A 72,089-nucleotide genomic window follows, 5' to 3' on the forward strand; every position below is an offset into this window, starting at 1 on the left:
CTGTACAAAAGTAGAAAACTAAATATCTCTCACCTTAGGAGCTTTGTCTGCAAATGCTTTGTGTTAAATAATGGAAAACAGTCTTTAGGAAAGTTTGATGCAAAGAGTGATAAAGCTCTATTCATAGGATATGCATTAAACTCAAAAGCCTATAGAATCTTCAACAAAAGATCTTTAACAGTTGAAGAATCCATCCATGTAGTTTTTGATGAATCCAATACTTTACAAAAGGAAACTTTTGATGATGAAAATGATACGAATGTCTTTGACAGACAAATGGAATAGATAAGTTTAGATGATAAGCAAAATAGTGAAGAAAATATCCTAGGTAGAGAAACAGAAACTCCACCCCTAAAAACCTTACAAAGGATTGAAAATCAGCATCATGATCTTCCAAAGAGCTGGAGGTATATCAAGGATCATCCATAAGAGCAAATCATAAGTGACATTTCTTATGGAGTTAAAACTAGAAGACCAACTAAAGAGACGTGTGAGTTTATAGCATTTATCTCTCAAATTAAACCAAAAAATTTTGAAAAGGCAGAAAAAGAGGAAAACTGGATAATAGCTATGCAAAAGGAACTTGATCAGTTCAAAAGAAACCATGTGTGGTCATTAGTTTCTAGACCTTTAAACCATCTTATTGTCGGCACAAAATGGGTGTTTAGGAATAAGGTAGATGAGGAAGGAAATGTAGTTAGAAATAAAGCTAAGTTGGTAGCACAAGGATACAACCAAGAAGAAAGAATTGACTATGATGAAACCTTTGCACCGGTTGTTAGGATAGAAGCCATAAGGTTGTTACTTGCTTTTGCATGCTTTATGAATTTTAAATTATTCCAAATGGATGTAAAAAGTGCATTTTTAAATTGTTTCATTTAAGAGGAAGTATATGTTGAACAACCTTCTGGATTTGAAGACTTTGAAAAACCAGATCATGTTTTCAAACTTCATAAAGCTTTGTTGGATTGAAACAAGCTCCTAGAGCTTAGTATGAGAAGCTTTCAAAATTTCTGGTTGAAAAGGTTATGTTAGAGGTAGTATTGATACAACATTGTTTATTAAAAGATACTTAAATGATTTAATTGTTGTTCAAATTTATATGGATGACATTGTGTTTGGTGCAACTAATGAGGCTTTATGCAAGAAATTTACTGAAGAAATGCAAGGTGGATTTGAGATGAGCATGATGGGAGAGCTGAAATTCTTTCTTGGGCTACAAATCAAACAAAGTGAGAAATGAATCTTCATCAACCAAGAAAGATATGTTCAAGACATGCTCAAAAGGTTTGATATGCTGAAGCTGAAATCAATTTGTACACCAATGAGTCCATCCACCAAACTTGATGTAGATGAAAAAAAAAAAGATATTTATCAAAAGCTCTATAAAGGTATGATGGAATTATTACTCTATTTAACAGCCAGTAGGCCTGATATCCGATTCAGTGTTTGTTTGTGTGCTCAATTTCAATCTCAACCCAAGGAATCCCACCTGATTGCTATTAAAAGAATTTTTAGATACCTCATAGATACACAAACTTTAGGCATATGGTATCTTAGGGAATCATCCTTTAGTCTAGTTGGATATTCATATGAAGATTTTGCTGGCAACAAAATAGATAGAAAGAGCACTAGCGGAACCTGCCAATTTCTAGGTAGTATGCTTGTGTCATGGTCAAGCAAAAAGCAGAATTCAGTTCTCTTTACAATTGAAGCCGAATATGTATCTCTAGGTAACTACTGTGCTCAAATCTTATGGATTAAACAACTAAAATACTATGGAATATCATGCATAACATTTCAATATATTGTGATAATACATATGCAATCAATATTTCAAAAAATCCTGTTCAACATTCTAGAACTAAACATATCAAGATTAGGCATCACTTTGTTAGAGATCATGTAGTGAAAGGTAATATTAAGATTGAGTTTGTTATACTCTTTAACAGTTAGCTAACATATTCACAAAGCCTCTAAATGAGGAAAGATTTCGTGAGATTAGGAGAAATTTACGAATGGTTAATATGCTGGAGCTTTAAGAAAAATTATGAAATTTTCTCAAAAAATAGTAGGCACTTAGTTGACTAAGAGAGGACTTAATCAACTAAGAGCATTCTGTCTCTTTAAATAATAAGACTCGATCAGTCAAAGGACAGAGGAATAAAATAATAGAAAGAAACCGTTTATCGAGTAGTAAAATAGAAAAGAAAAACTGCCTTGGCAAAAACTAAGTTTAGAGGAAATTTTTCAAATGTTAAATAGGAGAAAAAATTGACAACATTTAAGGGGGAGACAGACGGTTTCTTGAGAAAAATAAATTGCCCTTAACTCATTTTCTCTACATTTTCTCTCTTTTGAAAACCAGCCCACCTAAAACTGAAACCATTCCTTCTTAAACTCTTGAAACCCTGAGTCAGAAATTCCTCAAACCAAATGGTGAAATCATATCAATCCAAAGAGATTCTGGAAAAGAAAAAGGGTAAAGGTCAATTGGAAGAAAGTCTGCAAGCAGAAGTTCAAAAGAAAAAAAAGAAGACAGCGTCCATTGTTGAGATTGGAAAAACTAGAAAATCGCAGACAAAGAAGGAATACAAAGTCGAGAAAAAGAAAGAGAATGAAAAATCCATCAAGAAATGTAAGACTTCATCCTCAAAATTTAGAAATAAATTTCATGAGGATAGGTTCAAAAAGATCGAAAATGCCCCTATTGCTTGTGGTAAATCTATTGATTTGAGTAGTTTTGAGGAGTGTCTTGAATTTCAAGTGGTTCTGTCAGATTATTTTGATGAGATGAATTTGAAGAAATTTAATACTTTCAAGAACCGATCCTACAGTCCTAGTCTAGTCAAAGAATTTTATGCTAGCATAGCTTTAGATGAAGATGAACTAGAGGACTTAGAGGATTTTAGTAATGAAGGTTTAAATGTCTTTGTGAATGGGAAAGAGTTTATTGTGACAATAGCAAACTTGGGAAGTCTACTTAAAATAGAATATGAAGATGGAGATTTTGAAATGCTTGAGAACTATGACCAATCATCTCTATGGGAAATTATAACAGGAAAGAAAGAAAAGTACTCATCTAAAAGTAATACTGATCTCATTACAAGCCCTCAAATTAGAATTTTGCATTACTTTATTGCTACAAAGATTCATGGCAAAAGTGGCAGTTTTAGTTATGTTAGTCTTCAAGACTTATGGCTAATGGAGCATGCTTTCAATGGTGCTCCATTCAACTTAGGCCGGCTCATGATAGAGAGAATGAGGGGAGCTTGTAGAGTTAACAAGGTAAATCTACCATATGGAAACATTATCACTTCCCTGGTTTAGAAAAAGGGAATATGGAGCTCAAAGTACCAAATAGATTTAGTAGAAAGTAGGGACCAAGGTATTTACCTTAGGAGTTTGCCTAAAATAGGGTATAAGCCTGATAGAGAGAACTATGTTAAAACCCTTAAGGCCACTTCTGGAAAAGAGTCTTCACTCATTGCTCAACCAGAAATAGCTCCTTCACAGTTCTCTAATAAAATACTTTTCAACCTGCTCATGAGGATGGATGGAAAGCTGACTGACTAAGGAGTAAGAATGCTGAAAATTGAAGAGAAATTGGTAGAACTAGAAAAGGTGTTGAAGGAAAAAGGAAAAATGCCTTCTAAACCTACAGCTGCTGACACCTTTGCAACTCCAAGTCTTGCAAAAAGACAAGGTGCTGAAGGTTCTACTTTCCAAGCCGAGGGTCATGAACCTGAAGTAGATCAACCAAGGAAAACCCCCTCACTTGAACCACAAAGAGAAGTTGAATCAGAATAAGGAATTGAGGTGCTTAGCTCATTAGATAAAAATCCTCCATCCCCTCAAAAACCTCAAAAAGAACAGCCTTCTCCTCCTTATTCTGAAGAAATGTCAATTATGGACATTTTCCATCAGATGGTAAGGGATAAGCAGGCAGAAAAGGAAGCAGCTAAAGCACAACCACAGAAGTCTGCATTCACTGAACCAGCTCCCACAACAAAGGAGCCATCGGGTAAAGAGAAAGAAAAAGCTGCTGCAGCTCCACAGACCAAGTCAAAACCACTTGGTAAAGGGATGAAGACAATGGCAACCAAGACCAAATTCCTCAAGAGACACAAATCCTCCAAAATAGTTGAAAAAGCTAGACCATCAGCCATCCCCTCTCCTCAAAACCCCCTTGAAGTTTCTGATAAATCATCACCTGAACCCTCACCACAAAATCACCACCAGAACCTTCTCCTGAACCCCTAAATGTAAAGTATTTTATTAATGAATCCTCTCTCTCATCCTCTTCGAAAGATGATTAAGAATCCTTAAGATTTCATGATGACAAAAAGAGGGAGAATTGGGGTATAGAGTTTAGAGGAGAACTAGGGGTAATTTAAGAATATTGACTTCTGTTTGTTTTTTATTTTCTTGTTGTTTTGCTTTGACAGTTGAACAATTAAATTTGACTTTGATGATAGATTTTTTTGGATGCTGATAGACATTGTTGTCTATGTTTTTGGATGTCAACAAGTTGGATGTTGAATATTTAAATCTGTTATTAAAGTTTCTGCCATTGAGTTTTTACTACTACTTTGATGCTGATATTGGGTTGTCATGCTGATGATTGATCTTTAATATGATAATATGAATGGACTGTGTTTGTAAATGAATATGGATGTTATCTATGCTATATTTGTTGAATGATAAATGGCATAGATAAAATCTGGTAACAATATGCTGTTGATAGACACTGTTGATATATTAATGATAATCTGTCAACAGTCACCTACTGTCAATTACTCTATATCTGCATATACATATTCTAAATATATAATGTCACTATATGTATGACATGAATAAAAATTTGCTGAAATAAATAAGTAGAATAAGTATACACTAAGGGGAAGCACATACTAAGGGGAAGCACTCAAAATTGTTGCGATTTTGAGTAGAAAGACTAAAGTGAAAAAAGTGCACGAGTACAAGAATTGTTGAGGTATTTTGTCACGACCCGAAACTCCCATCGAGCCCGTGACAACCGCCGCGACGTCCCGATAGGCACTCATTACCCCGAATGCCGATCGAAACCCTGCAAGGCTTAGCATCAGCTTTCGCAACTCTCCAGTGAGCGACAGTTATTAAATCTCACATTTCAAAAAAATCATAAGTCATTTCCAAATCAAAACAATAAAATATTACTTTCTGGCTCACAGAGACATTTTCGTCATTTTTCTTCAAAAATACCGAAACTCACCAAAAACATGGTGTAAAAGCTAAATATATTCATACATACTTTAAATCAAATAACTGAAGAATAAAATTACTTTTATAGTGACACATGGGCCCCAAACTGACTAAGAAGATATAGGGCTATGAACCCTTACTTTCTAGGATGCAACTCTGAGATTAATTCTCGTCTTAATCAACTATCAACAAATTGTCCTGAGCCTGAAAAATGGATAGGAAGAGGGGTGAGATTATGATTACATAATCCCAGAGAGTAGACAGACATCATCAAAATAATCTAAAGCCGAGTAATAGGAGACAATTAAAATAATTCATCCCAACCCATATAAATAATTGGATTTCATTCAATTACTCAACATGGCTTATGCATTTTTCAAAAACTTGGCCCTTGCCAAAAATCCATTCTCGGGGATACCCCGCAAGGCATCTTACCGAGACCGCCAAGGCTGTTTATTGTCACACACACAAACACATTTCACCTCTGACAACACAGCCGTTCCTCGACGTTGGTTGAGTCCCAATTTCACGTGGTGGCCAGCGTGAAGTGTACTCAAATCCTACCTCGAGAGTTATTCTACGTGCCTTTCCAATCGAGGTAAGCTCAATAATTGGGAACCATGCCCCTCTAATTAGGCTAGCCCACGGAACCCCCGTCACTGCAGTGACCGTTTAATATACCACCAGACCCATAAAAATTCCAGTAGCATAATATGGCGAATAAAATGTAATCTAGTCTACTGAGACCAATCCAAAACTATTCATATATTTCATGCCAACCCCAAAAATTTAGCCATCATGCTACCATAGTGTCATAAGCCACAATTTCAATAACATATAAAATCATAAATTTCAACACAGTCTCCATATACTCAATTTTCCCAAAACAATATTTGATTTCAAAACCAATATAAATCTCATTTTTATTAAAAACATTTTAATTGGAAAACATAATATTTTATAATTTAACTCACCATTCAATAAAAGCATCAAACAAGTATAATTACTCTAGATATTTAAGACAATAAATTGTCCACTCACAGTTCTAGGAGTCGATATACTCCTATTTTCAGTCCACGGGTACAGTCCTTTACCCGTATCTAATGGCTCACCACCTAGCCATAATCCCTGGGACATATTTCAATTAAATTGTGTCTAACAGTCATAAGCTATTTCAGGCTCGATATATATGCATGATATGAAATGAAAAATGCACAGGTAGCCATCTAGACCCAGTATTGACCTAAGTCGATTTTTCATCCAATAAATTGGCCAATGCGTCCAATTTCACTCCAACTTGCTCCATTTCTTTTCCAATCCCTCAATTCACCAAGCACAACTAATTAACACACAATTAGGCAAAATTTATCTTCACTTTTCTTCATGGAAGTTTCGGCCAACAATGGTACACTAACTCTGTGATTTTTCCTACTTAATTTTCTCTCCATAATTCATTAATTCCTAAACCAAAAACTATTATTTCTTAATCAAATCACCTAGAATAACATCCTATTCTTCCTTTTTATTCACGTAGAGAATTCGGCTATTGATGGGCACCAAACCTTTGGTGGTTTTCTTCACTTGTTTTCATGCTACACATCATTAATCACCTAAAAACACTAACATACCTAAAAATCAAACCAATCCAAGATCATTCTCTCTCCATACCCATTTTGACTAGCCATGAATTCATCATGAAAACATGTAATTTAACCATGGAAATTAAGGAAAAATGCATGGGTAAGGTAAATCACTAGCAAAATCAAAGAAATTTTACCTTTGCTTGATCAAATCTTGGAATTCTAACACTTTCTCTTTGATTTTTCCCACCTAGGGTTTGTTCTTCCTTGGTTTCTCTTCTCTTCTGGTTTGGCTGATCACTATGGGAGAAATGGGCTGATGTTTTGCCTTTTTATAAAGATATAATAAAATAATAAAAACATGACACATGGCATTTCCTTATTGGCTCAAATTTTAAATATTTGACTTTTAATTCTTTAATTCTCCACCACACATTTCTCATGTTTATCCATTTCCATGATGAATAAAATCCCTTGGTCTTGACAAGTGTCGGGGGTGAAAATTTACCGATTTGCCCCCGGGGTGGCAAAATTACCATTTCACCCTTACACTCTAAATTATACCGGAATTAAAATTTTTCACTTCTAAACTTCAAATCATACTCCAATAAGTCAAATGGACCAAAAAAAAAATCTTTTCTAAAAATTTCCATTTTGTCCCCAAGTGGCAAATGACCATTTTGCCTATAGATAGTGAAAATTTCGGTTTGACTCCAAATTGATCCTCGAACTCCGAATTACCATTTTGAGTCATCCCTGAACTGTGACACTCTTAATTTCACCTTAAAATTCTTATTTGAACTAGTTGAGGCTTAATCGACTTAATGTTACCATTAGGGGCAATATCGTCTTTTAACGATTTCTCAAACTTTCTAAATATGTAACCATTCTATTGAGCATGTAAATGACGTCGTAATTATTTTATAGAACAGGGTTTGACATATTTTGACCATTTTTTTCTTTCACAGTTGATATTCTAGACCACATCAACATGTCAAAGTGATATGGCATTGCCATGTCAACATTTCCAACCCACTTCAAATATTGCTCCCTTGTCATGCCACGTATCACCTTCTGGACATACCATGGATAGATGCTAATGGAGAGTGTGACACGTGGTGCCCTCCTTGACATGCCACGTGGTACTACCACAACAACATGTCAAAGTGATAGGGCACTGCCATGTATGACAGTACTACATTAGTTTTGTAAAAAGTAATTTTGGAAGGAAAATGTTGAAGGGACTAAATTAAAGCAATTCTCAAAATCAAGAGACTAAATTGTTGTGATTTTGAGTAAAGAGATTAAAGTGAAGAAAGTGTACGAGTACAGGGATTATTGAGGTATTTTGACCATTTTTTTCTATCACGGTTAATATTTTATATTTTCATTGACTTTCTATATCTGGGTATTTATAAAAAAATAATTTTTCTCGATTTTATTATTTATTATTCCTATATCATTTATCAGTATTAAATGTAACTAATGCAAAGTGGTACAAATCAGCTAGCTAAAGATAGGATTTTGAGGGAGATTGAGTTACTACATATTTTATCGTAAGCTTCGAGATTTTATTTAAGGTTTTGTTTTGTCATAAGGCTATTTATAGGTGTGTTTTAGTGTGGAAGCACCACTATAAATATCATCATGACGGTTATAGTAACAACATATATTTTATAAAATAATATTTTGTACATGTCAATATGCACTAATAATTAGATATGATAATATAATTACTATTACATATTTATTTCACAGAGTATTCTCAACTCAATTAAAAAAAAAATTTTACCATCCCAGGCGTATTACGCGAGCAACAGACTAATTGGTATTAAAAGAGAAGAAAATTCAATTTGTTTAAAATAGGATATCAAACTCTTGGCAAGAGCTAGCTTGCAATCAAATACTTAATTACAAAAAGGTGAGTACATAAAATTCTACTTCAAGGGTAATAAATATGCATTTTGATTCAAACTATTTAATCAAGTGTTTATAAATTTCCTTATCTTTTTTTCCCTTTTCTTGAAAACCTTTTTGCATTTTCAAGATAATACTTCTCATTGGTTCAAGTTCTAATTTAGACCTGACAGTTTGACACGATTCGTTAACATGACATAAATACAATATAGAAATTAATAGATTTAGATTTTGTATAATTATATTCGAGTTATAATCATGTCAATTCGTTTATGTCATAAAACATTCAATTCTTATCAGATTGACTCGCTTAACCTGTAAATGACATTTATGTACTATTTAATTAATCATATTAACAAACTAGTTTATCATGAAATAACTTATTTATTCATGTTTAAATAAATTAATCCTGTCTAAATAAGTTACTTATATCTATTTAATAAGTTAATTATAAAATAATATTTTGTACATTTCATTTTTAGAAGTTAACCAGCAATCCCACATTTTGTGCCAAGTTATTTCTCTAATTATTCCATTCATTTAAGCTCTCAATGTATTGTATCATATTTGTATTTTCTATTCCTACCTGTCCCATATATCCTTTATTGAATTTAACATCAAGTGGATTGCGTGTCATCTTTCTCCTAATATGATTGTGTAATAAAGTACAAGCCGATATAATTTTGCACTTAGTTTTCACTGGATATTAAGACCTCTTTTTAAGTATTGCCCATCTTATTTTAAGAAATTCGAAACACCTCTTAATAACATTTCTAGCACTTGAGTGTTTGTAATTAAACAATTCTTCTTTTGATCAAGGAGTTCAATTTTGCCTCCATTCATTCAAATGATATTGTTGACCTATATTTGGAGCTAAAAATCCCTTTCCATTTGTATATCTAGCATCACATAAACAGTAAAAACCTATGACAAGAAAATATTTTTGTATTAGGAATTAAATATATTAAGCTAACGCTAAAACTTTATAATTATTAATTTAACATATGCTATCCTTTTACCTTTGGAGACTTTCAAATCATTTCTTCTAGAGATTGCATCTCGAATAACCCTAGAGTCTACAGCGGAACCTTGTCATCCAAGTAAGATATATACGAACTACATATCTTGTGAACAGACTCCTATGACATTTGTAGCAATCTCATTTTTCCTTGTTTTGTGTCTAAGCTTATCATTTTTCAAGGCATTGACTTTAATATATGTCACATCTAAAGCACCTAAACAATTCTATTGTTTCCAATAGAATGGTGACACAAACATATATCTTATTAGATTCAAACTAATAAAATTTTATATCTAAATTATAGAGAGAAACCAATTTAACTTTACTTTAAACCAATTCTATCATAGGTCAGTTGAATTCTTAATTATAGGTTATGGATTCTTCAATAGTATTGCTTGTAACCTCATCACAAAATTTAAAACGACCTTAAACTGTCTACCCACTGTCTCACAACTTTTAACAAACTTTTTCTGTATTATCCTATCCTTTGCATGATGAGAAATGATGTACAAAACGATTGCAACCATTTCCCCAACATTCATGTATGTTGTTGGTTTAAACCTACCACTAGTTTCAAGCATATTGTATAGTTTATAGAAGGCATTCCTATTCATTTGAATATGTTCAATGCACGTCATATCAGAATTAAAGACCATTCTTCTAAAGTTCAATTGCCTAATAATATGCCTTTCATAACTAGCACCATTATATGACTTCTTGCGCTTTCTTTTCTTTAAGCGCACATAACAATATTGATTAAGAAAAATAATAATTATCACTACTATTGTATATAGCTATAGCGCCAATGCAATAGTAGATGTGATCATAGCAATTTGTCGTTTAGAATATATGCTCATTGTATGAACTATAATATAAAAAGTAATATAATTAAAGTGTAATCCAATAGTTAGTAATCAAACTGTATAACTCATTGTATCTGTAAAAATAGTAAGACAATCCATTTTAAACATGTAGCTATTTTGGAATTAATACAATAAAGAATGAAACAAGAAGTACGAGTACATACCATAAACAAGGTGTAATTAACAACAACTAGCTGAAACACATTATATATAGCATTTAATCCATATTTGTAAAGACAAGGAAAAAAAGAGTGCAATGAATTCAACTTTAATACATTTTTTTGTTCAGATACTATATAAATCCGCTGTTACTGATATTATTATCAACACTATATAAACACTATTTATAAACAATGCTAATGAAACACTATAGCTGATATATAAATAATATATAAAACATTATATAAACTCTGTTACTGGTAATATTATCAACATAAAATCTTTTTGCCAACCTCACAAACCATCAAGAAAAAAAAAACTTGGACCAACCATTTTACATAAGTCACAAAACTATTATCCAACCAAACTATTATTCTAAACCCAACAGGAAAGTGACAATTCTCTCTCTTGCCTTGTTTGTTTCTTTCCCTTCTATCCTAAAACTTGCATCCCTTTCTACTCTATCTATCTCCCTAATGCTAGTATTTTATAAGAATTATTTTTTAAAGGCAGAAGACAGATTCATTAATAGAAAAAAGGGGAATGAAAGTTCCTAAAACAAGAGAAACAACAACCTCTAGAACACAACCTAGGGAAATGAGAAAGAACGCCCTTCTTATGGGAGAAACCTCTATTTTCCCTAAGCTCAATAATAAACAAAAAAAAAACGACATCATGCTAAAACAAGACAAACAGCATGAACAAAATCAATCAGGTTAAAAGCTAAGCTAAGACCCTAAACCCTTACACCAAATACAAAGTTAAAGAAGGAACTCGACTCATTAAAACCTATACAAAATCAATCTTTTATAGAAGTGTTTCATTTGCATTAACCTTAAAACCCATATTGAGGGAACACACCTCAAAATCACAAAGAATACTACAAAACCCAAACCTTAAAAACTTAATTTTCTCAAGCTAAAAAGCCCTAAAATTCCCAAAAAAAATTGAATGCCTGAAAAGTATTACATTGCAATAATTTCTACACTATACCTAAGTAGAATAAGAATAAGGATGACTTTAGTGCAGCTGACTTGTTAGCCTTCATACGAGCAGTGAGAAGAAAAAGAAATTTGTGGGTGAGTAAGAAGAAGAAAAGAGCAAAACATAAAGGAGTGTCGAGGTTAAGATAGGGAAAAAATGAGTTTTCACTTTTTTTTTTTTTTAGGAAAAGTAACTTTCCCTCAGTGAGCTAAGGGAATAAGAGATTCCCTAACTGAAGGTAATGACATTCCCTTGCAATGACACGTCTGTCCATTTCTTCTGAACCAAATAATACATTTTGATTACCCTCATTCAAAATACAAGAAATATGTTTTACTTCCCTTGAACCAAACGCATCCTTATGTTTTTGGGTTTTGTTGTTTTGTTTCTTTGTGGCTTACTTTGGTTGGTTTTCTTTATTTTATTGCTTTGTTGATTCTTTTTTTAGTGTTGTTCTCTCATTTCTTTGGGTTTCTTCGTTTTTCTCTTTAAAGCTCTTTTTTTTTATCAATTCTTTTTTTTTTTTTGTAGTTCACGTTTTTTTTGTTGGTTCTTCTTTTGGTGTTATTCTTTTATTTGTTTGAGTTTTGTTCATTTATGTTTTTGTATATCAGAGTTTTTTTTTAGCTCACGGTTCTCTTTTTTGTTGTTCTCTTATTTGTTTAGTGTTGTACTCTTATGATTGTAGATATTGTGTTGATCGGTTTAGTAGGTTTCCAAAAGGTTTTTTTTTATTCTTGATTATATATTTATTTTTTTAATATTTTTTTCTTTAGTAGAATACTGATCTATTGATGGCTCTTCATTTGTAAGATTTCTCTTTTGTTATATTTCCTCATATTTGGAGTAAATCAAGATTAGCTTTTTTATATTAATTTTGGAATATGATCCCTACCTCTATTTTTTTTTCATTTGCTTTCATTTCTTTTTCTTTTTCTTCTTAAACTTAATTTTACTTTCTCCCTTTTCAATCTTTTTTTTCCATTATTTGTTAAGGTTAGAAATATTTGGTATTTATGTGTACTTATTATTCACTTTTTCTCCACTTAAATTCTCCATAAATAAAAAAATTAGAGAGAAAATTTAACTTTTTAATTTTTTTAAAATTTGTATTTTATTGTCTTAAACGAGGTTAATCTTTTTAAAAAAAGAAGGGTTCATTTTTTTTACCTTTGAAAAAAATAAATTTTGCTCTATTTTTATTTTTTATTTATATGTTCAAATTGTTGAGAGAGAATGGTTGAGTAATTGTAAATTCTCATCTGTTATTTGTTAAAGAGAAAACTAATGGAATAATTATTCTGTTAATTTATGACAAATAGAACCAAAGTTTTTGCATTACTCAATTTTTGTTATATTTTCTTTCCTTTGGAAATAATTATTTCAACATATTTTTATTATTATACACGGTTCAATTTTTAAAATACAAATGGTTCAAGAATCAATTGTATCTTTTACTTCTATACAATTTCATACTAACTATTCCTCTTTTATGATTTAATATTTAAAAAATTTTATTTTCATACAATTTTCAATTTTTTGGTAGATTTACATATACGATTTCATTTAAATGTTATATATTTATTTAATTTTTTCTTAATGTAAATGTTTAGAATTGGGTGAAAGAGAGGGGATGAAGGTGGAAAAGGTTATTATGGTTGGTTTTAATTTCAAATTGATAGAGGTAGTTTTGACTAAAATTCTTGTGAAATTTTTTATTTAATTTATTTTTTGATGTTGCATTATTAGGTTACAAGTTTCAAGTTTCAACCTTCTTTGATATTTTCAACTGTGTTCTCTCTCTTTGTTTCTTAACTGTCAATATTATAGTTTACCTTTTACATTATAATTCTTTTATTACTTTCTTTTATTATTGATTAATCATGTAACTTATGAAATTTATTCTCTCTTCAGTTATTATCTCTACATAATTGTAATTAAAAGTGTTAAATTAATAGCTCTATTATGAAGCTCATAACTTCATTCTTCGTTTCTTACAATTGTTAACTTGCTTTTCCTACTACCTTTTTATGCTTAAAGGTTTGTTACATTTTCTAATCCATCTCATTCATGTGCTACTACTTATGTTTGACATTTCCTATATGCTTTATTTATTCATTTGCAAACATTAATTACATTATAAATTTGGAATATTATATCTAAATGATTTAATTCATAAATTATTTTAACTATATGAACATGCTTTTTGTCAAACCATGTTCTATAAAATAATTACAACATCATTACATGCTCAATAGAATGTTTGCATGTTTAGGAAGTTCGAGGAATCGTTAAAAGACAATATTGCCCCTAATGGTACCATTAAGTCGATTAAGCCCCGAACTAGTTCAAATAGGAATTTTGAGGTGAAATTAAGAGTTTCACAATTCAGGGATGACTCAAAATGGTAATTCGGAGTTCGATGATCAATTTGGAGTCAAACCGAAATTTTCACTATCTAGGGACAAAATGGTCATTTGCCACTTGGGACAAAATGAAAATTTTGAGAAAAGATTTTTTTTTTTTGCCCCATTTAACTTATTGGAGTATGATTTGAGTATTGGAGTATAATTTGAGGGTTTGGCAGTGAAAAAATTTAATTCCGGTGATTTCTGGAGTGTAGGGGCAAAATCGTAATTTTTCCACTCACGGATAAAATTTGAGATTTTGAGAAAATTTAGATCAAATTTGACAAATTAGAGAATGGTATGAGTATAAGGGATGAAAAATATGTCTATGGGCAATTTTTCAGTTTTTGAGGTAAAAATGTAATTTTTTACTTTTACGGGGGTAAAAGTGTAAATTTTAAAAATTACTCCACCAAGACTTTGGATAAGTCTGAGAATTTTATATAAGCTATGGATATGTGAGACAAGTGTATGGTGAAAATTTGGAAATAAATGGATGGCTAGAATTTAAGGAATTAATAAAACAAAAAAAATAAATAAAATAATATTATATTATTTTAGCCTTTAAAAATGTCAAAATTCCAGAATTCTCATCTTCTTCAGGTGTCCAAACCAGGAGAGAAAAAGGGGGGAAAGAAAAAAGAACCCTAGCTGAAAAAGTTTGGGGAAAATCAAGAGAAATCAAGAAATCAAGCATTAAAAAGGTAAATTTCATTGATTTTCCTTATGATTTTCACTACCCATGCATTTTTTTCTCATTTCCATGCAAAATTAGAAAGTGGGTATGGACACCCATGCTGGCCAAACCTCCATGGATGAGTTTTGAACTTGAGTTTTGGTTGATTTTAATTGAATTAAGTGATTTTAGTTAGGTTATATTAAAATATAGCAAAAATAAGCTAAAGAAATAATTTTCTCCTATTGAAACCCATTATGCCGAATTTTTTAGGGGAATATTGGCTGCTGATCTTGATGTTTATTTAAGAAATTATGATGAATAATGATGAATTATGAGCCTAGAAAAATAATGAGAATTTTCGGAGCAAAAATATAAATTTTTACCCACTAGGGGTATTTTCGTAATTTGCTACCAAGACTGATAATTTGCACCACACTGAGGAACATTAAGTCAATTTGGGTGCAATTGAGGTATAGAAATTGAAATAAATTAATTTGGAGTTTAAACGGACACGTATATTGGTTTATCGAGTAAAAGACCGAAATAAGCTAACACCGCGTTTAGGCAAAATTTAGACATTTTGCACTTCATATCATGCATTAGTAGTATAAATTAGTTTATTTTGGTTTAGTACCAAAGTAGTAAACCTCTTAATTGTACAATTTGTCAAGGTGGCGAATCCTCTGGCAAGGGCAAAGAAATCGCACTCGAGTAGTAATAGTTGGAGTACCCGAATTTAGTTTTCGAAAATTGTGAGTAAACTTATTATCGTCTTAATTATCTAGAGTAGTTTTATACAATTGTGTGATTTATGGAAAATGGGTTCATATCATGCATTAGTATTATAAATTAGTTTATTTTAGTTTAGTACCAAAGTAGTAAACCTCTTAATTGTACAATTTGTCAAGGTGGCGAATCTTCTGGCAAGGGTAAAGAAATCGCACTCGAGGATTAATAGTTGGAGTGCCCGAATTTAGTTTTCGAAAATTGTGAGTAAACTTATTATCGTCTTAATTATCTAGAGCAGCTTTATACAATTGTGTGATTTTATGGAAAATGGGTTTAAATGGTAAATTGCTATGTTTTAAGAGAAATTGTGATTTTATAAATTTTTTGAAAAATCGAATACTGATTTTGAAAATAGAGTAATTGGAAACTGCCTGTTTATGGTTTTAAATTGAATGGCTTATGACAATAAATGAGCATGAATGGCTAAACTGATTTTGGTGTTAGAATTATTTGTACTGTGTATTTAGCCTTGAGAGGTTAGGTTGCGATAAATTGTCATGTCATGCAGAAAAAAATTTTATAAATCAGGTGGTAGATAAAAGATTAGCTACTGCAGTGGTGGGGGGTTCCGTGGGCCAGCCTATTAGAGGGGCACGATAAACTCCTTTATATTCTCACCTCGGTCGTAGAGGCGCGTAGGGTATCTCTTGAGGTGGGCTTTTTGAGTGCACTTCACGTGGACCACCACGTGAGAGTGAGACTCAGCCAACGCCAAGGAACGACTATGTTTCAAAATAAAAATATGATATATGCGAAATATGAATTTTTAACAGCCTTGGCGGGCTCGGTTGGATACCCCTGATCCAGGTGTCACCGAGTACAGGATTTGGCATGAGACAAGTTTTGAGTAATTCACGAGCCATATTGATTATTTAGTTGAAATGAATATTCGTGATGTGAAAAATTTGCTGAAGTTAATTATTTTTTAATTGTCTCAATTTACTCGCCTTTAGATAGTTTAGATGGTGTTTGTTTACTCACTAGGATTTTATAATCTCACCACCCTCAATTCTCCACATTTCAAGTTCGAGATAGCCGGTAAATAGCCGATTGCATCAAGGACTTCAGTTAGCCTTGCATTGTCAAAATTATAAGTTCACAGACTCGCATCTTATTGGTTAGTTGGGAGCCCACGTGTCATTGTAAAAGTAATTTTATACTTTAGTTATTTGATTTAAAGTATGTATGAACATATTTAGCTTTTACACCATGTTTTTGGCAGGTTTTGGTGTTTTCGAAGAAAAATGATGAAAATGCCCCTGTGAGCCAGAAAATAATATTTTATTATTTTGATTTAGAAAAGACTTATGATTTCTTAAAATGCGAGATTTAATAACTGTCGCTCACCGGAGAAATGAGGAAGCTGATGCTAAGCCTTGCGGGGTTTTGATCGACATTCAGGGTAATGAGTGCCAATCGGGACATCACGGCAGTTGTCACGGGCCCAATGAGGAGTTTCGGGTCGTGACACTTTTACACTAAGTTTTCTTATTTTTTTACTTTCTTGCTATTATTCTTATTTTTATTTTTATTTATTTCTCATTGACTGTAACCATTGATTCACTCCATTGGGCTATAAATTTCAATTTTCAAGAATGTTCTTTTTTCGGTATTATATTCTTATTGTTATTCAACATGTCAAGATTCTCAACTTTTTTTTATTTCCAACTTAGCATATAATCCCAACTACATACGAATGCTTCAGTCTAATTTCTTTGACTTCCATCCTTTATTTATCCAATAACATGGCTTGATTTGTGGGTCTTAAATATTAATAGGTTGATCAATACACTTATTTTTGTGTTCATAGGATGTAAAGAAGGTTTCTATGTTGTTTGGTTGAGTTTGCAAAATATCTTGCCTTCATGTAATTTTTTGTTTTTTCTCCCATTTACTTCGAAAGCTAAATGAGGTTGCCCATAATATTGTTGAAGCTAATTGTCATCTATATTGCGAACATCTATATTGTGAAAATCAACTAAATCCAAAACATGAGTTTGCCCACTTGCATGTGAGTATTTTGATGATAGCCATAAAAAAGGTACTCAAAATTTATAAAATTTTTAAAATAAGTGTTTTCAAATTTACTTTCTTCATTCAACAGCTAAAAAATACATTTCCTCCTAAACACACACATAAAATTTGACATTACTAAAATGTCCCATTTCAAGTCTATCTTATCATCTAAAATTTATGGGCATAAACAAGAGAAAAATTAATAGTAAAAAGAAGTACTATAATTTGTATAGTTACACTTTTTTGCTTCATCATCAACAAACAAGCAGAGAACTGATTATATAACTTTCGATTACTAAATCAACTTAACAATGAAAAAAAAAGAAGAAAACACTTACATGCATGTCAGCGCTTTTATTTAAGCTAATAAATAATCTCATTTATGTTTTTAGAGGAAATTGGGCATTGAAAATTATAAATAATTTAAAAAGGTTTGTTATAACTAAATTTAAAGGAAGCCCCAAAAGTTTCCTAGTTTGACAATTGGCAAGGTTTTTGGTTTGATACATGGTTGGGTTTTTGAGGTGTGGGCTTAAGGTATGATAGGGTTGAGTTTGTAGTTGTATTTTTAAGGTACGGGCTTGAGGTCTAAGGGGGTTGGGTTTGGACTAGATTTTTTTTCGATCAAAATACCTTAGCAGTCCCTATACTCGTGCACTTTCTTCACTTTAGTCCCACTATTCAAAAGTGCAACAATTTAGTCTCTTAAATTTGGAAACTGCTTCAATTCAATCCCTTCAACATTTTTCTTTTGAAATTACCTTTTACAGAGCTGATGTCAGTGTTAATGTGGCGCTAACATGGCACCATTTGCTGACATGGCATGTGAGGTAAATTGAAAATGTTAATGTGGTAGTGCCACATCACTCTGACATACTAATGTGGCAATACCACGTGGCACTGACATATTGACATGGATATACAACATGGCATGTCAAGAAAGACACCATGTGTCACATTCTCCTTCAGCACCTATTCATGACACACCACGTGGCATGACAAAAGAGCAACACGTGGCGTGTTAGGAGGGTGCCTCATGTTTGTACCTTATTTTCTCTAAAACTATTATAAACTTGTTAAGTTTTAAACTCAAGACCTCATGCAAACACAACAAGGTCCTTGCCATAAAGTTTAAGCCTTTACATTTGATATAATGCTTTTGTTTGTTTTTTTCTTTTCTTCCTTCCCTTTTTTTCTTGTTTTTTTTCTTTCCCTTTTTTTTCTTTCTTTTTTTCCTCTCCTCTTACCTTCTCCTTTAAAGACCAATGACCAATAGCCTACGTCTGGTGACCATCAATTAGTGATCGATGTTTGATGACCAACGATTGACAACAACGTCCAATGATTAATAACAGATCCTTAAGGGAAAAGGTGAGAGGAGAGAGAAAGAAAAAAAAGGGAAAAAAGAAAAAAAGGAAATAAAAGAAAGAAGAGACATGAGGCACTTTCCTGACACGTCACATGCTACTCTCTTGTCATGCCACATATCACCTTTTGGACATGCCATGGATAGGTGTTGAAGGAGAGTGACATGTGGTGCCCTTTTTGACATGCCATATGGCATATCCGCACCAGCATGTCAATGCCACATGGCACTGCCACATCAACATGTCAAAGTGATATAGCATTGCTATGTATGTTAGTGCCATGTTAGCTCTATGAAAGATAATTTCGGAAGGAAAATATGAAGGGACTAAATTGAAGAAATTTTCAAGATCAAGAGACTACATTGTTGCGATTTCGAATAAAGGGACTAAAGTGAAAAAAATGCACGAGTACAGGAACTGTTGAGGTATTTTGACTTTTTTTTCTCTCATAGTTGATGTTCTAGACTACATCAGCATGTCAAGGTGATATGACACTACCATATCAGCATTTCCAGCCCACCTCACATGTTGCTATCTTGTCATGCCACGTATCACCTTTTGGACATGCCATGGATGGGTGCTGATGGAGAATGTGACACGTGGTGCCGTCCTTGACATGCCACATGGCATTGCTACATCAACATGTCAAAGTGATATGGCATTACCATGTATGTCAGCGTCACATTAGCTTTATGAAAGTTAATTTCAGAAGAAAAATGTTGAAAGGACTAAATTAAAGCAATTCTCAAAATCAAGAGACTAAATTGTTGTGATTTTGAGTAGAGGGACTAAAGTGAAGAAAGTGCATGAGTACAGGGATTATTGAGGCATTTTGACCATTTTTTTTTCTCACGATTAATGTTCTAGATTTTTTTTTGACTTTTTATATGTGGGTATTTATAAAAAAAATAATTTTTTTATTCTATTATTTATTATTCTTATATCATTTAACAATTAGCTAAAATAAGATTTTAAAAAAGATTGAGTTACTACATATTCTACCGTAAACTTCAAGATTTTATTTAAAGTTTTGTTTTGTCGTGAGGATATTTATAGGTGTATTTTTGTTGGAAGCATTACCATAAATATCATCATGATGGTTATAATAACAACATATATTTTATAAAATAATATTTTGTACATGTCAATATACACCAATAATTAGACATGATAATATAATTACTATTACATATTTATTTCACAGAGCATTCTCAATTCAATTTAAAAAAAATTATCATCTCGATATAGAAATAAATAGATTTAGATTTGGTATAATTATGTTCGAGTCATAATCATGTCAATTCGTTTATGTCACAAAACATTCAATTTTTATGTAGATTGACTCGCTTAACTTGTAAATGACATTTACGTACTGTTTAATTAATCATATTAACAAACTAATCTATGATGAAATAACTTATATATTCATGTTTAAATAGATTAATTCTGTCTTAATAAGTTAATTATATCATGTTTAATTGTTAATTATATTTAAACTTATTAATTGTGTTATGTCGTGTAACTTGTATAATAAAATGTTATATTCAAATATTATATTCATGTCCAATTTTAACACGATTGATTAATCATGTCATGTATAGTGATCTATTTGTTTGTTATACCTTTATTTTTGCACGATACAAACACGATTAGCACATTATAACACGGATTAAATTGCAATTGCTAGTCCAACCTTTGTCAATTGTCCACAGGCCTAGCTCCAAAATTTAATTCCATAATCATCATATCAAATATGCAGGCGGTGAAGCATTGTCATATCATGTGGTGGGAAAAATAGGAAAGGGAGATGACTAATTGAAACTCCAAAGTTAGGGGCAAATGGTGATTTCCGGCACACTAGGAGCTGTCATAGTAATCATACCGAATGGATGGACTTACAATGGTGATGATTTGGTGCGAGAACAGCCTAAGATTTCGTCAATCATAGATGCTCATAACTCTCTAATCTCTACTTATCTAAGATAGTGGAACTGAAAAATAGTTGGACATGCAAGCATTTAATGGGAAGCAAGCAACCAATGACATAATTACTTGGAAAGAAGAGACCAAAATATGGATCAGCAATAGCAGCTAGATTTGTTTTGATAAATTTAAGGCTGCAACTTCAAAAATCATAGCTATGTCTCTCAGAGAAATTGTAGACAAGAAGAAATACAAGGCTACTTGAGATCAATTAGTTCTCTCTGTCGCAACATGCGAGTCCATTTAATGTAAACAGGAATCATCACCAATCTTTTTTATCTAGGTGTGATTTGCCACGTTGCTAATCAGCTGACAAGTTCTCCTAGTTACTGTCAAGTGTCGCAACTGATAATTTTGGCTGTTCCTGCCTTGTATGATAAGGATATTTTACTCCGTTACTTTGCGTACAACATAATGATTTTACAATGATAGACCACTTGCAGCAGTGAGTTCAAAGACCTACTATGTATCAAATTGTAGAAGCTTTAGCAAAGCTTGAAAATATGGAGGAGTCATCTTGTAGAAGAGCTTGTGGGTTACCTTGCTCAACCTGCTCAAGGACGAAAGAGAAAAGCTCTTCAGTCATTTGTCACTTGAAGTGGTGGTAATAGATTTCTGGACCAGTAAATTTCTAAACAAGTTATATCTGATTTCGAAAGAAGCAACAAACTGTTTGCAAGGATCAACTTCTAATGAGCACTTGAAATTTTACATCTCAAAACAAAATGCATGACAAGGCAATATCAAAATACCAAACGATGGTGCAATAAAAAGTAAATTTGCAGTAGTCTTGAATGGCCAGGAAGGATATAGCTCAATTTACCCAACCAGAATCATTTCTGGTGATCAGATTTCTATTAATCAATTTTTGGACTAGAGCTAGATGGCTAAGACTCTTGGCTGTCATACTCTTCAAACTCATGTTCAATTCTCCGGTTGAGAATTGAACACTAGCTGCCATCCATATTCAGTTCTGTGCAAGAGCTTAAAGGCTAACTTCGCTTAAAAGAGGTCATACTATTCCAGAGGAAAAGTATAAAAGTAATTTTACGATTGAAATCGCAAATCCTAGACTCTACTTCAAGAAGTCAAATTGAAGAATCAGAGAGCATCTGATATGCATTGTCAAAATCTGGATACTGCAGGGGAAAGAGGGAAGGGTTTAAATATAAGCAGTTACTAAAAAATATAGAATTAATAACGCACCAGGGTTCCTTGATTGAGAACAAAGATATTATCCATATTCAAAACTGTTGAAATACGGTGTGCAATTGTGATCACTGTCATTCCTATGCATTCACTGGATATTGCTTTCTGTAGAATTGAAGCTGTCTGCATGTCAACATTTGCTGTGCATTCATCCAAACAAAGAACCTAAAAAATTCAATATTGTTAGTACCTTCCCTCCGACACCAAACAAGTACATTCATAACCCACATATTTTACCCACAAAAACAATTTCAAGGACCCTCCAAAGTTTCTTCCCCTATTTTTGTTTTTTCTTCCCCTATTTTTGTTTTTTCTCTTGGAAATCGAAAACCATCACAACCAAGAAAACAGTAGGCAATATAGAATTAAATAATGATGCATTTAAGCATGTTTGAAAGATGCCCAACCAGATAAGTGCCACAAGCAGCATTTAAGACTTGATTCAGTTAAAGAATAAAAAAAATGTTATTACCTCAAAATGATAATAATAGTGATAATATCATGATTGTATATTGAATTCATCCAATTTAGGGTCAAAAGCATGTCTTGTATCCTGACATAGGTATCTAATGCAATTTGATTGCGACCAAGATCTAGCTTGAATTGGTTAAGCTATATTTTTAGATTTAACACCGATCTCAACTAGACTGCAAATCTATATTATAGGGTCTATTACATTGTCCACCACAAACTTTTGATTGAAACAAACCCAGACTTTCACCTAATGTAGTTTTATTCAATCTGACGGTTAATCTAACCCAAGTGGAAGAGGTTAGTAAATATGTTAGATTAATGGTGGAAACCAATTCCATTTGTCCACCTTAATTTGTGCTCAATGTCAAGTGTCCCCTTAAAACCTTTTGAAATGTTTCTCCCCCACATGTCCATTTTCAGTAAGTCCCTTAACTCTACAAAATCCTCTAAATATATTTCTAAACACTTGACAGTCACAGGCACGGCCTCCTTTTTCTTTCTTTCTTGTTTCTTTACTATATATATATATATATATATAGACATATGGTGAAGATCATTTCACTAAGTTAAATTCAATCTTCTCTAAACCTGTGGGGGGAAAAAAGCAAGCCAACAATTAGCCAACCTAGACTCGCTTCCCACACTTCATGCAGAGCACCGTAACATTATGGTCTTTTACCTTTTAATTTATCTTCTTACTGCAATATCTCTTTATTACATTCACATCCTCCAAAACAAAGGAATGTCATAGCGTTGAAAATTTAATTTTCCATGCAAAAATAATTTTATATTCTCACACAACAAAAACATTTTATGCAAGCAACTAAACCTGTACTAAAAACTGAGTTGTCGTTGGCAACCAGTTTTGAACATTCTAGTACTAACACTTAACTAGACTAAGATAATGTAATTTTATTCCGTATAAAAGCCTCTTCTTTTGATTTACCTTAGAAGACTTGAGAAGAGCACGTGCAAGGCAAAGCAGCTGCCTTTGCCCAACAGAAAATGATGCCCCAGCTTCCTTTACATGAGCATCCAGTCCTCCTGCCACTGCTACTTCGTCCTTGATATGACATTTCTCCAAAATATCCCATATTTTCATGTCAGTACTGATCTGGAGTGGATCCAGATTGTCCCTAGAAATAATTAGGAAGACATTAACAGAGCATTAATTAAATAGTACACAGTAAAAATTAAGCAAAAGTTGATTACGATCTTGATATGGTGTACTAAGAAGACAGCCAGGGAGAGCAATGATAGCAAGGCGATAACATCAAATGACCTTCTAACCTTTTTTATGGTGTAGATATGCAGATTACCTTAGATCTTCCAATTATATATTACCACTATTATCACAAACTGAGAATATGATAAGAAACTGCAGCTAGGAATGATCACCACATATGTCAGACAAGTGATCAACAAAAAAAGGATTGTAGATGAGTACCTTAATGATCCTTCAAATAAAAATGGACTCTGGGGAACAACAGCCAAGTGTGCACGAAGATCTCTAACAGGAATATCAACTATGTTCAGCCCATCCACCAAAATCTGTCCTCTACATATTGGGGTCAGGCGAAAAAGGGCATTCAAAATACTAGATTTTCCAGCACCAGTTCTTCCAACTATTCCAACCTGAGAATAAAATTTTAAAATAAAAAAAAAATAGCACCATTGGTGGAATTTATACTTATAGTCATAGAATGATTAAGTTGCAACTATTAAACTGCAAATGGCTTTGACCTGTTTCCCTCCTGCTATGGTAAAGGTAATATCATTCAATGCTGCTGGTAAAGATGGCATATATTTCATGGTAACATTCTGAAACTCAATCACTCCTTGAAAGGGCCAACCTGAATTCAAAGACTGGAATCCATGGAGTTCTTCTTGAGGCACATCCATATACTAGAAAGAATAAAATCAGTACATAACCAGTAAGAATGAACAGATATGAATGAAAAGAGAAAAGATCTATCTCTACACCTGAAGAGCTCTCTCAAGAGAAACCATTTCCTTTTCTGTTTCAGTAAAACTTGTCAAGAAGCTTCCCAACAAGGAAACAATTGGAGCTGCATATGAGAGGGCTAATCCTACCTGTAGAAGAACATCCGACCCAAATTATTCATTTAGTTTCCAAATATAAGGAAATATGATAGAGCTTCAACCATTTCCTTTTATTCCTAAAATGAGAAACATATAAGTTCACAAATTTTAAGAAATGAGGGAATATACCAGCCCTGGGGTGCCAAAACTAATTGGTAAACTTCCACGAGATCCAATAACAGCCATCACGGCAACAAATGAGATTATAGATGCTGCTATTAACTGTAGAAGAACAAAAAAAAAAAAAACAAAACAAAAAAGCAGCAGCGGTTACAGCCTTACAGGTAGAATTTCAAAGTATATCATTCACATGATGCATAAATGTTCAAAATATCTAGATAACTTTCAAAACTGGATACATGTATGTAATCATGAATCACATGATACCTGAAGACGTAGGGAAAGCCACAAACTTGCTGTTAACTCTGAATAAGAAGTTATCTGGTACTGTGCTACAAGCTCAGTGAATCTAGCCAAGAAATAGTCCTGTTCACATCCAGTCATAACTGTCAATAAGGGTTCTTTCCCCTCACTTGTCAGTACCATCTACTCACCCTCTTTGCCAAAAAGAATATAAGTACAGACAAGGTTTGAACTCCCAAAAAATAGAGGGAAGCCTGATGGTATAACAAAGGACACAGAAATTCAAGGTGTTAACGACCTAAAACTAAAAGCAATAAACCTATTTCAAGATAAAAAATTAAGATTTCTATAACAATTACAGCATATTTGTTAACTGAGGCTACAATGGGCATCAAACTGTATAAGGTACTCTAAAGTGTTCCCCAGTGTACAGCCAGAGATGATGCCCTAAGACATATGCTTATAATATCAGTTTTTCCATGAAAATTCCTTGCATAAATAGCAGAGGCATTATGAGCTTCTAGCTTCTTCAAAATATTTTATAAGGCTTTCATCTTCAGTTTATCTCTCACAGTTTCAAGATGGGAAGCCCAACTCAAAATGTTCTTCCATGTATAGGGTTGAATGGCTCAGCGTTCCTTCTAAAGTCAACCAATGCTTCAATTATGATTTTTCTTAAAAATGTTTGACATCCTAGGAACAAAATATTTCAAAATGGATAAAACACTTACAAAAGGAAAAAAAAAATCACAATATTTGCCCTATGCAGATCAGCTAAAAAAAACTAATAATCAGTGATTGTCAAAATCCAAATATCTACCTCAGAGTTAAAAGCTCGTATAGTGGATGATCCATCAAGTGTCTCCGTGAAGGATGCATAAATAGGAGAGCGCGAGACACTGTCAAGCCTTCGCAGTTCCCTAGATGTCGACCTGTAGAAGAACTACAGAACTTTTGACTGAGTAAAGAGTACCTAAATAAAATTGACTTCTACAAACTTAAGATGGGCATTATTAATCCAGAGGATCCACTGAACTCGACCACATTTCAAAGTCAACGCTTTTTTTCTTTTAAAAATTTCTTTAAAAATCATTTCTTATATTCTGGAACTAAGGATTTCACATCCATTTTAATACATACAATTGTCCAATAAATTCTAAACTTCAGCTCCATTTCTATGGGTTATCAGCCTCTTTGTTTCTTGAAATTTGAAAATTTCAGTTATTTCCACTATTCTCAATTCAAACATGTTTGCATTTATGCGTGTGGTGTCCCTAATGACAAGGACATGTAACAGGTGTGTATACAAATATACAGATACACCTTCTTAAGTTCTGTAAGGATTAACTAATGCTAAATGTGTTTCAAAGAATGGACATGAAAAAGTCAAGTAAATACCTGTAGCTTGCTGTAAATGTACCAAAATGGCAATAGTAGAAGCAAGAAAAGGACCTATAAAATTCAAGTCCTTTTAATCAACAGTTCATTGCTTGGGGTATTGTATTTAATATATTAGAATATCAGAAGATCACATAATAAAAGTAATGAATGTCCAGAAATACCTGAACATAGGACAAAACTACGGCTATTCCCAACAGGCCCACAAAATTAGCCAGGAGTATGTTGAGAATGAATGGGAGAGAATCATCAATTGTATAGAGATCTGAAGAGAACCTACATGGTAGAATATGTAGAGTTTTATATGTATTTATACATCATAAACTGCCATGATCTCCAATAAGGCATCTCAGTCTAACCTGTTAAGTATTCTTCCACCTGGTGTCTGATCAAAGAATTTGACAGGTGCATTAATAAGCTTATTAAGCAGTGTATTATGCACCTGAACTGCAGCTTGTAGGCCACCAAATGCAAATGAGAATGCCCTCACCAAGGTCAGAGAAGAATTTATGATGCAGAAGATGCAAAGTACCAGCTGCGCCACCATTTATTAAGTAAATCAGAAAATAAAACATGAACAAGTAGATTAAAGGTTGAATAGCAAAGGCACATTTGAGAGGTGCACATACTACCTAATAAGAACTGAGTTGGGAAGCCTAGAGCCTTTAGAGGAAAAGTAAAAATTACAGCCATGTAAAATTCTTTGAATGAAAATCCAATAGTGGTCAAACAAGATGGGTTGCAAAGTAGTAAGATCTATCAAGAAAAGTTTCTTGCAAATATCAGACCATGAATAAATTTTGGTGGCAATGGGTTGATCATGTTAAGTTGTCAGCTTTTCAAGTCAATTCAAGTTGAATTGGGACAGGTTTCAACCGATTGAAGTCAGGTTGCAGGAGTTCAGGTCAGCTTGGCCACTTTAATTCTGCTAAAGGTGGCAACTAGTTCAGGCTTGGATTGGATTGGATTTCAGCCATTGACTTTTCAAGTCAGTTCAACTTGGCTGCTTTGGTTTTGGACAAGTCTTCAAGCACACTCCTCTTGCTAATATTTGAGATTATATTTAATTAGTACATAAGCTAAATGTGTTGATTGTTGGAGATTTCTCAGTTGAAATCCAATAAAAGAACCGAAATAGTTTTCATAGCAAACGAAACTTTCCACAAAAAAAAAAGAAACTACATTACCAGGTAATAGATAACAAATGTTATTCTCAAAAAAAAAAGAAAGATAATATATGTTCTAAAATTTAGCCCCAAACAAAGAGAAGGCAGTGAAGGATATAAGTTTCAAGTAAATGGTACTCAAAATCATGGCTTATTCCACATATAACAACATAAAATGCAGAGAGCCCATCAAGTAAGCTACTGCTACCGACATTATGCAATATTTTACTCGACAACTTTTCCAAAGAGAAAAGCATACATAGCTATTGCAATTGTATATCCAATAATGGCAACTGATTACCAGATAAAAGGATGTGGAGTATTTTGCTTGACTGCTCCCTGTTGTATCAACCCAATATGATAGCCACAGATCGTTTCCATTTCGAGAAGCTTGCATTAAAATTGCTGAGAGGAATATTACAACTGCAATGAACCAACCGGAAAATGCAGCATATTTTCTGCAGAAGAAAACAGTTAATTAATGAGTGGCAAATATTAAATAATCAAAGACATGCAATGGATTCTAGATAAAGATACGTTTGACATGTTACTTTCAAGACAAAGTTCAAGAACAAAGTACCAACTGATGTGTAGTAACACAATAACTTACTTGTAAACAATAAGCTCAACTGTACCCTCTTTTCTTTGCTCAGCTTTAATAATCTCTTCTGCTTCCAATTGGACATCATCAGTATTTTTCTCCATCAGGAGACTTTGTTTGCCCATATTGGAAGGATTTGCGCTGTATAGTTTACTATGAATATATGAAGATGTATCAAATTCATTAACTGAAGCAAACCCTGAATATACAGATTCTGCCAAGTCAGCTGAGTTTCCTACCCACTTCACATGCCCTTTTTCCATTACAACAACTATGTCAGCAGAAGATATTGCCTGTTTAGGGTTGAAAGGAAAATTCAGATAGCAAAAAACAAATTACTGGAAATATGCACTAATCAGTTCCTTCGTGATCATATTCATCACTACCATGAACTAGTTTTTGTGAAGTACTGTCAACCATTACAATCAACATTTAAGTTTTTTGGAGAGCCAAACTCAGTGAAACAGAGACTAAAACTAGATGCAAAAATATATATAAATAGCAACAGACAATTCACGCTCCATTTGCAGCTTGTATGAAGGGTCTTCACATGGAGATTTACTTAAGAGCTTATGATGCAAACAAACAAGAAAAAGAGAGGGACCAGATCTTTATCTCTAAGCTCCTATCAAGTTTCTCTTTTCTCTTTATTCTATACTACTAATTTTTCCACCAGTCTTATATGAGGTTTAGAAATAATATAAAACTGATTGACTGAACCAACAGAATACATAATAAGAGGCTGAATGCTATGAAACTAACATCAGCAGCCAACATTAGCATCTGAAGCCTTTAATTACTTTATACCAGATGCATGACAAAGAATAAGTAGCAAATACCTGGGATGAAATGAAACTGATATCATTGGCAATAATTCATTCTGCTTTACTAATAATTGGTTACTCACTCACACAAGTCAAAATAGGAGTAACTCTCATCTTATATAAACATAAAGTTAAGATGAAATTGCCAAAAATGGAGTTTGCTTACAACATGGTCAAAAAAAATTTAATAATGTTCAGCTCAATGATCCTAATAACTAACATGGACATATTTAAGCAGTTTTCATCTCGTACAATGTCTCCCTTTAAGATCAAGAAAAAACCTTATCAGAGCAAAGAAGCATAACATCTTATGTCTGTGTTAATACTAGTGATCAAGAACTGGAGCATGCACAACTAAGCACAGACCAAAATGCTTCAAGAAGTACAGCAGTTTTGAGAATGAGGATAGCCAATAGTCCAATTCGATGAATAACAGTGAATATAGTGCCATAATATATAATAAAACCTCAAAACAAGTGCATCATATGGTATAACCTCGAAACAAAATCACCCTTAAGTCTAAGATGATTTAAGTGTTAATGGTTAATGATTCCATCACAGTTTGTTCACCTCTCTTCTTTTGCTTCGAACAAGCTACTCCTACTTGTCCCTTTTGATTGTACCATGTCAGTTGCACAGCCAACATTTTTCAGGGAAATAAATTAAACACCAACCTAAGCTGACACTCCAAATATGAGAGAATATAGTTAATGCTTTTCTAACAAGTGTTTTGAAAATGCTTATGTTGTGCACACTCAATTGACTTATATCACTGTCTAAGCAAATATACACCTAAATGATGGAGCAAAACCAATGTAAATTAGGGAAATAACCTGGACATTATGAGTGCAAAGAATTCGAGTCTTATGTTCCATAAGAGGACCAAGAATAGCGTTATGTAAAATCCATTTAGCAACATGTGCATCAACTGCACTGAGGATGTCGTCAAGCAGATAAACATCAGAATCCTGATAAATGGCCCTGTTTCATGCAATGTGTGGCAACAATTATTTGTCAGAATAAATAATAAACTTCATGCGAATCTATCCAGAAGCTAGTATCAACAAGTGCATGAAGATTTTGAAACCTTGCCAAAGCAAGTCGAGCTCTCTGTCCACCTGATAAATTGGTTCCTTTCTCTCCAATATAAGCCAAGTCATGTCCAGCCATCAATGAAATATCAACATCTAGAGTACATGCCTGTAAAACGTCCGCGTACCTGGTCAATATATAGAAAGATATAGAGATAGTATAAATTAGAGAAATATCTGGTTCAACATTTGCTCTCTCTCTCTCTCCTAATGGTATAGCACGCTCAAATGTTAAAAATTGATTCCCATACTCATTTTACATGACAGATATGATATGAGATGGAGCACTCAAACACACATTTAAGCATCTAAGATCAACTTACACCAGAAAAAATTTTTCCACTGTTTCACCCTTCCAATCTCTTTATGTAATTCATATTTTCTTGAACGAAACACTGGATTTGAAGTATTATTCATGTTGATAAAGCATGCCAATTTTCAAGTTGATTAAATATATCAAATTGTTTCCATTACATGATAGAATTTTAACTATCACGCACACACATATCGTTTAACTCATTTTCCAAAAATTGACATGCATGATATTTATGCATAGATAATTAGATTCAATGGTCTTGATAGATTTTTTTTTTTTTTTTTTTTTTGCTCTGCTTGATAGAATATTAATTGCATAGAAAGTAACAAAAGAGGAGAAAGAGTTGCTATTTTAACACTACTCTAAGTCAATCCTAACTCACATCTACACCATACAATGAAAGGAAAGAGAACAAAGAAAAAAACTTCCTATCTCAATAAGATTATACCTTTGTGAATCTTGATTCTTCCCAAATAAGATATTGTCACGTATTGTTCCAGATAAGATCCATGGAACCTACAATATCAACAAATGCAAATAAAAGAATATGTTAAAAAAGTAAAAAGGTATAGACACCTGAAGAACCTAGTGCAAGTATACAGACCTGTGGTACATATGCAGAAGAGCCTCTTGAATATATTGACCCATGAACAAGCCTCGTTTCTTGCAGTATTGAATTTAGCAAGGATGATTTGCCTGAACCAACCTGAACAAAGGAAATAGTAGTGAGATGGATGCAGGAAATGTTGGATCCTCCACATACAGTTATACAAGTGAAGGTTTATAAGTGTGTCTGCTGCTGAGATCCATTTCATTCATTCTACCATGCAAGCAGCAAGTAGAAAACTCTTATTAATACAACTAAAATTACTTTACTTTTCATAGATGTCAATTTATACGAACAGAATTATGCAGTTGAAGCTGCAAATGGAAACTCTTACTAATACAATTAAAATTAATTTATTCATTGAAGATGTCTATATGTTATACTGACAGAAATTAGTAAAGCAATTGAAATTTGACATAGACAAAAATCAAATTAGTAACAACTACTTCAGGAGGTCAGAATCAGCACATGAAAGGGTCCCAACCTATCAGCTAATTCCAAGCTATGAAGTAATATGCACAATATTATGAACATAATGGAACATGAAAAGCTGATGCTATCGCCAAAATATTAGATAAGATAATTTCTCTAATTGAGATTTGAAACAAATTTGTACTTTCCTCATGGCAGGAAATGGTTGAATGAGTAATCGCAAAATGTTTTTTGTTTTGTGATTCGGTGTCGATTGGCGACGGACGATTCTAAGTTCTGGTTTTACCATGTGGCCACGTCATCCAGTCAAGTCATATGCCTCAATAGGCAAAAAAGGAAAGCTGACTTTGAGTCTAATGGCAATTAAATTTTGTTAGACGGAAAGGCTTGTTTGACCTAAAATAAAAGTTTGAAGGCTTGTTTAAATGCAATAAAAGGTAAGAGGCTTAGTTGAATAAACAGATACAGTAAAGGGGCTTTCTTAGGATTTATGCCAATTATATATTGCTGATAAATCTGAAATGTTAACCAAAACAAATTGGTACCAGTACATACCATTAATAGAAGAAAAACAAATGCTCTCATCCATACAGTATTGACAAACACTACCATATGGAGCAACGGAAGTAACCCTGAAACAGGTGATAGGCTTACTTCCATTGGAACAAGTGATAATGTTGCTTTTGACGAAACAAGTAATAAGGTTACTTCCACCTTAACAATTGGTCAGGTTACTTCCATGGGAACAAGTGGTAGGATTACTTCCACTAGAACAAGTTGTAGGGTTATACTACCTTATGAAGCAATAGAAGTAACCTCAGAACACTTGGCAAGATTCTTGGGTTAATTCCACTCTTGAGACGTTCTAGAGAGCCTGGCTTCGTGGCACAAACATGGAGCTAGTTAAGGAGGTTTCCCCTTAACTTTTCCCTAAAAATCACACAATTGTTACCCTTTTTCTTCCTTTCTCAGTACAGCTAGCACGGTTCCAAATGTCCTGTCACAAAACCCACAATAACCACCGGTCACCTTGTCATTTACCAGGACATCATAGCAAGTCTAAAATTTCACTCCCTAGAATTATCTCTCCAATCATCACTGAGATCTTCCACTCTCAACCTATTCTTATTCCTATTCCTTACTCCTTCATTCCTTCATATTTCCCATTTCCTACATCTTGTTTCACCATCTCACCTGCCACAGAGCTCGATACTTCAGGGTTTGCTCCAGTCTTCCTCTCTACCATTCTTGGTACATGTACCTCTTCTTCTTCCAGAAGAACCCTTCTAGAATTACTAATTAACTTCTGCTCAATTTTTCATAATAGATCCCATTGCTTTACAAATAGTCTTTAGTTTCTTGTTAAAACCTTCTACTATTTTAATATCCCACAAATTCCACATTTATATTTTTTCCATTGAGTAGGAACAAAATTATCATTCTTTTGTAGAAAATTCTGTTTTGTAATTTGTCAATATTCTTACTATGTCATGAAAAGTGAGCACTTAGAAAGAAAAGATGTCACTGAAAAAAAAAAGAGAGAACAATAAAATAGCCTCAAGGAGAGATTTTACCTCTCCAATTACCGCAACCAAAAGACCATTTGGGAGACTTAGTGTGACATGATTCAAAACCAAATTCTGATCTTCATTACTGCTTGACCAAGCACAACATGCATCATGCATGACTACAGCCATATCTTTGGAGACAAGATCAGACTGGTCATTTGAAAAAATTGGTTGGAATTTATCTGCTTGTTCCACTTCAGATTTTTTCTCTGAACAACAAAGGAACCTGCTCAATCGTCTTGTAGATATAAAGGCCTGTGGCAAAGCAAGGAAAAATAAGGCATATTGAGAATTTCTCCATTCTCAATAGTAACTAAGTATGGAGAGTCTGAACTAAGATCATGGAACATGGTAACTCACATCAATAAGACCATTGATAACCCATGGGAATGTATTGAGAGGAGAAATCAGATTATTAAAAAGAGCAAGACATGTGAAAACCTGCAAAACGATTCTTACAAAAATTAGCTTCATATTATTCTTCAGATATACACAACGTTTGGAACCAAAATTGAAATCATCAAGGCATTATGCGCTAAAATAGAGCCTAATACCACTGCTGCGTCAAGCTGATGTCCCATCAATGTAAAGAGTCCAAATGTGAATAAAGAGAACAGAGTTGGTGTTGTAGCCCAAAAGAACACACACCAAGCATCCAAGTACTTCCGTGTCTAAAATTCAAAAGTTCAATTATAAGAAGCAAAAGCTATCCAACTACTAGTAGAAAACAGAATATATCATGTTAATTGTATTAAGCTAAAACAGTCCAAGACTTAAAAAAATGGCATCATACAGCTAGGTGCTTCACTTCCAAAGATCTTGTATCCATCAACCAACGAGAAAAAAGGATCTCCCAGCTATACATCTTTAATGCGCGAATATGTGCCAAAAGCTCTCCTGTCCTTCTAATCCTGCCAAAGAACATTTGAACATAAATACTTTCTATGATTAGTTCTATACATGATTCTCTTATGTCGTAATGGTTGTTATCTTCACCATTATAATAACAATATCCTTTTTTTGGCTAAATGAAAAGAACTTTTGAACAATGAAAGGGATACACCCTTAATCACCATACTCCACCAGTACACTGGCTTCCTAGAGGACACCTAAATAGACAGTACCATTCTTAGTCATTAAAATAAATTTTATTATGTCCTATCTGAACTTCATTTTCACATTGCAGATTTCTTGCAGTAATCTCTTCCCACAACTTCTTCACTTTTATAAAGACTACTATTTTACTCAATCCAGAATCTATAGCCACTTGCTACATGAACATGAAAGAGCTCCCAAGATCACCTCCTTAAAAGTTCTTCAACATCCATCTAGGCTCACATCCAATCTTCAGCAATCCTGCTAAATCTGCTACAGGAAGCACTGTTTCCCAAACCATTGTAGAAAATCCAAAAGAAAACTATGAATGAAATGCTTTCATCAACAGGACCACCTACATCACAAAAATGGGGAAGTATGACCATCTTGTTGCACTAGTTACTACCTTGTTTGCGATTTCCACTTCATGGCCAACCACAGAATAAAGCTCTGCCCAGATATGTTGTGCTTAAGCCAAACAAGAGTAAAACATGCTGTCGGGCTAACTTTTGTTTAAACACCCATTCAAGCAGTTTTAACTGTAAACTCTCCTTTACCACTAGGAATCCATTTAATTTGTTCGCTTGTTGTCAAATTTGGTCTGTTTCCCAGTTTGGGCTGCAAGTAATCTCAATCTCAATTTTTTCCCAAAATAAGTAACATTAGCTTTTTTGGTTTAACCAATTTCAACATTACATCTCCATCCATTTGATCAACTAAGGCCCCGCTTGATAGTAGCAGTCAAACCAGAAGGTGTTATGCAATCACCAACCTCATGTTTTCGCTTTTAACATCTTCCTCCAAACCAAATTACCATCATTTGAGGACTTTAACCTCCATAAGCTTCTGATTTTTGTCTTCATCAGGTGCATCCACTTTAACCATGAAGATCAGCTTTCATGTGCAAATTCCTTAGGTATCTTAGGTGTTTCGAAATTGCTGTCACAATCCATTCTCCAGTTCTTTTAATGCCTATAGCACTACCACCCCCATGTCCCAATCCAAATTTCTTGTTTATCAGGAACTCCCCATAAAAACCTCCTACATTTCTTTTCAACTGCTTTAATTACACTCTTTGGAGGATGTAGATGCTACTCCAGCAACTTTAAATGCTCATCAATACAGAGTTCACTGTCTGAACTCTTCCATCATTGATAAGAACTTCCATATCCAAATACTAATTCTACTAGTTCTCTTGTCAATCAAAATCTGGCAGTCCATTTTGGAAAAAGAAATTACATCCCTACGGCCAAATAATACAATGATTTTGCACCTAACAAAACAACACGCTGATAAATATCCAACCTTTTCAAAGTACATTGTCTTCAAGCAAAAGACAGCCACATCACCATAAGTGGCATCCAGAAATTATCAATAATTTGTTTATTTATATCCAAAGAGTTCCGTGTCATAAATCCTCTTTAGGAAAGCAAACAATGAGTTGGGAAGAAAACAATTATGTTTCAAAGAAAGAAAAAACTCAATGTTTTGGCGAACTTCAAGTTCTATAGAAAATGATGTGAAAAAATATACACACCTCTCATCCTTTTGCTTCATCATTTTCTCAGTGGCACTTGCAATCAATTCAGAAATCCATTTATTTACTGCAGATATGAATATTCAATAATAAGAAACAAATGCCAAATCCTTTGAGAAAATCTCCAGCAAGGAACGTGCAGCATTGAAGCAGTTCCATAGTTTTCTTATTCTAGACTGATGTCTAGAGTATTTATCTGCATCATTTTCTCATTTAATATCGCACATGATGATGTGTTCAAGGCAAACTGAGACGATCTTTTAGTTTTATTATAGCACTAGGCCTCAACAAGCCTGAATAATGTTGGGAGATTTGTAACTTAAAACCATGGTCACAGAACTGAGTGCAAAGTTTTACAACAATATTCCCAACACAGATAACATCATATTTCACAGCTGGCACAAGCTAGAATCACTTAAGAAATAATTTCTTGCAAATTTATTGCAATTCATGCCAATTCTGCTTGAAAATATTTATATATAGTAATTAGTATTTTTTATTTTTTATTTTTTTGAAAATGAATTTGAAGAGTTTCTCTTCAGAGAATGCAACAGATTTCAATAACATTTTATTTTTATTGCTACTTTGTTTTATAGAAATCAAACAATTTGACCAATTTTCTCAAAGAGAATGCAAAGCTTTCCATTTATGCACAATAATTATTTAGTCTAGCATACATCAGTTTTTGTAATAACTATTAATTTCATCAGCAACAGACATTTGAGATTTAGGATATTTTAAGTTACTTTGTTCTACCTCATGCTTGAAAACATGTTATTTTGCAGAAAATAACTAAAGTCTCTTTCATGCTGCAATTATGAGCTTTTAAAGTTTCATTCTATACATGAACACTTGAGATTTCTCTTCTGCCCTTTTTTTTTTGCACAGAGAATTTATTTTGAAAAGAAAGTGTTAAATAAGCTTATGCAAACCATAGGCATGTACCTCATAAAACATCTAACCAAAAACAAAAGAACCTCTACCTGTCAAGTTCAATAAAGCTACGGAGACTTTTAAATCAAAACATGTTGGGCATGGCTTTGGTAGTAAGCTTTGATGCTAGTTTCCTAGCCCACGGAGGATATATAATGAATACATCTATGACTTAGTAGTATACAAAAAGGCCAATCCAGTAGATTTAGAAATAGTAAAATCAACCACAAGAACATATAAATTTCACCATCAAGTAGTATAAAGACATAAAAATGCACATACAAAATGTGTAGTCTTTTCTTGATTATCAAAGCTAAAACAAACAGAGTTTCATACACTGAATTGACCAAATGCTCCTACGTGGAGCATACAAGCGCAAGACATTTAAATAATGGGTGATAACTACAGAACCCAATGAAAGAAAATTGCTAACTTAAGATCTAGTTTTAATCAATATTCAAAAGGAAAAGCAAGTGTTGATTGTAGCAATACCTGGTATAAGTATGATAGTTATTGCCAGTCCAGACATGAAAGCTAATTTGACTTGTGTATACAAAAGATACAAAGCAACTCCAATTTGTAAAGGTAGGCTGAAACATTGAAAGACAGAATAGTATAAGAATTGTAAGCTATAGGTCATGCAAGAGATCTACTTAGACTCAACCTAGACTTTGCAGTACAAGCAGTTGACCTTTTTATCTGAAAAGAAACACTAATTATATTACTATTAACATGATAAGACTTTCCACTATTTGTGTTTCATGATTCTTATTTCATGATTTCAAAACTTTGTGATAATAAAGATAAAAATACAGAATGAGGCAGCACTGATAGCTTTCAATGCTAGGAACATATATATGTTACTGTCTCCACCTCTTTCCACAAAGATATTTCACTCTTTACTATGCAATTAAAAGAATAGCACGCTTTTGGCATTATGTGTGATTAAGCAATTACCTCCACAGGTCATGGAAACTGTTACACAAATTGACCGTTCGATCAGCATCAATAGACATAAATGTTTGAATTTCCCCCTCAGAAAATTTTGACTGCTCTGCTATGCTAACATATAGACACTGAGATGAAAGTTTGTGAATGTAAAATTGATGATAAAAATCAGAAAATGCAATACAACAAAAGGCCCAAATGAATATGAAATAGATCAAGAAATATCAAACTCAACAATAACCAAACAGAGGGACTAAAGTAGGAGGGAGACAAAGACTAGACCAGTAATGGCACCCAGAAAGTCTCTTAAAACATATCAAAGCAAATATTAAAACAGAAAGGCATAATACAGAAAGGCATAATACAGAAGCAAGAATAAGGGCATCCTAATTCCATCTGCAAAAATCATAAATAGCATAAATGAACCATTTATTCCACCAATTCTGGAACAATTAAATTGCATTCCAAAAATATTCCAAAAGGTAAACTACCAAAAAAAAATTTCAAAAACGCTACAGCAACTGTAAACTAGCTTAAGATTATCATTCGTTGAGTATGAATTTGAAACAGAACATTGTACCCCATCCTTGCTACTCTCACTCAATCTGTCACCTAACGAATCTTACCTTCATTCTACATATCAAGGAAAAAGGGATAGTACTAGTCATTTCTTGGCATTCATACTCATTATAACCTACTTACTAAAATTATTGTTTCCTAGAGGCAGCAAACAAGTGATAAATAGTGCATCTTATGCTCATAACCAACCTCTCCATCCCAATCAATCATTTATTTTCACCAAATCGTATATAGTTGGAATTATCATGATAGAAAAACTTTGAGGGTAGCAACAGCCAACAAGTCTACAATGATGTAACAAATGGCAGCTAGTATTATAATAACCATTTCAATTGGTGAAAGGTAAGAATATGTCTTCCTTTTCAGTATATGTGAAAAAGTAACTACACTCAATTAAAAATGCTCTCCAATCCATCCATTCCCAATATTGTTAACCATCATTTTGAATCGTCTTGCATAACAACGTTGCACACATAGTAAAGAGCCAGAGTGATTATGTTTTATATTTTGTTGGACATAGTAGTGGAAATAAATTTCCAACTTCCTCCTCAGAATATTCTGTAAAATACTGACAAGGTCTTAAAAGATAAAATCTTTGTCAAAGAAACGTGCAAATGCATTTCTTATCAGTAGACTCATTAACACAAGTAAAGGACAAGGAATTCTTGTTTTCATCCAGGACATCTGACACATAACACTTACCATCTTTTCCAAACACAAGCAAAGTACATCTTTAGTTATAAAAGTTCACATTGGAAAAATTTAAAAGAAATATAATCAACATACCTTACGATAGATAACAGTCATGATACTAGATCGTAACTTTAGCTTCAGCTTTGAAAGATGATAAGTGTACTGCGTATCAGAAAAGGATCTGCAAGATAGGGAATAAGCATTAATTAATCATTACTTTTAAATGCAGACAGGCATGAAGCAACATAAGTAGTCTGGCATCATTCTTCAAGACAAAATTGATCTTTAAAAAATGAACAAAAGGAGGTAAAAGGTGCTACATGAAATGAAGTGTACAGGAACAAGAGGAAGGGAAAGAATATTCTTAAAGCATATATTTCATTAAAAAAATGAACAACATTGCAAACACATACATTATACTACATACTGACTTTCAAGTACTGTTCTGGATTTTATCTTTCTGGTCTAAAACCTTTTTCCACATTAGACTGCCACTTCAGCAACACATAGTTGGTTTGGTGTAAACTTTTCTCTCCTGATGAATGCTTATTATGATTTTGGAAAGTATGTAGATAAGGATTAAAAGAAATTAAGCCACTGTGACAACAAAATCAGTCCTCATATTCTCGGCTTACAAGCGGTCAAGAACTAATAAACGAACAAGAATCCAGTGCATGTAACAGATATAATTTACTTGATATTGATCTCAAATAAGTATATACCCCAAACTCTGGTGAACATATTTTTCTTGAGAAACTTGACTTTAGAACACATTTAAGTTGCAGAACTTACTTGAGCTAAGCAATACAAGGAGACACAAATGCAGAAAGAAACAAGTACAAAAATGTATAAAATCATCATTAACTGTTTAGGAAAAAGCTCACTTGATGACTGATACTAGGCCTAACAATATCGCAAAAACATAGCCATCCAAACTTCCAGAACCTGACAAAAGAAAAACAAGTAGCAAAAGCAATGTCAACACAGGTATATCTCCAATTAAAACTTCATTATAATTTAAATATCACGTAGCACCAATTAGTTACAAATAGATTACAAGAAAAAGTCATTTTCCATTCATGAAAAAGCTATAAAACTTCATAGATAGATAGATAGATAGAGAGAGAGAGAGAGAAGCTTGGCTTAATTGAATTCATAGATTCTGCAAGCAGTGTTCACATAATCAAATATGTATATAACATAAATTCCAACTTGTGATCTAAAGCAATTAAATTATTTCATTATGGATACATAAGAGAGAGAAAAACACCACAAATTCACAAAATCAACAAAACATGCATCATTAATGTATGAAACAACATGCACCATGCCAAAAAGGTTAAACAGATAAAGAGAAATTTTTTTCCCTTCTGAGGATGAAGGAAAATAAAAATTTGAAGAAAAAGAAGAAGAAGAAAATAAGAAAATATACCTGAAATTCTCCCCAAGAATTCCTAACGACCAACTTGAGAAAGTAATCATGTATATTGAGAACACATGATTGCCTTAAAAATAAGTAATTTATGCTGCCAGTATGTGGCAATCCTAAAGAACCCAGAGCTGCATAATTTAGCTACTCTTCCTAAGATAGAAATTATGTACTAAAACCACAACGGCCATCTATTTCTCCTCAAATAATTCCATCTAGAACATGATCTTAAAAATACTAATAGTGCAAACTGCTTTAGAAGATGTTTGTCGTTAATAAATAATAACATGTGCAAATTTCAATTAGCATTTTAATTACCACCTCTAGACTGATATGAGGTAGAACCTTCACATATTTCGAACATTTCTGTATATTATTCAACACATAAAGATATATGGCACCGTGTGAAAGTGTGCAGAAAAGATCGAAGAGCCTTGATTGAAATATTTTCAATGTTGATGGTGGTTTTGTTGGCCACCTGAGTTTATTTAGAAGTCTTGATTTGGTCCTCTTTTAGCACTGGATGAAATGTTACAAGTTCTGGAGTCTTGATACCATGTTGAAAAACTTAAGAAAATATGGCATAATTCATAGAACTCAAAAACATGTCAAATTACTGCTCTTGGAAATTTAAGACCTTCATATGTTTTTTTTTTTTTGGGTTAAAGACAAATGTTCTATTAAAAGGAGTCAATACTACAATCTATTGTAGGCAATGACAAAGTATGGAGAGGCCCCAAAAACTTACATGAAGCTGCTTGTTGGAAAGAACTTTGGGGCCTTAACGGAACCACCATGTTTACACGGAGAACTTAAATGGTAGCCTCACTCTTAGCAACTTTCATTTTGGCAGCAGGTAACCTTCTCCCTATATGGAAATGCAACTTTTTCCAGGTAGGCCTCTTGTAGACTTCCAACGTGGCAAGCTTTCTATGACAGTAGCAACCCTGTTCACTGTGAAGCAACTCTCTAACTTTCCTCCAGAGATGCCACTCTTAAATAACTCTTCCAGCCTTGTGAATTCAGGATAGAACCTACTGTAGGGCCCAAATTTACAAACTTTGACCATTATACCAAAGATCGTGATCACAAAATCCCTTTAAAGGAAAGGCCACTATTGCTTGGGATCTTCATAGATAGGCATGCTACAAGGGGAATTTCCCTCCAGTTAGCACACATGACCTCAAAGCAGAATTCAACTTAAGTTCTAAATCTACTAGAAATTGGATTAAGACTTTCTGCATACTCATACATGAACAAGGGTATTGGTATGACTCTAGAGATGCTCTACACCATATTCTAAGTTATAATATAGAAGAACTTCTGAAGTTAAATTGACATACTGTATATACATTTTGCTTTAGGCTATGTCTGGGAACTATGAGGGGCAGGGAAGGAGAGAGACTGGAGGGACCAAAGAAGAAAGAGAGGAGAGGGTAAAAATTCCTCTTGTTCAATTGCTTAAATCAAAGAGCGAAAGGAACACAAGGGTACTCTTGTTTGGTTAAGGAGTAGAAAGGGAAGGGAATGATGACTTAAGTAGTGTAAAACTTTTCAGAAGATAAAAAATACCCTCATCATTTTTGTTATATTGTTTCTTAGGAATACTTCAAAGTAGAGTTGTAGTCCAATCAACTCACAATCTTTTATTCTGTTACTAATCAATGTAAATTTTTAGATAGAAACTAAAGGGTGTTAAATATTTCAAATGTCCAAATACCTTTACAACCTTTATTATTTTAGATCTAATAAGATTTTATGATAGATTTACTTGAATTACCTTATAACAAAGTTGTGATCAAACCAAATCACTTTTTACATTTCATTAACTTATCAATGTTTTATTATTAAACAGAAAATTTATAAGTTTTAATCAAAATATAGATATTATGTTTATTTTTTAAATTATTAATACTTGACATGCAACTTAGTTCACATGCAAATTGCATGTTAAGAAAATACTAGTATATTCAAATGATATGTTAGAGTACAGGTTAACTTTCAATGCAGTCAAAAATTTTTAACAAGAACGTATCAGTCCTCTTCCTTCCCTTCCCCTTCCTTTCCCATCATTCCCCTCAATCCAAACAAAACCTAGGTAATGGCCAGGATGCCTTTTATTGACAGGTGATCAATCCCGTAAAACAGGCAGAAATTTGTAGAACACTTAAAATCCAAGTATCCAAGATAATCCTTTTATAATTATGGAGCTCTCTCTATCATCTCAAATGGGACAGAAGCAACAGCCCAAAAAAAAAAAAAACAAAACAAAACAATAATAAGACCGAAGTCATTAAAGGCTTGAGCTAATACGACAAAAATTATAAATCTTATTAAAATCAAAAACAGAATCATGCGATGAATCATAGATTGCAAAGTAAGTTGTATAAGACAACATTTGCAAGTCAAATCTTTTATCACATTTAGTAAGATAGTATTTGATTTTAACTGTAAGTGGAACTGGGAACAAGGAAAGAATCACCTTGCAGCATAGAGAAATATTAAAATAATGAAATGAGTGATAGAACAAAATTAAAAGCTCGTTGATAACTGCCATTTGTTGAAGAATTAGAACTATGCAAACCTTGTTGAAGAAACCGAATTAGCTTATTCAGAAGCAATGGTCCACCAAAACCAATGCAATCATTGAACACCTGCAAAAGGTGAAATTATACATTTAGTTGGAAAAACATAAAATTCATAAAGCAACTTGAAAACTTCAGTCAAAAATCTTTTATTTTTTCTGCAAGTTGAACCCCATAATTCCCATGGGCAAGCACACTTCAATTTTCCTCTAAAGGATTTATAAGTACTTCGATCTGATCCCAAGACATCCAGCTTGACATAAAGGAATATGCTATTTACAAGCATAAAGTAGAAGAAGAAACAGGTGTAGGACTCCTAATATTAGATATATCTTATCAAACAGAAGAAAAATAAACAATAAATCAGAAACAAAACCCAACTGTTCTGGTAACACAAAGATCTATAAACACAAACAAACCCCAACCGTTCTGGTAACACAAAGATCTATAAACACATAAGCTTCCATTTTTATTTTTTATTGGTAAAGAATAAATAACTACCATATGGCCGCTCCTTTCATAGTGTTACTTTTACATGGAAAGAGAGCATTCCTTAAAAGAAAAAGAATACCTTCAATAAACCTAGACGAAGATATGGCCCTCCGTAAGCAGAGAAGATTGCTCCCAGAAATGATGCGTTGGAGCAAGAATTGTTTTGCTGATCTTGCCAACAGCTTAATAATTTATCATGACATGTAGAAGGATCCATATCAGTCGGCAGCAAAAGCAAATCATCGAAGTCAAGCTGCTTTATCAAACCACGATTCATTACTGATGTGATGGATCTGAATGTCATATGATCCCAAAAGCCCTGTGTACTTCTCTTTGACAACCAAGTGAGATGGAAAAAATTAATATTAGTTTATTTACTTCGGAAAGTAAAAGACCATTAAGCAGCAAAATAAGAGACATTTTGTACTGGCAATACAAAATTTAAGAAACAATAAGATTTCAAATGGCAGTTTCTTGGATGGTAAGCCTATAGAAGCTGCTACATGTGATGCAAAAGTCAAGGAGGGCCCCTGTTGCAAGCAGGCATGTCAAATAGAATTTTTCAGACTAGGTTTAGTTTAAGACTAGAGCATTCAAGTGAAAGCAATTTTACACTCCTACAAAGGCTGACACACAGCAGTTAGTAGCATCTCTGTGTGTGTCTGTCTGAGTGTGTCCATGCACGCATCACGCCAAGCTGAGAATTATTATTTTGATAATAATCAAACCAGTACATATTCATCAAAATTAATGGAAAGATAGAAAAAAATGAAAATTAATGGGACTTTAAAACTGTAGGAAAGAAAAGGGATTGGTATGTACTATAAAACAGAATGGAAACTTATTAGCTTCCATTAAATTAGAAAAACTTTAAATCATCAAATGGAAAAGCTAGGAGTAGAAAATTGTTTTGAGGCGCTTACAAAATAATTGCTGTTAATAATCACTAAGTATCCTATTTATGTTTAGATGCATTCCTGGTGCTTCCTGGCAATTTTAGGACACATTTGAGATCATACTTCAAAATTCCACAATTAGTAGAGAGGTTAAACCTGAATATAAAGCCAATGCAAACTACAAACCCAACCAATGTGGAACAAAATCATCTTTATTTAGAAGACTCAATCAGTTTTGGTCAATAGAATTTCGGTTATTTCAGGGAGGAGAAGGAAAATGTTGTTGGGACAAAGAGAGAATCCATGACATTGATAATAAAAGGGGGGGAGGGGGGGGGGGCGAGAAGAATTCAAACTCTTTTGATATAAGAAAAAAAAAGTAGAAATAATACTAAGAGCACACTTTTAAATTGTTTTCAAAAAAGATTCACATACAAATAGAACAAAAGCATAAATGAGAAAAGTTAAGATGAAAAATATTACTTACAGAATCCCTTTGACAACCTTCCTCAGCGTCCATCTCAGCACAAAGAAGTGAATCTTCCATTGGGCTACAATTTGTGAATGCAAAGAGTTTAGCCAACAAATCTCAGTAATGTAGAGGAACAAAAACAAAGTAGTGATATTCAACAAAGTGCCTATGGCATCAATCATCAAGTGAGACTTTGATCAGCTGAATACATATCATGTAATATCTTCCAACATCACACCTTATTATCTCATTAAGTTATGGATCTAATGCACAATCATGGTAGAAAAGGTTGTGGCTTCTAGCTAGCTTAATTAGTAAAATCCTTTGGCAATTGTACCAAGGACCTCACACTGCCTTTGTTAAGGATAGAAAGGGGGTCAAGAGGCTTCCCTCTGTGTGTCCACCAACCTTGGGGGAAAACAAATACTAAGGAAGGAATAAGATGAAAATCACAAGATCAAACAAATTCTATAAAATACTATGAATGGTTGAATGAAATTCTTGCTGCTGACCTGACACAACATATTATTGAGTAATAACAAGATTAAGGAAGCAATAGTGTATGGAAGAATTGCTTGTTCTTTGTTTTACTTTCTTTTCCATGGAACTTGGAAGCAGAGGGAAAGCTATTTTCGTTGTGCATGTTTGAGAGCAAGTCCAATAATGACATTATATCAACCAATCATATCCAAACAGTTTAAGCATCCAAACTTAGGATACACAAAGGACAATATTCACATATAACCTGTGGCAGAACCTAAGTGCTTGCAAATCATTAACCAAATCATACCTGCTCTTGGTGGATGCCCTTTTTATCCGAATATAGTTAATGGATAGGCAGAACATGATATCCAAAAATACAATAGAGCTCTCTTGAAGACACTCAAAAACCTGCCCAACAGATTTATAATTAATTATGAGTTGGTTTACTAAAAAATTCAATTCCAAGAAGAATTACTACATAAAGTTTGCCAAGAAGAAGTTATAATATTGCCTCGAAGGAATATGACAGGCATTCTAGCTTGTAGTTGTTTTTTTTTTTCTTTCTTTCTTTCTTTTTTTATTTTTCTGAAAAGGCGGTAAATGGAACACATTATTATAACACATCAGCAGTAGTTGATTATGAGAAGCATTCCACATCATTAGTTTGGTCTTATCAACATCAAAGCATGCTTTTACAAGAGCTAGTTCTTTAACCTCTTATTAAACTTGGAAACTAAAACCAAATGGCTAAAGTTTTGCTTTCTAACAATATATGTGACAGTCATATCCATGAACATTCGACACAGGCACCGTTGATATTTGTGCAGGACATTTATTAGAGGGTATTAACTTGTGACTTAAATAAGTCTGTCCACCCAAAACTTTACTTATTCAACCACAGCGAAGACAATAGAGGCAGATATTCCAAAATGAAACTGCATGCAGTAGGATATTAATTAACAAAATTGATTTAAGTATGTCAACATTTTCCAAGAAATGTTTATTTCTTTTAGCCCTCAAATAAACATCTGTGTCTTTTGTCCAACTTTTCTGATGGCATTGTACCATAAAAGCATTCATATAGCATCTTATTCTTTTGAACTTTATTTTGTTACTTTGAGAAGATATCACACTATCTTATTGTAGGGTCAACTTTCTATATGATCATGTTATGCGATGGCAAGCCCTCGAACCTATTTGACATATGTATTACACGGCCTATGAAGCAAACATAGATAAACCATGTACACAATAAGCAGGCTTGACACCCACACACCCAATTGGGAATGTTATAACACCACTGGAATCATGAAGAGCACAATAAATTATATAGAACCACTCAATATATTAAAATAAATTTCTTATAGAAAACAAAGTAATACCTCTAATGAAGAGAATGCCATTTGCAAATGGGGGACTCCAAACAGTGGTTTCATGATCCACCATATACATAAGACGAGATCGCAAAATATGTGTTGTAAACAGGCACACCTCAAGGAGAATATAATAGTTGCCTGTATACATTTGCAAAATTAAGGAATCAGAGAAACAACATTAAGATACCAATATAACGTTCTTAAAAGTAAAGAACACTGCTTAAAGTTCCAGACAACAAAGCCAATGACTTAAAGATAGGAAACCTTACCCAGACCACGAAATTCGAACATCTGAAAAGCCACTCATGATATGCAACAAAATCTCCATGAAATTTTTTCTTCGCAAGCAAAACCACATCCACACATGACAAACACGCTCCAATGACTGCTACAAAATGTAGGATCTTCTCTGGAAATTTTATCTAGATTTTTTTTTTTTTTTTGGAAGCATTTCTACATATTGTGAGTTGCTCAGGTTGAAAATTTAGAGCCATAACCACTGTTTTGCTACCAATTTAAATCTAGATGAAAATTTAGAATCAAAAGAAAAGAAAAAGGAAGGAAAGGGGCAAGGAGGTCATGAAGAATAGTAGCATATTTTAGTTATTACCAATAATGAAGGACTAGAACTAAATAGTAAAGCAACAGCTGATACATAAACCATATATCTGCCATAGAAAGCTAAGAGGGAATCAAGAACGTCAGCAGAACATGTATTGAGTTTACTAACAGAGAATCAATAAAACTAAACAGGGTAGGATGAAGGGGGAAAGAATAAAAGAAAAGGCAGAACTTATTCAATATCCTCTAATTTCTCAATAAGAAAGAATTTCAACACGATGATGAAGGTCAAGTTTTCACCAGCTACTCGGATAAGGATCAAATACCACAAAGTAGTCATCAAAACTAACTTTACACTGAATGTACTGTCGTATTAAGAAAACACATGCTTTTTTTAGAAGCTATTTGTTGATAAATTTTTAGGACTAATAAAGATGGCTATTTTGTGTACATAAAGCGAATATCTTATTCTTTTGGAAAAGAAACAGAAAAGGTGAATATATTTCCATACAAGAGGCATGAACCTTAAATGGAAATTTCTTAGTAGACATTAAAAAGAAGAATTGAAAAGAGCATAGCTGTATATAGAGAAGAATCCTACCCTCCAGTTTGTTCTGGCACTTCTTCTCATAATTCCAAGGATGCAAATCATGGAGATAGTTGCTGCATTTACACCAAAACCTAAGACCGTAAACACGAATAAGGAAAGCCAAATTCATAGATACAATTACTGCTTCTGTGCCAAAATGAAGCGTAAAAAAACTAAACGGAATATATAAATAACTCATAAATTAAGAAAAGGATATAAGTCATCAAAACATTGCGAGAAGCCATTTCCATCCCAAACCTGGAAACCAAACAATAAAATAGGAAAACCACAGTGAGAAACATATCACATGTATCTTTTAAACAGTTGAAACTAGAGAGATAGAGAGAGATAGAATTCAAACTAAAAGTAAGGTATGGAAAAGTAGTTTCCATCTTATTTCTTTTCAGTTACTAGAAAAATTTAAAATTCCAACTCATTTTCTCGGCAAACAACCGTAGGTTGAGCACAATGTATAAAGCTTAAAACCCTCGTTATTTGGCTCCTGAGAAAATCCGAGGGAAAATAGAGAGTCTCCCTAAAGTCAAAGAGGTAAAAGAAAAAGGAAATTCCTTGCATGTCCCTTCATTTTCTGAACACACAAACAGAGGTTTCAAGTTTTAACCAACACAAAATAAAAAACAGAGCCGAAACATTCTTCTTCAGTGGACCAAGAAAAACTAGTTTGGTTGCCAAGAAAATGAAAAGGAAAACAGAATCCAAGAAAAGTTGGACTTACGAAAGGAGACTTGGGGCAAAGGAGAAATTTGAGTTGCTTCATTTTTGGGTGATCAGTTTGGGTTAAGGAGCCAAAAGAAAACGGTTTTAAAGGCGAGGGAGAAGCTGGGAGGCACTTGGGAGTTGATTTCATGCTATTTGGTGGGGAGTTTTTTTAGTGTTACAGGGATGGGATGTATAACTGTCTTTTTCTAGTGGGAGAAAGGGTACACGTGGCATTTGCGTAAACTCCAACCAACAGTCAAGTCAAGTCAACACAAACTCTTGGCACTGCTTGGCTGGAGGAGAAAAACATGCTGATAAAAGAAAATGTAGTTTTCTTTTGAAAAAAAAAAAAAAAAAAAGAATGGAAATAACTGGTTAATAACGGGTAATTTTTTAAAAAAAAGTACGAAAAATTAAAAAAAAAACATATATTTCCTATAAAAACAATGAAGGCTCATATAAATCCCTTGACTTTTGTACTTTAATTAGTTTTACATAGTATTTTTAGTTAATTTATCTTAGAGACACCAACCAGCAAAATATTTGTTATTTGTAAATACTTGAATTCGAGTTTTATTTTTTTGATAAAGTACTCAAATCGTATAAATATTTAATTAATTTTTTAATTTTTATCTAAATGCTTACTTGAATACTCTAGATAATACCAGTTAAGTATCCGATTAAAATAAATTTTGATATATATTATTTATAAATTAAAGTTAGTTTATAAAAAATAAATTAAAATTTAAAATCATAATTAAAATAATTAATTAATTTTAGTAAATATTAGCTTACTTACAAAAAATATATAAATAAAAAATAATATATATTAATTTAATATTAAAAATTATTATTTATAATCTATTCTTGTAGTAAGTACCCAATAACCATTGCTCAAACCTTATCCATACTCAATTATAGAATATTTTAATCTTACATGAGTAATGCAATATATTTGTTTATAAAGTTTTTTAAAAACAAAAAGCAAAATATTTATCAATATCTCTAGTCCATCTTTTAAAATTGTTCTTGATAAAGAAATATATATATATATATGAAATCTTAATTATTTTACTTTATTTAAAAATTGAGTTCAAATTTTTTTTCTTTTTCGAATAAAAAAATTCTTATAAAGAATAAAAGATGGGAGAAGAATGGATTGCTTGGGTTGGAACCATATCTATAAGAAAAAGTAACGCATTTATCGCATCTCATCAGTCATCACGCCATCACATATTGAGATCACAACCCTTTTTTAATTCCACTTTTCAAATTAGTGAGAGCAGCTTTTCTCTTAGGATCAAATAAAGATCCCTTAGAAATGGAGAACTAGAAAAAAAAAAAAAAAAAAAAAAAAAGAGATAAAGATTCCTGTTTTGGCGAGGCCGAGCTTAAAGAAAGGAATAAAGATCCCTCGGCCCCATGCTGTTTTTCCTTGTTGCTGTCACATGCACGAAGAAGAATAAGATACTAAAGCCTGAAAGCTGAAGCCATGCGATGTATAGTTCCATCATGCGCTGCACGTAAAGTTGTCCTCTTTCTTTTTGGAGAAAAGGAAAAGGAAAAGGAAAAGAGGATATGAAATAGATAAAAAAGATACCCACCTGCACCTGCAATATTAGAACAATAGTGCAGTTACAGTATCCTCGTGGATAAATACTAAACTTTCCATTTATTCGAATATTCAATTCTCCTATTACTTGTAAATTTTATTTTTTATTATATTTTTATACATATCTAATCAAATAAATTAGACTTGGTAATTTTAGATACGACACGTTAATACGATACGAAAAGATACGGGTTAAACAAGTTTTGTGTTTACCCTTAACGTATTTCGTGTCTAATCGTATCTGACACATTAAGACACGAAAATTTTCGTGTCTTAACGTATCTAATCGTATCTGACACATTAAAACACGAAAATTTTCGTGTCTTAACGTGTCAGACACGACAAACACGTTTAAAACACATTTAAATACGTTTACTTAATCGTGTTATCGTGTTTAAACGTGTATACGTGTTTAAACGTGTATACATGACATATTTATTAACCTATTAAACATTTATAGTTAAAAACTATTTTAACTTTATATAAATAATTTTTAATAATTATTTGATGTGTATTTTAACCTTATATATAATAATAAATTTTATATATGTTATTTATATTAAATTTTATTATATTTGATGTTATTATTATTATTTTTTTGTTATAATTATTTTTATAATTATAGATTTTAAATTTAAATAATAAAATTATATTTAATTATAAATATTTTTATTTAATCATGTTAAACGTGTTAATCGTGTTAAACGTGTTAATCGTGTTAAACGTATTATTAATCGTGTCGTGTCGTATATTGACACGTTTAATAAACGTGTAAAACATATTAATCGTGTCGTGTCGTGTTACACGTGTATTAAACGTATATGTGTACGTGTTTTAAATTTAAGACACGAATATTAAACGTGTCATGTTCGTGTTTAGCCTTAACGTGTTTCGTGTCTAAACGTGTCTGACACGTTTAAAATACGAAAACACGAATTGTCAGGTCTAAAATAAACTTCTCATGCCCATATTTCTACACTTTACATTTTAGAATATTCTCTCCAAGTTAATCACTGGAGATGTCCAATTTTAGTTATCATTATTTCTTTAAGTATTATTCACGAGTTATTTTCATGTTTAGGATATTTTAGAGAGTTTGGTTTGGTGGTTCTCATTAAAAGGTAATGAAGAGGATTTCTCTTAACCTTTCCTTAAAATACTCGTGCTTTACGATTTCCTTACACGTGGCACATTGTTAAGTGTCACTATTCTACTACTTAAAACATATGCACATTATCTAATTACGTGTTTTTCACATAACGTCCAATAAGTAGTTTTTTAAAGTGCTCTTCCCATAGTGAGCATGATTTTCCCATAATAAGCATATTCTTTCATACAAAACATGTTCTCCTAAAAATGCTCTTCTTCTACCTAACAATTGAGCAAGGTATCAGAAAATCATTAAAGATTACTCTTAAAACTCTCCCTAAGCTCTTCCAAATATTCTTTTTACTCAGCTCTTTCCATCTACCGTGCTTTGTTGCTTTCTACACCTTTTTTTATTCCTCAATGTCTACCATCAAAACACTTGTGTTTCAATGACTGCTCCAATCTTCTTCTCTGCTACCTTTAGTGCATTCCATTTTACTTATTGCAACACATCCTCTCTCCTTATCAGAAGAACCTTTTACATTTTGGTGACTCCACTAGGGAAGAGTGATTGCATTAAGTGAAGGTTATTGAAAATTTTCTTTGTTAGAAGATATGGAGAGTTATCCTGACAACCAAGAAACGCTTATCACCACTTACGTCCAAGATCTCATGAAAATGCTCCAAGCCTGTCAAAAAAAGATGCAAGTGCTAAAGGATAACAACAAGCGAATGATGAAAACCATTACCTAGTTTGCATCTTAGACTACCATAACCTCTTAACCTCAACTTATGCCACCCCATAATGGTGAAAATGTCGCTAACATGATCAACAAGACTCTCATGATGAAAAGGAGCTAGTCAAAGTCTACATCCAAGTTCTGTTCGATGAATTTAAAATGCATTTGGAAAACTTACCTCTTTTTGCTTTTGCCACTTTAGTTGAAGTTACACGACATACTAATAATATGATTCTTAGGCTAAAAGGAGCCAATTTTTCAGTAAAAGGAACATCCTGAGTATGAATGCAATCCAAGAAAGAGGTAAGGAAAAAAGAGGTCCTCGAGAAAACTAAAAGGCAAGGCAAGACAACTTCAAAAGAAGATAAGATAAAGAGATTGTTGCACCCTTTCCATTCCCAATTCCACTTGACAAAGTAAGGGCACTCCTTCAAGAATAGATTAGAGACAGGCAAGTAAATTTGCCTTACATATCATGATCACCAATAGTAGAAAAAAAAACCAATCTGCAGTATTGCGATTATCATTGCACGGTGGGTCATCCATTAGTTGAATGCAGGAACTTGGGTATAATATTTCACAAGAGTACACAAGTAAGAAAAGTTTTGATTGGAAACAACAAGATTCAAAATAACCCACTCCCTGCCCATCCAAATGCTTGAAGGCATGTAAGTATAGTTATAATGTTCATGAAGAGCTTTCCCCTTTCTTCTTTCTCTAATCAAGAAGATGATACATGTGCAACTACTATGGTTACCTTCTCCATTGCTTGTTCACTCATGAAGACATCTAGTTTCAAGAATTTTTTCGATCAACTTGGCTTTATAGAAGAGTCAAGAAGGAAAACAACCACAACTTTCATAAAAATGGTTGACGTGAAACATGGTGAATGTAGCTTAGTGGGATATCTTATGAGGAAAATGGCAAGCGGATATGAGAACGCTATAATATTCATTGAAGCAAACATGTGCAAATCACACCTTTATCATAGTAAACCGTTTTATGTAGATGGCAATGTCAATGGATACCAAGTGTGAAGGACTTGCCTTGACGACAAATCCTTAGTAAACCTCATGCCATTATTTACCCTAAAAGTAGTGAAGATAGACCTAAAGAGCTTGTGTCATCCTATAACCATTACTTCCTTCGACAACAAAGTAATTAAAAGTCTAAGACAAGTCATGGTGAGTTTCAGGATGGGACCTATTCAAAACTAGACTTTTTTCTATATTATTGAGTTGATATGACTTGTCATCTCCTCGTAAAGAAGGAAGTTCTTGCACACTCATAATATCATTCCCTCTTCGTGCCACCAATGCATCAAAGGCTACTAAAAAAGGAAAGAAATCTTCATGCCAACAATTAAGACACCATTTAAGTGCCATGAGGTAAGTTACACTGTAGCTTTTTTTTTATATATATATAAAGAACTAACAGAGAAAGGTGAAATTGCCATAACTAGGCCCATAAGTGTTCCACTTCCATGATGGAAAAAGAACTCCTAAAAGAGGAGACAATTATATCAAAGAACAAAAAGTGTGGAGAAAAGAGAATACGCTCAAAAAAAAGAGGGAAAACCTAACTAGAATAAACTCTTATACCCGTGAAGATGGGTTGATACTTTATTGCTTATGATGGCGTACGGGGTTTGGAGAAATATTGTCTCTTGATCCCCTATCACATGAACCACCTATACCACCATTTTGTTTTCAAGTGGAAGAAGTAGAAAAGGCACATGAAGCATAAATTATAGGGGAATAGCTTCAAAAACAAGTGAAGCTATAATATAATGAGTTAGAAAAGTTAAACTTGGTTGAAGAATGAAAGACTCTCAAGCCACTCTTTATAAGTAAGAGCTTTTTAGAGGAATAGATAATAGCAATGATTTAGCTATTAAAGGAATTCCCAGATGTGTTCACTTGGAATTAAGCTAATGAAGTAACATGCACAAGTTTTCCATCATGAAATAGAAAGTCAAATAAAAGAGGAAATTAATAAACTCATTAAAGTTGGGTTCATCAAGCCAATACATCACCCAATTCAGCTAGCTAATGTGGTTCTTGTAAGAAAGAAGAATGGTGCAATTCGGTTGTGCGTGGACTTTAGAGATTTAAATAAAGCTTGTTTTAAGAATTATTTTCCTTTTTCAAACATTGATACTCTTATGGATACTACAGCTAATCATAAAATGTTCTTGTTCATGGATGGGTTTAACGAATATAACTAAATAAAGATGGCACTCGGTGATGCAGAGAACATAGTCTTTAGAACTCCATTTGGTAACTTTTACCATACAATCATGTCATTCAAATTAAAGAATGCAAGTGCAACTTATCAACATACCATGACAACAATCTTCCATGACATGATGCATAATTCTTGGAAGACTACGTGGATGACATAGTGGTGAAGTTTAGGAAAGCTTTAGATCATCTTGAAGACTTGAGAAGAGTGTTTGAGCGATATCAAGAGTACAAGTTACGCATGAATCCCTTGAAGTGTGCCTTTGGAGTAATAATTGGTAAGTTTTTGCGTTTTATGGTTCACAAGAAAGGCATATACGTGGACCTTGTGAAGATAAATGCTATTTAGCCTATGCCACCTCTATCAAATCAAAAGCAACTCAAAAGCTTGTCAGGGAAAGTTTTTTACATTCGGAGGTTCATTCTAGCCCTAAGAGAGATCATTATGCCATTTTAAGCTCTTTTCAAGAAAGAAATATAGCCAATTGAGATTGGTTCAAGCTTAGTTCCAAACATACAATTATATCATTCACATTAAATGAGTAGAGGTTTTCATTCATCAATAAGACATCAATTATAAAGGTTATAAGTCTATTGGATGAAGTCTATGAGATTAATATTCATTGCAAGAAAATTGTAATAAGTTACTATTATGAAATCCTTATGCATCAAAGTATAATCTCTAAATGTTTCTAGTCGATACATCATTGAGACTGAATATCAATGATGCTTAGAAACTGGTGCATTGTGTGTTCCTTACTTGAAAAGTAAGCAACCAATCTTATGGGTTGAAGTATTGAGATACTTAAAACTAAAATGTAAGTGTTTGTTTCATGAACAACTGAACATGACCCTGACATGAGAAATGCATTTGGTATCCCACTTTAGTGTCTATGCAAATAATTATCATGTGTTAATCATGAAAATACTCCTTAGACTTATAACACTATGTTATCTTATATGTGGAGTGCTATATATTTAATCATATCCCTGCAGGTTCTACAAAGGATGCCAAACCAGGATATGGTTGGTTGTAGCATGAAGCATGTGAAGGCAAATATGTAGTCAAGAAAGGAATCATCACCCCAAGTGATTTAAGAGACATATCCTATTAGTTTTTTACTAATATTAGTTTGTTGAAGTCCTTGGCCAAGGTGACTTAGAGATAATAACAAAAGATTCATAAGTCTCTACAAAGCTAATGATATAACATCAAGAACAAATATAGAGTTTAATAAGAGTAGACACTGTACCATGCTCTTACCATTTTTGAAATATATGATGAGGGAATGAATTACATTAATAGACTGTACATTGAAAAATTGTTAAAGAATTCTTTGACTCTTTTAACAATTGAGTGACCATAATGCATTGTTAGATGTCAATCTTGATCTATGGAATTGAATTAATTAATTTAATAGAAATTATAATTCAATTCCATTGCCAACATGTTATAAACTTAATAGGTCACACATAATAAGTTGTAATATGAATTAAATTGGGAGTGTGATGATTTAAGTTGGACTTAAATCATACAATAAGGTTCTAGCCTTTATGGACTCAATTAAAATAGTTTAATTAAATGTAAAGCTAATATTATTATTAGTTATAATATTAAAGCTTTAATTGCGAACAAATAAGGTAAATCAAATATGATTTTAATCTACAATGACTTAATTAAAAAAGTTTAATTAAGTCTTTGGTTATTATTATAAAGGATTATAATATTAAAGTCTTATTTGCAGTTTAAGAAGTTAATTAACCTAGATATAAATATTATTTTTCAACAACTCCTCACAAGTTAGAAAAAGAAAAAAACACAAGTTAGGTTTTTTAGTTGTAAAAAAACTAAAAAGAGAACCCTAATTGCAACCTCTCTTGAGAAATTTTGAAAAATAATATTCCAACTTTATGATTCAATTAGGAAGAGTGTGATTGTGTGGAGAGGACAAATAGCTATCCACCATACTAACACAAAGGCATAGTTAAGAAAGCTCACTTCTTGTAAAGGTTTATATGCAATTTTGTGTGTAATTGTTGAAGGCCAAGCATTTAAGTGACTCAAATTCTTTGCTTTTTTTGTAGTGTTCACAAGTTAAAAAAGGAAGAGATACCATTGTAATAGCCACATTACCTGGCAAACATAATTTTATTTTTTTAATTACTCATCTCTTATGGTTTTGTTTGTATTAAAATCACTAAGTTGATCCATGGGTGGCAACATAGGATTTTGTTTTGATTTTTTTTCTTTTTTTACTTTTTATTGAGTATAACATAATTGTTATATATGATTTTTTCAATGCTGTGTAATACCTAACAGTGATATCAGAGCTTACCTTAACTCATTTTAATACAAAATTATGTCTCATTGTTGTTAACTTAATGCTTAAAATGGGCATGAGCAGGTTCAAGCTGATAAGGATTTAAAACTTTTCAAATCTATTTTGAAATTATTTTAATTTTCTAGGTAGATTCGATTTGTAAATTTTAAATCTTTATTTTGAATATTCTAATATGATCTTTAGTGTCTTAATTTTGAAGATTGATTTATGCATCAAATACACAAAAGAAATAGACAAAATCTTATTCAATTTCATGATAATATGATGCGGTTTCGATGATAGAATTGGATTCTATCCAATTTTACTAATCATTTAATTTTTAACTTTGAAAATGGGTTTTATGGCGTTTAAAATTACTTTAAAAATTTGAGAGCAATGCACATTAGAATAATTTCAAGAGCATTGTAGACCAGCAGCCAAAAGTAGTGAAAAATCATAAAATCTTGATTGAAATCACTACTGCTAATAGTAGTTTCAAGCCATAGTTTTAGCTAAGTATGACAACTTAAAGGGAGTCTAATTTATGCAATTTGTTGCACTTATTGGTTGACTTTTAGAGTTTGAAATGAGTTCAAAAGTTGCATGATAAGATGACTAAAATTAAGGGATTAAATCCCTAAAATTGTGACACCATAAAGCCATATAAGCAGTTGAAATAGTGATTATGTCTAGTACGAATGTCACAGCTTTTGGATGGTTTGGGTAGTTAATTTGCATTTAAAAATCATGAAAATTTAATATGAAAAAGTTTCATATGTTCACTGACCATAAAAATTGGAGAATTAATTTCCTAATTTAAAGCTGTTTTAAAATCAAATACCATAACTACCCCACTGTTGCATGCTGCAGCAATAAGGCCATAATTTTAGGGTGATTTGGGCAATCAATTTGCACCCAAAAATTAAGTAAATTTGATATGGAATAGTTTCATATGTTGTTTGTCCAAAAAATAAATTAGGAATTATAATTTTTAGATTTAAGGTCCCATAAAACAACACAACAGCGGCTACACCAATGCTGCCAGCAACTGATCAATGCCACAATTCTCGCATTGAGACTTACCTAAATTGCATCCTTAATTGGTACAATTTAAATTACAAATTGACTATCTAAATATTTACGCAAAAGTTCTATAAAAAGAATAATTTTGACATAAAAGAATAAGAAATATGATTTCTAAAAACAATGATTGTCAAAATTGAGATTAGTAGCATCCATAAACTAAAGAATTAGATTTTTAAAATTATGGTGCTCAAAACTACTCATTAGCTTATTGTAAATTATGAAAATAACTCTATAAAGATAATAAATTTTGACATGATAAATTATGGAATCTTATTCCTTAATTAAAGGATGTCAAAAAATTTATTTGTAGACACCATAAATCAAGGAATTTGATTCCTAAAATTATGGATATTAAAACAAATAAAGACAAGTCTTTTATCATTAATAAATTTCCTTTAATAAAGGAAGGAAATTTGAATAAAATACTAAGACTAGTTAAAAATTATCTTATCATATATTTTGATCTAAATAACCTAATAAAATTAGGTAAGAAATGTAATCTTTAATTAGATTTGATTAGTAAAATAAGTTACATAAAATGTTTAGGAGAAAAAAATTAAAAAATTATTTTAACTTGTAACATTAATTAAAATAATTATTGTCTTAGATCTTAATTACCTAATGAGATTAGGTGATGGAATACATACAACTTTAATTAATTTGATTACTTAAAGTGTTTAAGAATGTACTTTTCAAAAAAAAAAAGTGTTTAAGAATGCAAATTAAAATTGTTTTAATTTGTAATAGAAACTTGATTCAAATCCTAACAAGATTACGAACGGATAAGTTGCTAATTTTGATTAATAATACATTCCATATATATATATATAAAAGGTTTCATGTATAGAATTAATTAGTTATCTGAAAATTTAAAATTAGCAAATTCAAATGTAGAAAAATTGATAATCTCAAATATCTCATATATTTAACAATTTGAATGAGATATGTCTTTAAATTTTATTCATATTGATGAATGTATGTGGATGATTATGAACTTAGCCCAATATGATTATGTTATGATTAAATGTAAATTCTTGATATTTTTTAGATAAACTTATATGTCCTGCCTTAACTATTTATCTTAGTTTGTAAAAATTTTTTCTCATCTTACTCCCCTTAAATGTAACTTGAGATTTCTACATTTTTATGTAATTAGAATTCAAAAAGATTATAAATTAAATTTTTGTAAAGTCAAAGATGAAAAACCAAGGCAACAAGGAGGACAAGAAGATTACAAGCAAACTTTAAGAATGTTGTATATAGTCATCTATGTTTGACCAAGCTAATTTCCTTTGATGGCTTAAGGAAATTAGTATAGTTAAAGTCCATACTCATCCAAAGTAGTTTGCATGTGATGGATTTGTTTTGTGCGATTTAATGAATGATATGCAATGCAAAGTAATATGCGCGTGATAGATTTATTTGATGCGATTTAATAAATGCTATGCATGCAAAAATGAGACCTTAATAAAACAAAAGGATAAATCCCTATGGAAATATTGAGTTGCATACTATGCATGATTAAGTTGTCTTCTATCATATTGCAAGATAACTTGGTTGCTCTTTTAATTGGAGGGTTGTTGAGAAAACATAACGCCAAACTTTTACACGAGTATGATTGAGTTATTGGTGGGTCTTACTTAACTAGTTTCATAAAATCCGGATGCTCAAAAACTCGATTATCATGAAACTAGAGGCAATGATTAGGTGAAACATATATGATATGTTTAGACAATGTGTTGCCACCTAGCTGATCTGGGAGTTATATAAAGATACAATGGTTAAGCATAATTACCTACCTAATCCACCTATCATGGTTTGTTGAGAAAACTCAAAGTCATGACTATAATGGATAGGGTTTTAGCCCATTATAAAGATCCTAGTAATGACTTTTCGAAATGAATTTAAAGGTTATCATTTTGCATATAAAATAGTAAGAGAACTATTTAAAATCTTAAAACTTTGATCTAAATAGTTTTTTGCATGTTATTTACCAATTGCTTTGTTTTATTCAGGCAAATTATATACATTGCAAATGACTAATAATTTGTCACTATGAAGCATTTTAGATGTAAATAAACTCATTGACCCAAACTTCCTAGATTGGTTTCGAAACCTCAAGATCATCTTGAAACGAGAGAAGAAATCATATTTTCTTAACACTTCTATTACACTAGTTCTTACTGATGATACTAGTGTTAAGGATTGGGAAACATATCAACGTCATAAAGATGATGATGATCAGGTAGCATGTATGATGCTGGCCAGCAATGATTTTTGACCTTTAAAAACGAAATAAGCAAATAAATGTCCAATCCATGATCCTTCACCTTAGAGAATTGTTTGATAAGGAAGGACGCACTAAAAGATATGAGATCTTTAAGGAATTGCTTGGCGCAAGATGGTAAAAAGTAGTTCTGTCAAACCCTATATATTGAAGACGCTTGGACTTATCGAGAGGCTTGGACAATTGGGACTAGATATGGATTATGAGCTAAGTATTGTTTTAGTTCTACAATCTCTTATTGACAACTTCAATTAGTTTGTATTGAACTTCTATATGAACCGTTTAAAACTACTCTTCTTGAATTTCTAAACATACTAGACACGACAGAGAAATCCATCAAGAAAGATAAGGGAGTTTTACTTCTTATTTCTTTTTCAAAAGCTCAAAAGAAGCTAGAGAAGAAAAAAACCCATAAGGGGAAAAAAGTTGAGTCCTAAGAGAAAAAGGCACTAAAGCTTGAGGAAAGTGTCAAAAAAGACAAGGGGATTTGCCATCGTTGTGGCAAACTTGGGCATTAGAGGAGGAATTGAAAGGAGTACCTAGCTATTGTGAGCACGAAAAAGAAACTTACTAAAGTTTCTAATTCAGGTACTATTTGCTAAGTAACCCAACTTTATATTTTAAAGTATATAATAGCTCAAAATTGGTTCTCATATATATAATATATTGTGCAAACCAAGGACAAAGATGAGTAGAATCTTAGTTGAGGAGGTGACCCCATGGATGAACTACATAGAACATTAGATGCTACATTTGGAAATTGCACTCCTATTTATGTTGATATGTTAAATAATTTATTAGAATATTTTTGACACATTATTTTTTTATTGCCATATGGATGGCTAGTGAAACATTTATGTTTGACATTGGATGTGAAGAACTTCTATGTTTCATGCTTACATAATTATTTGGAATGATTATATTAGTTTAATTTTCCGCATTTCATATTTATCCTTGAAATTATGTTTGATCAATTATGAATTTCGAATTTTTCAAATAAGTTTGAATAAGAAATTTATATCAATTGATAAGTTACATGATTTTACTTAAATGAGATATTAGTAAAAGATCACATTAGTTCATGGCTAATTAATCAAAAGAGTGAATAGATTCATGAAAGGTGGAACTTTCTAAATGAATAGAAGACATTTATTTAAAGAGGAAAGCAAATTCATATAACGATATGATTTGGTCTGTACTTTTCCAATATATACATATCCCATTATAATATTTCAAACCAATAAGATTTCAAACATACATCGAGATGTATTTATATGCATATATATAGCATCATGGAAGATTCAAAAGAGTTTGAATATTACTCTCACAAATGATCTTGCGTTTTGTAAGATCATGATGACACTACAAAAAGAAATTTCTTCAGCATTACTAAGTTCCATTGGAATCTAACACTTTAGTTTTTTACACAAAAATGCATAATTACTTAGGATACATAGAGGATGTATTATTCATATCATATTGGATGAATCTACTAAATTAAGTAATCATTAAAGTTGTACACTTTTAAAAGGAATCCAAAAAGGTTGGATTTATTGAAATGTACAAGTGCATTTATCTCATACACATAAGCAAGTTAGTGGGAGTGAATCCAATTCTTTGATGATACAATTGCATAGGATGCAATGTGTATACAAAGAAACTACAAAATTTTAAAAGGCGAATAACATAACATGAAGTGACAAATGCATATGATGCACACAGCATAGTCCAATTGGAATGGTTCCAAAAAGCAAAAGGGACTATACATGTATATAAATAAAATCATACAGATCCTATTGTAAAAGGTTTCGATAGGAAGATATTTAGACCATTAGTTCATTAAACTAATAAAGGGTTTTAAACATCGTTAATGTAATAATAGAGCCATAATAAAAAAATTCGAGTCTCATTAGATCTAAATATAGTAATACAATAAGATATTTGGACATCACAGAAATGAATAAAAAAGAAATTAACCACGTTTAAGTGTACAAACAACTCTCATTAAAGACATGATTGTCAAATGGATTGGATCCACATACGATGAAATAACAATTGGCTTTGTGCTAGTGGGAGAATGTTAGAATGAGCCTTATAACCAATTAAGATTGGTTAAAGTTTAGTTCTAGACATGCAATTATATCAATCACATTGAATGATTAGAGGTTTTCATTAATTAATAAGACATCAATTATAAAGGTTATAATTCTTTTGGATGAAGTCCATGAGATTAATATGCATTGCAAGGGAATTGTAATGGGTTACAATTATAAGATCCCTATATATCAAGTATAATCTCTAAATATTCCTAGTATATATATCATTGAGATTGGACAACAATAATGCTTAGAGACTGGTGCATTCTTTGTTCTTTACTTGAGAAGTAAACAGCTAATCTTATAAGTTGAAGTATAAGGATACTTGGAACTATAATGTAAGTGTTTGTTACATGAACAAGTTCACTAAACGTGACTCGACATGAAAAATGCATTTGGTATCTCACTTTAGTGTCTATGCAAATAATTCTCATGTGTCAGTCGTATAAATACTACTTAGACTTGAAACACCAAGTTGTCTTATATGTGGAGTACTATATATGTGATCATATCCTTATGGATCCTATCAAGGATGCCAAAGCAGGATATGATTGGTTGTAGCATGAAGCATGTGAAGGCAAATGAGTAGTTAAGAAAAGAATCATCACCTCAAGTGATTTAAGGGACATATCCTAACAAATTCTTGGTTGATATTAGTTTGTTAAAATCCATGGCTAAAGTGACTTGGAAATTATGAAAGAGTTTATAAGTCTCTATAAAGCTAATGATCTAACATCAAGAATGAATATAAAGATTAATAAGAGTTGACATTGCACCAAGCTCTTATTATTTTTAGGATATATGATGAAGGAATGAATTATACTGATAGACTGTACATTGAAAGGTTGTCAAAGAACCCTTTGACTCTTCAAACAATTAGGTGGCCATGATGTATTGTTTGATGCTAATCTTGGTCTATGAAATTGAACTAATTAATTTAACACTGATTATAATTCAATTTCATTGCTAATATGTTAGGAACTTAATGGGTTACACACAATAAGTTACATTGTGAATTAAATTGGGAGTGTGATGATTTAAGTTGAACTTAAAATCATACATTAGGGTTTTAACCTCTTAAAGACTTAAATTAAAATAGTTTAATTAAGTGTAAGGCCAATATATAATTAATTATAATATTAAAACCTTAATTGCAAACAAATAAAATAAAATAAAATAAATTTGATTTTAATTTACAATGACTTAATTAAAAATGTTTAATTCAATGTTGGGCCATTATTACAAAAGGTTATAATATTAAAGCCTTATTTGCAACTTAAGAAGTTAATTAACCTATATATAAATATCATTTTTCAATTACTCCTCACAAGTTAGAAAATGAAAAATACACAAGTTAGATTTTTAAGCTGTCCAAAAACTAATAAGAAAGCCTTCACTGCACCTTTTCTTGAGAAATTTTGAAAAAATAGTTTTCCAACTTTGTGATTTGACTAGGAGGAGTGTGATTGTGTGGAGAGGATAAGTGGTTGTTCGCCTTGTTAGCATAAAGGTATAGTTGAGAAAGCTTCCTTATTGTCAAAGTTCAAGTGCAATCGTGTGTGCAACTGTTGGAGGCTAAGCATTTAAGTGGCTCGAATTCTTTGCTCCCTTTATAGTGTTCACGATTTAAAAAATGAAAAAGTACCATCGTGATAGCCACATCACTTGGCAAAGTTAATTTTGATTTTTTAATTACTCCTTTTTTCTAGTTTTATTTGTATTATAACTGTAATATATGATCTCTTCCATGTTACGTAATACCCAACAAGAAGTTTCATTTTCATGGGGTGAGCAGCAACAACATGCCTACAAGAAAATCAAGGGTATTCTTGCTTCTTTCATGACAATGACCATGCCAAACCAAGGGAAACCGATGATGTTATGCCTCACTACAACTCCATACTCAATTAGTGCTTTACTTATTCAAGAAGTGGAGGAGCAAGAACAACTTGTGTATTACCTGAGTAGATGTTTACATGGAGTGAATTAAAATACCCACCAATGGAGAAGTATTGTATTGCGTTGATGTATGCAACTCAAAAGCTTTACCATTACTTCTTGGCTCACAAACTTATAGTAAACAAGGCAGATCCCATCTAATTCTTGATTTCTTGGCTAGCCATATTTAGGAGAATAGCAAGGTGGCTTCTCTTACTTAGAGAGTTTGACATTTCGGTTATGCAACCCAAGGCGATCAAGTCTCAAACTCTTTCATATTTATTTACGCCTTTTCCATCTCAATTTAAAGAAGTAATACCTGATTCTATCCTAAAAGAACTCCACGAGGTATGCTCTGTCAACACATAAGAAGAATGGGATTTGTATTTTGATGATTTTTCCACTACGTTTAGTAGAGGTGATAGGATATTCTTAATTCCCCAAAGAGAAATTCACTCGATAAGTGAGTCATCTTCCAATTCTCAAACAGTCAAGCTCATTCAGAGGAGATGGACAAGGTAGACGTACCAAGTAGAGAAGAAGATATTTTCAATCTAAAAATAGAGCTTCATGTTCTACAGTCTAGAACAAGAACTCTTTCTTTTGCCTTCAAGTTGGATTTCCCCTGCACCAACAATGAAGTACAGTATAAAGCATTGATTCTAAAGCTGTGCGCAACCATTATTATCGAAGTCAATAGCTTGTGATTTTTCAAGATATGATTTTTTAATGTAAGCACATGAGAAATGATAAAAGCAATAAATTCTACACTCATGAGCAAGATCTCATTTACAAATTTTATCATTGTAAGCATATATGGGAAATTATAAAATCAATATGGGTGCCATGTTTGAAAACAAATAAATTTGAGCATTTAAGAGAATATTTTCCATTTTTTAGTAAGTTTTGCAATTTCAAGAACATAATTTTCTACCAAACGATCATAAAAGTGTTCATAATGCATGTTTTGAGGTATCAATTTACAAATTACTAACAAGATTCTCATTAAGCACACACACGCACACACACACACACACACACACACACACACACACACATATATATATATATATATTTAAAGCTTATTTATAAATTTATGCCTCTAACATGCTTAAGCTTGCTCAAATTTCATTATAATGCATGTATATGATGTATGAAATGTGCAACAACCATGTTAAACAACATTTAAGCATAATAAGCTTCAAATTTAATACTTTTTAATATTTTTCAACATATAGATAAAAATGCCCTTGAGGTCATTCAAGCATTCATTTGCAACAAAAGCATATCATAATAACATTTTCAACATTAGGTACACTTGTTTAAGTTTTATATCATTGAAATCATAGTGATCGTAAGCATTGCAAAAGATTTGTTCATTTGCTTAAAATGTCATCAATGTCAATTTTTCACACTCATGATCATGCTTAAGAAAACATTTTCAATCTATTTCACAAATCATAAGAGAAATGCTAAGCAAAAAAGAATTTATACAATTCACTTATCAAATCAATTTGTTCAACCATGATGTATTATCAAAGGCAAAGAGTTTACAAATCAATTTCAATCAAAGAAAACAAAAAGGTTTTGCAAGAAAATCATTTAATCTCTCTTTTAAAAAAAATTTACACTTCGAACATACAAGAATTAAGTTGGACATGCTTTGTATACAATCGTGAGCTCAACGTCACTCAATTTTGTTTATTTATGTTTTAAATTATTTATGAAATGTGTTATGAGCATAATGAATCAAATTTGTGCATGTCAAGGGTCATTTTTAAATATCTCACAATCATGTATCAAAAATACCCTTATGACCATTCAAACTTGAAAGCACACTTGCACATCCAACAATATGAAGTTAATAATTATTTTCATCATACAAAAAATTACTTAATTCATAAATCATCATAAACTCAAGGATGACAAACATTACTCATATACACTTGTTTTTGTTTTAGAAGTACTAGTTCAAGTAGTCAAAACTTATCAAGCTCATTATTAATCATCTTGAGCTATTTAAGTATGTTTTAAATTGTAAATCAAGATTGTTCAAATGATTAAATTATCTTAGACACAAGGAGATAAAAAAGTCAACTTTGAAAACTCAATTTTTCTTGTTTATATTAGTAGCATAGGTAATTATGTAAATCAATATTTTAATCATATTAGCCACTTCACATGTCATTAAGATCAAACCTTTTATGCTAAAAAACCATTTTTCCTCAAACACAATAATATGAAATCATTTTCACAAAGCATGAGGAAATTATATCTAATCAATTTTTCACCATCAATAAAACTCAAATCAATCGGAAAAATAAAGCAAGTTTCCAAAAAATAAGCATAATGATGTATTCAAGATTAAACATAAGCACATACTCAATCTTTAGGCTTATGTTTTCTTCAAGATTATGCAATTTATAACATGTATCATGTTTAAATCAATTTTGTATAATTAAGATTTATCAATAAACCTCAAAAGAGAGTAGACAAAAAATTATGCATTTAGTATTCAAGCAAGATAGGCAATTAAATTCTAAATAAAAAAAGTAACTATCTTGAGAAACCAAGCTAAATCAATGCAATTCAAGAAAATAAGAGCAAATAATTAACCAAATGATTAACTTTTGGTGTAGAAATCACCCATTTTTCATTATGTGTCTAAAAAGCATTCAATCTTCAAGAGTTTGTTCCTTTTTACTGTAGCATACCTACAAGAAATATTTTTCATTTGATCTTTGGCATCCAAATTGATTTGGATCCTTTATAGTTAGTTGCATCAAGTGCCTTTTAGAACCCACACTTATCTAATTCTATTGGATAAGTGTTTTCTAAATAGGTAAGTGCATGAATAATGACCATAAAATGAACAATGATTGCATTTGGTCAATTTAGAAAACGAGGGATTCATGAAAACTTTTTGTTTTTCATTTGCCAAATCTTCAAGCTTCATTTTCACATTAAGATTCTCCATTTTTAAGACATCAATTTTCTTTGGCAAGACTCAAAATTAATTGTCTATTTTTTATTTTCATTTTCCAAATCATCTTTTGCCTTCAACAAAAATTCATTTTCAACACTAAGTTTTGAAATCATTTTCCTGTATTTCAAATTCATTTTCTCAAACTCATAAGTTAGTTATTCAAAAGCATTTTGCAATTCACTAAATGAATATGAAATGGGTTCACAAAGTGAGGTATCTACCTTAAGCCCTTTAAGAGCCATGAGACATGGTTCAAATTGGATTGGAGATTGAATTTGACTTGATTCTTTATCTCTAATTGCCTTGCCACATGTTAAGCATCGACTTTCACAAGGCCTTTCTTCCAATTCTTCTTCCTTCTTTGTTTCGCCGTACAACTCTTCTAATTTTTCTCAATTCTTTTTGTCACTTTCACACTTCGAAACTCTCTTGTAATCATTATCATCAAGCGCACAAAGAAGATAGCCCTAGCATTAAGTTGTACCATATTTATGTCACTTGTATCCCACACTTTTTCTTCCTTAGTTGGCTTGTATGGACCATCAACAATTGTCCATCAAACTTTATAATGATTAGCTAGAATAAAGAACTTCATTTTTTTCTTCCAATAAACGTAGTTATCATCGTTAAACTGAAAAGGCTCCACAAGTGATTACCCTTCACCAAGAATTGTTGCAATAGAGTTCATGGCCATGTCTTGCAGCTAACAAGGATCAGTCAAAGACTTTTAAACCTACAAAATTGAGTCCAAGCTCTAATACCAATTGTTAGGAATGTTAGCTCAATAATAATGAGGAAATATCCAAGAAATAGGTGAATTGGATTTATAAAAATTCTTTTAACAAATTAAACTTTTAATGAAAGCAAACCTGAAGACAAGTTTCTCAAATTTGTTTTTCATTTTAAAGCATAGCAAAGGAAATTTAATAAGCAACTTAGCGAACAGACAAGTTGACAACAAATTTTCCAAACTCTTCAAAGTAAAAGGCACAAGTGTAAAAGTGAGAAAAAAGTAAGTTGTAGACAAATTTCTAAAACTTCTTCAAGATGAAATGCATAAGTTCAAGGAGTAAACAGTAGAGAGAAAAACACAAAAAATTTATAAAGGTTCGGCCCTCTTTATAAGTGCATATGTCTTTTCCTTTAGTAAGCTAAGGAGTTTCAAATCCATTATTAAAAATACTTTTGAAAGCTCAAGCATAACCTTTACAATGCCTTCAAGGATCAAGTATATCCTCTCAATATAATGCCTCTTATGAATTAAGCACAACCTTTCAACACAATACTTTTTATGCATAAAGCTTAACACTTGTAACACTACCTTTTGGAGGTTAAGGTATAACATTTTTCTCTTTTACAAGATTGAAGCAAATGTATCTCTTGAAGGTGAATTTTACTAAGTAAGTACAAAGTTGGAAGAGTATGATAATGATAAAGATGATTACAAAAGATGAGAATGAAGGCATAAAGGAATTATAGCATAATAAAGAGTTAAAAGCTTGGTGGAAGAATTGAATTTGCTTGCTCTAGCTTGGTTTCTTTCTTTTTTTCTTCTTTTTCTTCATAAGGTTTGATTCGTATTTAAATGATGTATTTTTTTCACTCTCTTAACCTTGTAAATGTGTTAAAAAAGTCTTTTTTATAGTTGGAGAAACTTTAGAGCTGTTGGAGAAAGTTTGATGAAGAAATAGTCATTTTTCTTTTAAATTTTATGTCTAACGGTCACTATCTATCAATAGTTCATATGTATCTTTTGATAGATACTAGGTAGACCACAACTATCAATAGATGTGAAACATCTATCGATAGATGAAGAACATCTATCGATAGATGAAGAACATCTATAGATAGATAAGAAACAAAAAGCTCTTTGAAGATTCTTTTGAGTAAATTTTTGCTTAACATGCATTAGCCTCTTTACTTGATGAACCTATCTTGGAAATCAAGCACTTTAACATCTCAAGAATAAGTGTTAGAGAGATTATAAAGCTCATTTAAACAAATTTAACACTCATACACCTAAATCAAGCTTGTAAACTTTCAAGGATCACTCAAATAATGTTCAAACAATTTTGAAACTTTTTCATATGGAAATATTTACGATCTTCAAAACTTATGTAAACAAGTTTAAAATATGTCAAACAAGTTCAAAAACTCACTTAAACAATTTCAAAAATAATTCAAATAAGTTCAAAGATCATTCAAGTAATTTTGATCATCTTTCACATGGAAACACTTAAGTACTTCAAAAGCACATTCAAACACATCTTGATCATCTTTCATATGGAAGTTTTTAACATTAATAAATTAAGTTCAAAAACACATTCAAACAACTTCAAAAATCATTCAAACAAGTTCAAGGATCACTTAGATATGTTCAAAGACCATTGAAGTAATTTTGACCATTTTTGTCATTTCAAAACTATAATTATTTTAAAGCTAATAAAGCAAACTATTGGGATGAGCCCTGCAGCCAATTGGGATTGGTTAAAGTTTGATTCCAATCATGCAATAATATTATTTATGTTGAATGATTAGAGGTTTTTCTTCATCAATAAGACATCAATTATAATGAGTTATAAGTCTAATTGGATGAAGTCCATAAGATTAATATGCCATGCAAAAGAACTATAATGGGTTGCAGTTATGAAATCCCTATGCATCAAAACATAATCTCAAAATGTTCTTAGTCAATGTATCATTGAAACTGAACATCAATGTTGCTTAGAGATTGGTATATTTTATGTTTCTCAATTTGGAAGTAAACAATCTATCTCATAGATTAAAATATAGAGATACTTGGCACTAGAATAGAGGTGCTTGCCTAAAATAGCAAGTTTACTGAACATAACCTACCATGAGAAGTGCATTTAGTAATATACTCTAGTGTCTATGCAAAACTTCTCATGTGTCAGTCATGTAAATACTCCATAGACTTGAGACACTAGGTTATCTTATTTGTGGAGTGCTATGCTTTAATTTCATCCCTACAAGTGCCTATCCAAAGACACCTAAACAAGATGCTTTTGGATGTCATATGAAGCATGTGAAGGCAAATGAGTCGTCAAGATAGGAAGTCACGCTTCCCAAACTTCTAAATATGTTGGACACGACAGAAAGGTCCATAAAGAAATAAAAGGGATCATTGCTTCTTGTTTCTTCTTCAAAGGCTCATATGAAGCAATAGAAAAAAAAGCCCAAATAGGGAATAAGGTAAAATCCCAAAATGAGAAGGCATTAACGTCTAAGGAAGGTGTTAAAAAGGACAAAAAGATTGATATTTGCCATCATTATGACAAACTTGGGCATTGAAGGAGGAACTACAAGGAGTACCTAACTATTGTGAGCAAGAAAAATAAGCTTATTAAAGTTTTTAATTCAGGTACTATTTGCTAAATAATTCCACTTTATATATTAAAGGTGATACCTCAAAGTTGGTTCTCATATGTTTGAAATATTACAAGGACCAAAGATAAAGATGAGTAAGATCTGGGCCGAGGAGTGGACCACATGGATAAACTACCCAAAGCATTAAATGCTGCTTTAGATGGTTACACTCCTATTTATCTTGACATGTTGGATAATTTATTGGGATCTTTTTGAAGCATTAATTATGTTATTGCCATGGTAATGGCTAGTGAAACATTGGTCTTTAGCATTTGGATGAGGAAGCTGATATGTTTCAAGTTTGAATAATTATGTCATATTTAATTATCCATTCTTCATGTTTATCCTTGCAATAATATTTGATCAATTATGAATTTGTTCAATTGATCAAAAGGTTGAATATTGATTCATATAAAATGGGACTTTGTTAAGAACAAAACATAGAGATGAATGTTCAAGAAAGAAACCAACTTCATATTGCGATATGATTTGGTCCATTTCTCTCCAACATATAATGCCCATTATAATATTCCAAACCAATATGATTCCAAGCATACATTGAGATGTATATATATGTGTAACATCATGAAATATTCAAAAGAGTTTGAATATTACTCTCACAAAAGATCTTGGATTTAGTGAGAGCACATGATGACAATAAAAATAATGATTTAAAAGAAGCCAAATGGCATAATACAGAGCGACATATGCATATGACGCATACAATTAGTTTAGTTGGAATAGTTCCACGGAGCAAAAGGGACTATACGTGTATATAAATAAAGTCATATACATCCTATTAACAAGGGCTCTAATAGGAAGATATTCAAATCGTTAGTCCATGGAACTAATAAAGGGTTCGAAACATTGTTAATGTAATAATGAAGCCACACTACTAGAACCTGAGTCTCATTGGATCTAGATATAGTAATATAACATGATGTGATGCATAGACATCACGAAGATAAATAAAAGTAATTAACCACATTGAAAGGCACAAGTGAATCTACATGGATACACAATTGCTAAATAGATTGAATCCACATACAATGAGGTAGCAATTGGCTTTGTACTAATGGGAGATATTGGGATGAGCATTGCAACCAATTAGGATTGGTTAAGGCTTGGTTCCAATCATGCAACAATATCATTCACGTTGAATAATTAGAGGTTTTCCTTCATCAATAAGACATCAATTATAATGAGTTATAAGTCTAATTGGATGAATTCTATGAGATTAATATGCCTTGCAAGGAAATTGTAATGGGTTGCAGTTATGAGATCCCTATGTAACAAAGCATATACTCAAAATGTTCCTAGTTAATGTATCATTGAGACTAGACATCAATGATGCTTATAGACTGGTATGTTCTATGTTTTTTACTTTGGAAGTAAACAATCAATCTTATAGATTGAAGTATAAAGATACTTGGAACTAAAATATAAGTGTCTGCCTAAGAGAGCAAGTATATTAAACATGACCTGCTATGAGAAGTACACTTGGCAATACATGCTACTGTCTATGCAACACTTCTCATGTGTCAGTTGTGTAAATACTCTCTAAATTTGAGACACCAAGTTATCTTATATGTGGAGTGCTGTACTTTAATATCATCCCTACAAGTGCCTAACCAAGGATGCCTAAACAGGATACTTTGGGTAAACAAGTTACTTGGCAAGGTAACTTTCTGAATAATAATTAATTTTATGTTTTTATGTGTTAAATATCACTAGGGTGATCTATAGGCGGAAGT

The 72,089-nt window shown here is 32.2% G+C and overlaps 1 protein-coding gene and 1 long non-coding RNA gene across 3 annotated transcripts; one reads left to right on the plus strand and one right to left on the minus strand.

Moving 5' to 3' along the window:
* Window positions 1-14,781: 14,781 nt before the first annotated feature.
* LOC148762002 (uncharacterized) lies at window positions 14,782-17,146 on the plus strand. Its single transcript, XR_016027190.1, has 4 exons — window positions 14,782-14,880; window positions 15,527-15,607; window positions 15,764-15,844; window positions 16,867-17,146. It is a non-coding gene; the product is annotated as an uncharacterized LOC148762002 (long non-coding RNA).
* A 3,955-nt stretch (window positions 17,147-21,101) lies between these two features.
* ABCC13 (multidrug resistance-associated protein 11) lies at window positions 21,102-48,712 on the minus strand. 2 transcript variants are annotated; one of them, XM_018123455.2, is made up of 36 exons: window positions 48,567-48,712; window positions 48,048-48,088; window positions 47,843-47,930; window positions 46,950-47,102; window positions 46,687-46,818; window positions 45,612-45,712; window positions 44,837-44,900; window positions 43,533-43,784; window positions 42,961-43,030; window positions 39,832-39,892; window positions 39,041-39,128; window positions 37,685-37,803; window positions 37,220-37,317; window positions 35,795-35,861; window positions 33,956-34,073; window positions 33,717-33,833; window positions 33,523-33,603; window positions 33,169-33,417; window positions 31,160-31,261; window positions 31,004-31,071; window positions 30,236-30,367; window positions 29,982-30,129; window positions 28,334-28,617; window positions 28,025-28,181; window positions 26,917-27,092; window positions 26,722-26,833; window positions 26,558-26,611; window positions 25,980-26,102; window positions 25,184-25,282; window positions 24,926-25,018; window positions 24,677-24,787; window positions 24,437-24,598; window positions 24,141-24,328; window positions 23,640-23,829; window positions 22,217-22,384; window positions 21,102-21,560 (listed from the first exon to the last, which is right to left on the minus strand). In XM_018123455.2, exons 1-36 carry the CDS (start codon window positions 48,696-48,698, stop codon window positions 21,480-21,482), a joined length of 4,479 nt encoding a protein of 1,492 aa, XP_017978944.2. In that variant the 5' UTR covers window positions 48,699-48,712; the 3' UTR covers window positions 21,102-21,479. The 2 variants fall into 2 exon arrangements, with proteins under 2 accessions (XP_017978944.2, XP_017978946.2); XM_018123457.2 differs by lacking the exon at window positions 46,950-47,102.
* Between the last annotated feature and the right edge of the window lie 23,377 nt (window positions 48,713-72,089).

The sequence above is a fragment of the Theobroma cacao genome, chromosome 6 (genome assembly GCF_053813885.1).
Source record: "Theobroma cacao isolate CCN51 chromosome 6, ASM5381388v1, whole genome shotgun sequence".
Taxonomy (NCBI): Eukaryota; Viridiplantae; Streptophyta; class Magnoliopsida; order Malvales; family Malvaceae; genus Theobroma; species Theobroma cacao.

Bases quoted from the DNA above. Each gene is read 5' to 3' on its own strand.
- ABCC13 (XM_018123455.2), bottom strand. From the start codon at position 48,698: ATGAAATCAACTCCCAAGTGCCTCCCAGCTTCTCCCTCGCCTTTAAAA. The intron at 47,103-47,842 runs GTAGGATTCTTC...AAAAAAATCTAG, and splicing joins GTGCCAGAACAAACTGGAGG to ATAAAATTTCCAGAGAAGAT. The intron at 39,129-39,831 runs GTGAGCTTTTTC...CCTATCTTGCAG, and splicing joins GGCCTAGTATCAGTCATCAA to ATCCTTTTCTGATACGCAGT.